This window comes from Acinonyx jubatus, chromosome E3 (assembly GCF_027475565.1).
Source record: "Acinonyx jubatus isolate Ajub_Pintada_27869175 chromosome E3, VMU_Ajub_asm_v1.0, whole genome shotgun sequence".
NCBI classification, from domain to species: Eukaryota; Metazoa; Chordata; class Mammalia; order Carnivora; family Felidae; genus Acinonyx; species Acinonyx jubatus.
The window spans coordinates 7,190,512-7,262,361 of NC_069398.1; the positions used below are offsets into that span (position 1 = coordinate 7,190,512).

The following is a 71,850-nucleotide window of genomic DNA, read 5'->3' on the forward strand; positions in this document are numbered from 1 at the left end:
TGGATACCTACAATGGGTTCTTCATTACACTTTAGTCCCAGTTTGCTGTACAGGTGTCTCTACTCAAGTGCCTCTGCAGCCTGCTTCTCCCACTGACGCGCACAACTTCTCCTTAAGGAAATCATCTCATTTTATGCCTGAAAGCCTCTCCAATGCAGCCTGAATGTCATTACCAGTTCACCCGCATTTGCACGGCCTCTCAAACAACTAGCAAATCACAGAGCCCTGATCCTGCAGCTGCCACCAGGATCCTGGCCACAACGCCAAGTGTCACCTCCTATCAGGGTAACGACACCCTGCGGCTATCTTCAGAGCGCACTACGAACGCCTATTGCTGATCTGACTAGCATAATGTTAGAGTCTAATTCCCGCCTAATAAAAAAAAAAAACTGTAGTTTTTTCATATTAATTACAACCGCGGTTAATGTGCCTACAGGCACATCACACTCCTGAATAGCAAAAGATGTCTCTTACCAGTTAAGAACCACACTCAGCGGCTCGTGCAAATCCCTAAATGATACAAGAGGCTTAAACAAATTCAAGGTTTATTTATTTTTTCCATACACAAAAGAAGTCCACAGATAGACAGACCAAGGCTAGAAGTAGAGGTACATCATGAAATCGAGCTTTTGCTTTCTTTCTCCCCTGGTATCCTTAGTAGATGGCTTCCTTCCTCGCTGTCACCTCATGGTCAAAAATGACTGCTAGAGCTCCAGCTGTCACACCCATACACCAGGCAGAGAAAAGGAGGAAAGATAGAAGGGCAAAGACTGTGCTTGTCAGTGGATCCAACTGAGTTCATTTCTCTAAGTGCTACTGATGTTATTTCTAGAAGTCATCTGAAATTATCTCATGTACCATGAGAAATATGTGTGGCACTCTTTGGCCCCAAGTACATGGGGTATGTTATGGTCACTCCGAAGTCTGTCTGCTCTGAAACCCTTCTCTTCCCCTTATTGCAAAGCCCTTCATTCTCCCCAAGGCCACCACCATGAAGCGTGCAGGTGTTGTACCGTGACCTTCTTTCCTGAAGAGCCGGGTCACTTGCAGAAGAAAACCTCAATATGAGAAGGTAATGTTTAAAGTCCTCACTGCTAGGGCTTTCCTTGGAGTTGCAAAAGGAAGCCATCTAAACACACGGACCCTTTGCAGGTGGCAAAATCCTTTAACTGACACCCTGAAGGAGTGCTCTTGATCTGGTTCGCCCCACCTCAGGTCTGTAATTCTCCCCTAAAATTTCTTCTGCAAATCTCTCCATTCAAATCTTTATTAACCCTCTGGGCAAGTTGAGAGGTGAGCCACTCTCCTCTTAAAGGGAAAGAACACCTTCCCTGGACACACCTCCCCCTTCCCAGATTATAAAGCCCTGAGGCTGTCCGTTTGCAGCTATAGAAGAGACTACTGGCTGCCTTCCCATTTTTACTTCTCTTCTACTCAAAGAACCCCAAATTTATTTCATGTAGCAATGTGACCAGCAGAAGGAGTGTTTCCTGACCTCTCTCACCGCTAGAGTTAGTCAGTATTATATAAGAATAAGTTGGTGGATGGAGTTTCCAGGGAAACTTAAAGAAGGGTTAATTGGGGTGCCTTCTCACCCAGGCTCAGTCAGTTAAGCATCTGATGTTGGCTCAGGTCATGATCTCATAGTTCATGAGTTCCAGCCCCACATCGAGGTCTGTCCTGACAGCTTGGAGCCTGAAGCCTGCTTCAGATTCTGTCTCCCTCTCTCTCTCTGCCCCTCCTCAGCTTGTGTGCTCACTCTCTCCCTCTCCCTTCCTCTCTCTCTCTTTCTCTCTCTATCAGAAATAAATAAATAAACTTAAAAACAAAAAAAAAGAAGGCTGATTCATCCAGGAGATTCCTGTTTCTTTTTCCCCCTTGCTTCCTACTTCTTGCTTGGAAAAGCTTATACGTTTGCAGGGTTCCAGCAGCCATTTTGAACCATGAGACACTTTGACTATGAAGGCCTACATTTTACTGAAGCCAAATATATATATATGGAAGATAGGTCCCCACTGGCCATGAAGCCACACTATCAGTCCTAAACTCTTACTTCTGGACTTCCATGCACAAGAAAAATAAACATCTATCATATTTAAGCCACTGTTATTTAGGTTATCTTTTCTTTGCAGCTGCTGAACCTTCCCTTAACTGATACAGGGATCCCGGGCTTAAAGACCTCATTCTGACTGTGACTGAATTCTCTAGCTCAGTGACTCTCACACTTTGCATGCTTCAGTCTCACTGGAGGATTTATTAAAACAGATCGCTGGGCCCCACCCCCAGAGTTCCAGATTTGGCCATTCTGAGGACCTGCATTTCTAACAAGTCCCAGGTAATGCTGATCCTGATGTTCTGAGGACCACACTTCTAGAATATCTACGCTGGCTCGTTCCTAATTATTTGGATGATTTGCTTCCTAGAGACTGTGAAGAAAACAAGCGGCTGGGAACTGAGTCATTCTTGTTTCTCCCTTTTTGGCTTTTTGGCTCACGAATTCCTTTCCCAGACATAGCCAACTGTACCTTTTGCCTGATTTTGTTTTTCTCGTTTGGCAGTATGCCCTTCTATGTCTACCATTATGCTGCTAACTTGCTCACACGAACTTTGAGTCCTGGCAGAGATCCACGTAATTCATATAAATCTGCAACTTGTGAGCACTTCATCTTGTACACTTTCTATTTTCTCTTCATCTTTTTAAAAAAAAATTTCTTTAAGGTTTATTTGTTTTTGAGAGAGAGAGCATGAGTTGGGGAGGGGCAGAGAGCAGGTACACAGAATCTGAAGCAGGCTCCAGGCTCCGAGCTGTCAGCCCAGAGCCCGACGCGGGGCTCGAACCCACAGACTGCGAGATCATGCCCTGAGCGAAGTCAGACACTTAACCAACGGAGCCACCCAGGCACCCCTTGTCTTTATCTTTAATGCCACACTTTTCATAGACAGTAGTTCAAAATTGTGTGGCAAAAAAAAAAAAAAAATGATTTGGGGTCTATGGCTTTCAGTTTTGCTGTTTTGTTTTGCATTTGAAGATAGTTGTATATATTTTTTCCTCTCACATATTATTTTGGTTCATTATCTCTACAGCATGTCAGTTCACCCCATAGCCAAACATGAATTTTTTGTTCAGAGTTCTTTTCACTGGACCCATACATTTTCCTCTTCTAGAGGATTCATAGCAATGGTGATATATCACTGGGTAATTTTTTTTAATGAAAAAATTTTTTAATGTTTATTTATTTTTGAGAGGGATAAAGAGACAGACAGACAGAGTACAAGCAGGGGAAGGCAGAGAGATAGGGAGACACAGAACCTGAAGCAGGCTCCAGGCTCTGAGTTGTCCCACACAGAGCCCAAGGCAGGGCTTGAACCCACAAGCCATGAGATCATGACCTGGGCCAAAGTAGGAGGCTTAACCAACTGAGACACCCAAGTGCCCGGACCTATTTTATAGGTATCCTTATAAAAAGAGAAGACAGCCATCTACAGCCAAGGAGAGAGGCCTCAGAAGAAATCAATCTGCGGACACTTCAGACTTCTAGCTTCTAGAATCGTAGGACAATACATTTCTGCTTTTCATTCGGTCTGTAATTTTGTTATGGCAGCCAGAGAAAACTAATACATCCCTGGCCCTGGGGTCGGCAAACTTTTTCTGTAAATAGCCAGACAATACACATTTAGACTTTGTGGGTCATATGGTCTCCATTACAACTACTCAACTCTGCCATTGTAGCAGCACAGCAGCGGTAGGCAACATTCTAAACGAATGGCTGTGGGTGTGTTCCAATAAAACTTTATTAACAAAAATAGGCAGGCTGCCCTTGTAGTGTGATTTCCTGACTTCTGCCCCCAGATGATTGGTTTAGGAGTAAACATGTGACTGAGCCCTGGCCAATAAGCCAGGTTATGGTGACTCTCAGAACTTGCTCCAAACTAGTAGGAAAAGCACACTCTTTTTACTGGACCATAGTTAGGAGGATGTGAGAATGCAGCCACCGTTCAGACACAAACCTGCCATCTTTCATCTATTTTTACAGAGGCCAGAATTCAGTAAGTAGATGCACACAAATGCCTAAAGAACAAATAAGCAGTAATCAACAATTTAAAATCTTCTACATATCCAAATGGGCTTGGCTGCTAGCTTGAATCAAGTTAACAAGAGAAGTGTCCATTGCACCGTTTGAAAACAACAGAAAGCAACATATCCTGCTATATGGCACCTTATGTAACAAGAACTTTATTATTTTTTTTTTCAACGTTTATTTATTTTTGGGACAGAGAGAGACAGAGCATGAACAGGGAAGGGGCAGAGAGAGAGGGAGACACAGAATCGGAAACAGGCTCCAGGCTCTGAGCCATCAGCCCAGAGCCTGACACGGGGCTCGAACTCCCGGACCGCGAGATCGTGACCTGGCTGAAGTCAGACGCTTAACCGACTGCGCCACCCAGGCGCCCCACAAGAACTTTAAAATAACAAGACCCAGGAGAAAAAGCCAGAGGGAAGATACTTATCCGGATTCTCTGAGAATTCCCAGAAACAAAGCAGCTTTAAAAACACATCTGGTCAGTAATAAAGGAGATTCAAGGATGGCTGAATTTTTTTTTTCCGTCAACTTACGTGATTTTAATTTAGATCTTTAACAGAAGACTTCAACATAGCTTCCCTGTTATGGATCAGATAGAAGAAGATATTAGAGTTCTTAAAAATTGAAAATCGTTTATTATTTTCTTCCCAGACTGATATTTACTTCTGTGTAGTAATTAACAAAATCAGATGCGAGCTTGCTTGTGTCCAACAGCTGATGGTGCTGGTGTCGGATAGTTAGCAGACCAAGTTAAGCTCTAGTAGTAAGCAAAACTCAAATCTCAGGGGCTTTATGCAAGTTTATTTCTTGTTCCTGCAAAGCCCTGAGTCTGGGCAGCTTTCTGGGGAAGCTGCCTTCCACGTGGTAACTACTTCCTATGGCACTTCCAACAGATGATTCACTATGGAGGGAGAAACAACACGGAGAATCACACACAGCCTTTAAACGCTTTCACCCTAGAGTGTCAGAGGACACGCCTACTCTCAAGCCATTGGCCAGAATTAGTCACATGGCTTCCCCAACCACAGAAGCCTGGGAAATGTAGTCTTTTAGGTGTCCAGGAAGAGGGGGAGGATGGGAAACAGTGATTATCACAGTGCGATTCCTTCCAGAGGAGGAAAAAGGGCAACTTGCAAACCAATGAGGAGGAAGCACAGAGAAATAGGGATACAGATAACTGGAGGAGAGACTACCATGGGGTGTTGCTCAGTTCCGTTGTTCTCAAGATGCACCTATGTACAAATGCCTGCCCGTGATGTTGTTCGCTGAGCTGTGGTAAAAGGAAAAAAAAAAGAACATGTCATTATAGAGCTAAATTGGCAGTGTAATCCTTCAGTGTTGCTAAGATTGACAATAATAAATGGCCCTCCTACATTTTTTTTTGTTTTAAAATGTCATTTCTTTTTTGACTTGATGGTGATCATAGTTAGTAATTGCTTATCTAATGTCCTAACTTGGCAAAATAAAAGGTTGGCAGCCGCTCATAACTTTCACCATGTTTTAAAGTTACTGTGTCAGTCTGCAAAATGAAATTCTTGGAGCCAATGACCTAGTTAATGGCTTTGCCTAGAGCTTGCTTTAGCTGTGTAAGGAAATTTACTTTTTTGAGCACTCAATCTGCAGTGTTTAGCATTTTTCAAAGGAAGGTATCATTATCTCACATTTATAGATAAGGCAACAGAGACTCAGAATAAAGGGTTCCTGGTTATAATTTCTCAGTTGTCCCACTTTTCAGCCCTCTAATAAGTCCCTTTCTCTGCATTACTCTCTGTGGTTCTCCTTCTCTGATTGAACCCTTGCTGATACACACAAGGATCCTCTTCTCGGTGTCTACTTGTGGGGACTCTAACTTAAGACAAATCACTTAATAAATGGTGCCCTATGTGACTTACCAAGGCCACACTGTTAATTAAGGCCAACAGTGGACCTCAATCCAGATGTACATGACTGAGGTACACGTTCCATCCCTAAAGCCCACTGTCACTTTAGATACTGAACTACACCAAAGCAGTGAATTAAGAGGAACTTCTGGGTTACGTTCACCAAGTGCATGTGGGCAGAAATCCCTGCAGCTCTATTAGAATGATATTTAACTCAAGACCCGTTAATGAAGCACCCCTCGCCTGCACACTGGCAACAAGAAGGAGAATCACGCAGTAGGGTGCCTGAGAGCAAAAACGGGCTAATTCTCAGCACAGGTGCTCTTGTGGAATATTGATAACTGTTCTGCAGACCAAATGGAGTATCTTTGGCTCTTTTTACCCCACCAGGTGTTTCTCACTCCCGGAGCCGAAAATGTATGTGCCTTCTAAGACTGTAAAAATAGGCATCTCTCACATTCCTCTATAGGAACATTTAGAAACAAACAACATTTGGAAAGCTGCATACATCTTATATGAAATATAAAGCTGTTCCACTGTAACTAGGGGCTTGCTCAGTCTGATGCATGAGCATAGATATTTGTATATTCATAAATTTCTGGTGCTAATGCACTTGAAATTCACTGTTCCTGAGAAAGGCAAGAAGAGACAAGACAACTTTGAATAAGTTGGTGGGTTGTTTTTTTCTGAGATTTCTTCACTAAACAAATTTGTAAATATCCAACTTGCTTTTATTAGTGTTAAACCCTAAATCTTATGCATTATATTAAAACATCAAACTTTGAACAGGGTTTTGGGAAAGGCTAAAATAAAACTTAATTTTTCTGATTTAATAAATATTACTAATAAAATGTGGCCATTTTGTTTTTCATCTACATACATTTCTAACAATCCCTCTTATATCTATACTTTCTTGTCAGTACATAAAAATCAGTTCTATAGATCATGAGTTATTTTAAAGCTACTTTTATTCCAGGACTTCAAAGATGTACAGAATGTACTTTTCTTTAAGTGCTCTGCAACTCAGTATCCATGAGACATCATCATAAAATATCAAAAATCTTATTATCCATCAGAAATATTTAGGTGGAATAGTTAATTAAATGGTCCAAAAACCTTAAAATTACGATTCACATTTGAGGCTATAAAAAGATACTAAAGCATAAGGAAAGAGAACATTACCTTAAAGACTTAGAGGATAAACAGAACTTAATGATCATCTTCTAAAAGACATGGACATAATTTTTTTTAAATATTGTTAAAATTGCAATTAATTTTATATTGATCAATTTAAAGGAAGATCAAGAGTCCTCTATGAAGCAAAAGTAGGAGGCCATAAGAGATTAAGACAAAAATGCAGGGGGAAAAGCCAAATAAAATTTTTAAAGAATTTAAGGAAATCTAAACTCTAATAGGAGAATTAAAATCCACACTGGAGACAGTTTAAAACAGAAAGACCACTGTAGAAAACGGTGTTATAGGAAACTTAGAAAACCCTAAAGATTATAGAGTAGGGAAAAAGAGGTAATGAAAATCAATTTTTGAAGGATAAAGTACAAAAGCAGTAATCATAAAACAAAATATAAGGTATAAGACTAAATGGGTTAACATGTACAATGAAATATTACTTGGCCATAAAAAAGGGTGAGCTATTGCCATGTGTGACACTATGGATGGACCTCAAAGGCATTATGCTGAGTGAAATAAGTCAGAGAAAAACAAATACCATATGATTTCATTATATGTGGAATCTACAAGACAAAACATATTAATTAAACAGAAAGCAGATTCAGACCCATAAACACAAAGAACAAACTGATAGTTGCCAGAGGGAAGGGGGATAGAGGGATAGACAAAATGGGTGAAGGGGAGTTGGAGGCTTCCAATTATGGAATGATTAAGTCATGAAAATAAAAGGCATACCATAAGATATATAGTCAATGACATTGTAATAGTATGGTAACTACATGGATGGTAGTCGGTAACTACACTTGTGGTGAGCATAGTAATGTATAAACTTGTTGAATCATTATGTTGTACACCTGAAACTAATGTAACATTATGTCTCAGCAGTACTCAAATTAAAAAGAAAAAAAAGACCAAACATGCTGACATTGCCAATAAATATAAATGGGTTACACTTCCCTGTCAAATGGTTAAGAATTTCAAATAAGGTTTTAAAAGAAGTTTCAAATAAGGTTTATTAAAAATAACACTCTAGGGGTACCTGGGTGGCTCAGTTGGTTAAGTGTCCAAGTTGGACTCAGGTCGTGATCTCACAGTTCATGAATTCTAGTCCCGTGTTGGGCTCTGTGCTGACTGCTCGCAGCCTGGAGCCTGCTTCGGATTCTTTGTGTCCCTCTCCCTCAGCCCCTCCCCAGCTTGTGGTCTGCCTGTCTCTCTCTCAAAAATAAATAAACATTTAAAAATAAATAAATAAACAAAAACTCTATTTTGCTTATAATGTATATACCAAAAAGGCAGATTAAACTAATAGAGGAAGATCTATCAGACAAATGCAAACTGAAAATGAAGCATAGATGAGAGATAAAGTAGGTGAAAATTCGACATATGTGCATGGGCGTGGATAGGATGTGCTGGAGGCACCTTGAACTGACTCACAACAGCTGACTATACACATCTCTTCTTACCTCTACATTTAGTGACATTTTAGTACTTGTTTTTGCGGACAGCTGGTTTACCAGCACACCACTGTGTGTGCCCCTCTTTCCTTCACTCCTCTCCTCAATGTTTCCCAGCATTATGGATTTAATTTGTCATCTTAGATCTTGGTTATCATCATTAAAGTACTTTTATTTACTGTAAAGTTTCATTGTATGGGTCAACTTTACCATCGGGTACCCAGATATTTCATCAAACATTATTGTGGGTGTTTCTGCAAGGGTAATTTTGGAGAAGATTAACATCTTAATAGAGGAAAACAGATTGCCATCCATAATATCAGGAAGACTTAAATAGAACAAAAAGAATGACCTTCCCATGAGTAAGAGAAAAGTCTCCAGCAGACTGCCTTTAGACCTCGTCTACATCATCCCCTCTCCTGGATCTCCAGGCTGCCAGCCTTCGGACTGGAATTATACCATTGACTTTCCTGTATCTTTTTAGAATCTACACACACACACACACACGCACACACACACCCCTCATTTGTTTCTTTTCTCAAGAGAACCCTAACTAATACATTTATACATTATATGCTTCACTTTATAGATTCTTTAAACATTTGCATTGTTTTATAGCTATATTAGGATTAATTTAGACTTTGTGTAAGCAGTTATTATATACCTTGAGTTCCACATTCTTAATTTCTATAATTTGATTGATGTTCTAGTTGTCTGGAGTATGATGGTAAATACTTTCAGGAAGTGTATGTTAAGATATACATCTTGGGGCACGTGGGTGGCTCAGTTGGTTTAGTGATGGACTTTGGCTCAGGGCATGATCTCGAGGTCCATAAATTTGAGTCCCACATCGGGCTCTCTGCTCTCAGTGCAGAGTCCTCTTCAGATCCTCTGTGTCCCTCTCTCTCTTTGCACCTCCCCTCCTGTGCTCTCTCTCTCTCTCTCTCAAAGATAAATAAATATTTTTAATAAAAAGATATACATCTTGATCATGTCTGAAATTGTCTGTTGCCTTCCCACATGAACAAGAGAGGAGCCAGATCCCTACCTTTGATCACTGGTTTTGCAGATAAGAAATATCTTAGCCTTATTTTTTTTTCCTAAGTAAGTAGTCTTTTATCCTGTCTGAATGCCCATCATATTCTTTTTCTTCTTAACATCCAAACACTTTGGGGTGCCAGGGTGGCTCTGTCGATGGAGTGTCTGACTCTTGATTTCACCTTAGGTCAAGATCCCAAGGTCATAAGATCTAGCCCTGCTCCATGGAGCCTGCTTAAGATTCTCTCTTTCCCTAGGGGCACCTGGATGGCTCAGTCAGTTAAGCATCCGACTTCAGCTCAAGTCACGATCTCACAGTTCCTGAGTTCGAGCCCCATGTCAGGCTCTGTGCTGACAGCTCAGAGCCTGGAGCCTGCTTCGGATTCTGTGTCTCCCTCTCTCTCTGTTCCTCCCCCACTCACAATCCGTCCCTCTCTGTCTCTCAAAACTGAGTAAATGTTAAAAAAAAAAAAAAGATTCTCTCCCTCTCTCCCCCTCAGCCCCTTCCCTGCTCATGTACATGCTCTCTCTCCCTCTCTCTCTCAAAAAAAATTCAAACATTTCATCAAAATAGCCTGTTTGATTGATTTGAAAATGAACATTTTATCACATGTTTACACCCTCTGGAATCAGGGTACAACTTACAGTCACTGTCTAACGTATGGCAGTATGATTCTGCAAGCTCCTTCTATTTGACACCTGTGGAAAAGAATCAAGCATAAAACCCTTTTAGCCTTGATGCTATGTGGGTTATACTCTTTGCTAGTCTATTTTCATAAGTTTGTTTTGGCCTGTGCTCAGTAAACCATAAATTTAACATTATTCAGTTAAAAAAAAAAAGGCATCTCTATTATTCCTTTGAATGATTCCGTCTCTATGTGCTGTTTGCTCCTTCTGAAATTCTTCTCATTCTTCTCCCTCTAGTCTGCATTTCTTTGATCTTTTCTTAAGTCTGTGTTCATGTCTTTGTCCTCTCCCTTTGGGTTTTGGGAGAAATTTTTAAACACATCTCGCACTGCTCTGATTCCATTTTCACAACAGACAATTGTGTTCTGTATAGCAATTGTATCCCCTGCAGATTTTCATTTATCCAGTGTGGATTTTCTCTCCATACAATCCTTCCGGTCTCCACCTCTTTCCTCTTTAATATCACCCGCAAATGTAATGTTTCCAAATGTAATGCTCCAAAGAATTGTGTTACAATATACTTTAGGAATATCCTAAAATATGAGACATATCCTAAAGTTTCTTGCAACACCCCTAGTTCGCAAGGCGATTTTTGTTCTTTTTTTTTTTAATTTTTAAATGTTTACTTATTTTTGAGAGAGAGAGTGAGTACAAGTGGGGGAGGGGCACAGAGAGAGGGGGACAGAGGATCGGAAGCAGGGGCTCGAGCCCACAGACGGTGAGATCATGACCTGAGCGGAAATCGGACACTTAACCGCCTGAGCCACCCAGGCGCCCCCAGCGAGTCTTGTTCTGATTGCTGAGTTTGATCCTACGGTTTTGAGATCGCTCTACTTTCGTACATCACTTGGTTTCCTATGTGCTTGCACATCTGGAGACATGAGCAGTGATGCCAAAGCCATCGTGCCTGGCCCTGGTAGTGTGTCTGTCAGGCTCAGAGTTTGAGTGGAAACATGATTCACTCTTGCCCTCAATCAATTTGCGACAGGCTTTCTCTTACTTCTTTCCTCCCCTCACCCTGTAAGGGAAACTCTTCCCAGAGAATTCAACTGTCCGATCGTGCTCCACGGGAGAGGAAACCAGTTCCCTTACTGGCCTTGTCTACTCTGTCCCAGACATGTGTTGTCCCTCTTCCTCCTGTTAATGCGTGTTGTCCCCTCTCACCTCCAACAAGCCACTTTGCAGGAGTTCAGTCAACACGTCTGATTGAGTTGTGTGTTTCTTCTTGAAGAATTTGATACATTAATACACGCCTATTCCCTAGACCTTCATCAGTCATTATTCCTACCAAGACAAAGTATACCCCAGAGGGACGTTTTGTTTCTCCTGAAATGATGTGAGATAATTAAGATGCTATTAACTAGTCTGGAATCATTTCGGAGTCTTTTAAATTCCGTTATCTAATGAGATGAGGGACTCACTCCGATATTATGGGAAGGTAATTTATTTCCTTCATCAAAATAAACAAGCAATTGCTCGCATCCCAAAAAGATAGTAAACACTAACTATATTCAAGAATAGGATATGAAAAGATGACAAAGGCTACATGATCTATTACTGATCCCATCAAGGTAGAAATCTGCATTAATGCTGGTCAGTTAGAACCAAAACAACAAAGCATACTAATTGTCACAGGCACACACATCAAGATTAACTTTTTGCAATTATATTCCCATGTACTCTATGTGCTACCTTTTGGCAAAGCACAAACTCACTGGTCTATATTACATATAGATCAATACAAATACAATACACATACACTCATAGAATCTAGAATGCATCTGTATTTTAACTAAATTGAATCTATACATTTATTCTTCAGTTCCTTCCCTTGGATTTATTGCTAACTCAAAATAAATTCACTCACAAAGTTAATATTCAATTTCCGTTTATTTCATTACAATCTTCGTTCTTTGAGGCCATAGTAATTTTGCTGGGGAAAGAAGTAAGAAAAAGTTTCATCCAAATAAATTTTCTTTATTTAATTTTAATAATATAATTTAATATGTAACTGGTGTTTGGACTAAAATGGGTGGTGAATAAAAAGACTGGAAGAGAAATATGGGTTTTCTCAGAGTCTTGACATTTTGATATGAAATATAGTTATTTAAAGATGCAGCTCACACTTAAAAAATTACCTACACACTGACTTTTGACATCCATGGTTACCAAATTGCTCTGCTCTTGTCAGCATCTGCTTCATTCAAAAATACCCTTCCCTGGGGCGCCTGGGGGGCTCAGTCTACTCAGGTCACGATCTCACAGTTCATGGGTTTGAGCCCCACGTCAGGCTCTGTGCTGACAGCTTAGAGCCTGGAGCTTGATTCAGATTCTGTGTCTCCCTCTCTCTCTGCCCCTCCCCTGCTCGCACACTCTCTCTGTCTCTCAAAAATAAATAAATGTAAAATAAAAAATTTTTAAATAAAAATTAAAAAGAAATCCTTCGCCCAATATTTGCCAAGCTATGACCATGTGTCAGGTTAACTCGGTTAACACTCAAAATAGTCCCATGATTTACTTTTCATTCCTGTATTCCCATTTTACAAGTGGAAAGACTGAACCTCAAGAAACTTGCCCACAGCCATGAAGTTGGTACGATGCAGAAACTGGATTCCAAGACATGGCTTCCTGTTTCCAGACCCCCTGCTTTTGCCAGCCAGGACCATTGGGCTGAACCACCTTGACATGGAGAGTCTTTTGGTTACCATGGTTACCCCCCACAGATACACTGCTTTCCAAATGTGCTGTTAGCTAATTAACTAAAATACTTGTGGAAATCAAGAATGGATTAATACTAGGAAATCAAGAATTCAACATAGTTCTTCAACAGATCAAAGGAAAACATCAGGATTGTACCAAGACATGCTGAAAACTATTTGATAAAATCCAACATCCATTCCAGGTTTGAAATAAACTCCTAAAAAGGAGAAATGATATGTATGAAAACTACCTCAGACCGGAAGAAGCGTATTAAAGTAGAAATGAACAGCTCCACTAAAGCCAGAGGCAAGGCCTGACCAGTATTAGGTTTTCCTCTGCAGCAACCTCCTGGCCAAAGTCCCAGAGCTCTGGAAGCTGGTAACATACGGGTGGATTCTTCTCCCAAGAAACAAACGTGGCCAAGAGGAAATATCTGGAGAATGTGGAGCATGGAGATCCCTCGATGAAGCCAATTAGTCCGCCAGCCCGGCCCAGGCACACGATGATAGCCAAGAAACCACAGTGGGGATTTGCCAACCGCCAAATATGTCCGTTCTAATTACACGTGGCTAGCCCCAAGAAGTGACAGGCTTCTTCTGAGAGCAAGTCTTAGAGGTTAGGACAAAGAACCTTTGGCCCTCAATGCTTCCAGCAGGTGGGGAATTAATGTTTCTGTTTTCTTTTTTAATGTTTATTTTTCTTGAGAGAGAGACAGAGGGTGAACGGGGAAGGGAGAGGCAGAGAGAGGGAGACACAGAATCCGAAGCAGGCTCCAGGCTCTGAGCTGCCAGCACAGAGCCCCATGCGGGGCTCAAACTCATGAGCCACGAGACCATGACCTGAGCCGAAGCTGGATGCTTAATCGACTGAGCCACCCAGGCGTCCCTGGATGCTTCTTAATGTACAGGTTTCTCAGCCGGAGGCTACTGGCATTAGGAGCAGGATGAGAACCTGCTTTGTGATTTATTTGTCTTAAAGAGTAATTCCCATGAATAAGCTCTTCCACGAGTTCATTTCTCCCACCAAAAGGATGGGTAAACTATCAAATTATTTCCTCCTTTCTGTTGTTCCAAGTACGTGTCTTGACTTCTAAACATAATGCCTCACTCTAAATGTCAGGGCTCTATATCCTATCTCCCTGTGCAGGTAAAACGACATTAAACATATTTACATTATATATTTACATTAAATAATAATAAATTCCACTTTTGAAATGAATCAACTTTGAATTTCCTGAGTCCATTTTTTTTTTTTTTTTTTTACTAAGAAAGCACCTTCACCCCATGGGATTTCTTAGGAAGATATAAGAAGTAAACTCCAAATTAAGCATCTCAGAGGTCAGGAAAAAACCAGGCCATGAAAAAATAATTACAGAATTTTTGTTTTAACGTTTATCTATTATTGAGAGACAGAGAGAGACAGAGCATAAGCATGGGAGGGACAGAGAGAGGAGGAGACACAGAATCTGAAGCAGGCTCCAGGCTCTGAGCTGTCAGCACAGAGCCTGACCCCGGGCTCGAACCCACCAACTTTGAGATCATGACCTGAGTCGAAGTCGGATGCCCAACCGACTGAACCACCCAGGAGCACCAATTACAGGACATTTTTAATAGGCTATAATTTAATTTCACTTATTTAACAAATTAGTACTTTTATCCCCAAAATACAGCACAATGCATATTTGATGTCTTATTTGTATTATTTTTTGTTACGTTTTATTTTAATTTATGTTAATTGTATTTAGCTTAGAAAATTTTTTTAATGTGTATTTATTTTTGAGAGAAAGAGTGTGAGCAAGGGAGGGGCAGAGAGAGAGGGAGACACAGAATCTGAAGCAGGCTCCAGGCTCGGAGCTGTCAGCACAGAGCCCAACTCGGGGCTTAAACTCATGGACCACAAGATCATGACCTGAGCTGAAGCCGGGCCCTTAACTGGCTGAGTCACCTAGGTGCCCCAGTTTTAACTTTTAATACGTTTTTTTAACTATGTAGTTCAAAACAACAAATATAAGATAAACAATGAAAAAAATTCCCATTCCTCCTCATTCCCATCTGAAAATTCCAGTAGAAAACCAACAACCTTAGCTTCTTATATATCCTGCCAGACTTTCTTTATGTATATTCAAGCACTACACTCACAAAAAATTTCTTACACATCACATTGTACTTTGCTTTTTTCACTTAACAAAATCAATTGTTTTTGATGAATAAAAAGCCACAGGGTTTTGCGGGGGGTGGGGGGGTGGATGGATTGCAGCCAGATATTAGGATATTTTGGCAATCATAATATTTTTGCATGTATGCTTGGGATGATAACTGATTGTAATTTATAATTTACAGATTTAATTCTGTATACATGCTCTACCCCAGTGACAAACTCCTATAGGAAAATGACATGGTTTATTAAAGATTGTCATAGGTCACTACAAGCAATGTGGTCCAATAATCGGACCCATATTTAGCATCTTCTACCTATGCTTCTTCCCCCGTCTGTGCTTCTATGAGACTGTAGGTGGAACCACATTTGGAGAAAACACCGAAAGTCTATGTGTAAGTCCCCTCATGAACAAGATGCCAGGGAAACGGCCCCGCCACCACCACCCCTACTTTCCATTCCCCACACGTGGCACTAACTCCAAGTCAGGCAAATGGATTACAACAGCGTCATCAATGCCTACTGACAAAGACGAACAGCTCTTAGATCATTATTATTCACAAGGTCAAAGCTCTTTGTCAGCGCCATGGTCAGGGCTTGCGTAGCCACCCGGACCCCAAGCTCTGAAGGGTCCCAGGCTTGGTTGAACGCTCTGCTGTCGCCATCTTGAAATTCCCATTACTTTTTTAACAAGATGCCCTGAATTTTCATTTGCACTGGACCCCACAAACTATGTAGCCAGTCCTCTGTTCCTTGTCAGAATACATTCTAAGAGGGAGAAGATGGTAAGGGAAAAGGAATGTCTCTAAAATTAAGGAAAAACCTGGGTCATCTGGGTGGCTCTGTTGGTTAAGCGGCCAACTTCAGCTCAGGTCTTGATCTCTCTGCTGGTGAGTTCAAGCCCTGCGTCGGGCTCTGTGCTGACAGCTCAGAGCCTGGAACCAGCTTCACATTCTGTGTCTCCCTCTCTCTCTGCCCCTCCCCTGCTCATGCTCTGTCTCTCCCTGCCTCTCAAAAATGAATAAATGTTAAAAAAATAAAAATTAAAAAAAATAAATAAAAATAAGAAAAACACACTTCACAAAATTTGCCTGACTCACATATTCTTTTACCCATGGGAGAGTTTCCTCCGGGTTCCTCATAAATTCCTACAAAAAGCTAATTGCCTAATCCATAAGAACCACTATCATTTCTTGATGTCCTTGCAAAGAGGGGCAGGTAATTGGTTTTCAGGTTCAGATTCATTCTTACTTTTTTTTTTTTCCTTTTCTGTTGTCAAACAGTAAAAATATTTTTATTTTAATTAGAGTCATCAAAAGTCCTTATTTCTGAGAAAAGAGATTAGTTTAATGATTAAATTCCCTGTGCCTCTATGAGTAATAATTAGTTAACCAAATACAAGTCTTCTCTCGGTGGAATAATGACACAGTGTTAGTACACAGGTGACTTCATTTTCAGACAATTAATGTAAGTGACACACACCAGTGGGTCTCCCAGGGACCTCAGGTCCCCGGCGAAGCTCTGTAGGTATTGCAATGGTTTCCTCCCTCCTACGCGTACCATCCGTTGCCCGCAGACAGAATCGTAACAGGCCTCTCAAGGTCATATACTAAAAATTTGCACATGCTCGTAGACGCTGTCTGGTTTAATATACCACAGATCTATTTGAAACTGTTGCTGAATTCATAGTAGCTTTTTAAAATGTGGCTGCAGGGCACCTGGGTGGCTCAGTTGGTTAAGTGTTCGACTTTGGCTCAAGTCATGATCTTGCAGTTCATGAGTTTGAGCCCCGCCTCAGGCTCTGTGTGGACAGCTCAGAGCCTGGAGCCTGCTTCGAATTCTGTTTCCCTTGCTCTCTGCCACTCCCTCACTCATGCTCTGTCTCTGTATCTGTCTCTTTCTCTCAAAAATAAATAACATTAGGGGCGCCTGGGTGGCACAGTCGGTTGAGCGTCCGACTTCAGCCAGGTCACAATCTCACGGTCCGTGAGTTCGAGCCCCGCGTCAGGCTCTGGGCTGATGGCTCAGAGCCTGGAGCCTGTTTCTGATTCTGTGTCTCCCTCTCTCTCTGCCCCTCCCCCGTTCATGCTCTGTCTCTCTCTGTCCCAAAAATAAATAAAAAAGGTTGAAAAAAATTTAAATAAAAAAATAAATAAATAACATTAAAAAAAGAAATGTTTTTACTTTTTTTAAATGTTTATTCTTGAGAGAGAGGGAGACACAGAACCTGAAACAGGCTCTAGGCTCTGAGCCATCAGCACAGAGCCCAACGCGGGGCTCAAACTCATGAGCCATGAGATCGTGACCTGAGCCGAAGTGGGATGTTTAACCGACTGAGTCACCCAGGTGCCCCAAGAAATTTTTTTAAAGTGTGGTTGCCACCCACAGACACAAATCTACTACTGTCATCATGGAGGGATTGATCCAAGAGTATTCTGAGTTTATGTTAAAGGGATGTATAAGCATAGAAAGGATGTGGACCATATGAGTCACGTGTTCAAGTCAAAGTGACTCAGGATCGCATTCATGGCCTGCCCGTGTTAGGCATCTAAGGAGGCAGTAGGGGGAGCGGGGGTGTCCACAGTTTTCAAAGTCAAGTAGAATTTGCTCCTGCTCCCACTTGGGGGCCGTGGACAAGCTCCTTACCCTCCTATGTCCTCTTCTCCTTACGTGTAAAATAAGGAAAATAATAGTAGCTACCTTATGATCTTAGTGGACACCACCTCATTGTGCCCCAGGACACCTTGAACTCAAAGGAGAATCATGGCAGTAGAAGAAGCCCCCAGCCCCGAATAAGGGAGAGGAAAGAGCTGAACAGAGCGAGGTAGAGCCGGGATGGTGGTTAGTAATGTGCCCTGCCCCAGCCACAGTGTCTGCACATTGCAAGCCCACGATAGACGTGACCTGGTTGTTGTCGCCATGGTTAGGTCACTTGCCCACCTGTCTCTACCTGAGTAGCTGTCTTAACTTGCACGATCATTAAAAGCACACTCTAGCTCAGGATGTCTTTCTGTTCATTACCTGGTAAGACGTTATCTAATTTTTAAGACATTATCTAAGCCTCTAGGTTTTCCTAATTGCTTTCCCCATGAAATTTTAATACAGCAGATGCATTGCAATTCTATGTGTTGTGAGTAATTTCAAGCGTCGTCTCAGCTGGGACGTGAGTTGTAAACCCAACCCCTAGTACACAGACTTGGGGGGGAGATGTTATAGGCTCTGGATGGAAGGTTCTTAGCCAAGCAAGACTGTGGCTCGTGACCTGAGAGACCTCGCCTCTCAGTTCCGCCCTTCCAGATGGACTGGACACCTTCCCTGAGAGGCAGTCCCAGGACGTTGGGCCCCACCTAGAAACCTCCTTGCTTGCTCTTCACTCCCAACACCGCTATCTTCCATCACGTTCTCAACCTGCAACCTCTTTATCCCCTACGTAAAACTCTTGATATTCTCTTTTCCTTTCATAATCATCTTTAAAACATTTTGAAACTGGACCCCAAAGGTTAGCGACTTTCCCTTTGTTAGAAGGCAGGGATGATCCAGGCATCAAATGCTCCTCAGCATTAAGAGGGAAGGTTTGGTTTTAATCCTTAGGAATACATGTGCTTCAGGTCCTAGAATGGGTTAGAGTGTTTTAAAACAGTTGTCACTGGGGCACCTGGGTGGCTCAGTCAGTTAAGCATCCGACTCTTGATTTGGCTCAGGTCAAGATCTCATGGATCGTGAGTTCAAGCCCGAGAGGGATCTGAGCTGACAGCCCAGAGCCTCCTTCGGATTCTCTCTCTCCCTCTTCTCTCTCTCTGCCCTTCCCTCGCTCTCTCTCTCTCTCAAAGTAAATAAATAAACATATAAAAAATAAAATGGTTGCCATGAAGTTTTTAAATTAAAATTGGTTGAATGTTCACGTCCTGCTATTTTCTTCATCTCAGTTAACTTCTCTACCCATCACATGAGGTAGTTCTTATTATCAGCCCCCATTTTAAAGATGAGGCAACTCAGAGAGGTTAAGTAACTTGCATGAGGTCACACAGCTAGTAGGTACCTAAGCTGCGTTTTCAGCCCAGGTCTTTCTGACTTAGAGCCTGAACCCTTAAACCACCACAAGCAAACTCTAAGAGACTCAAAGGTACTCTGGCCCTAGGACAGGGTTAAACTCAGGAAACATTCGCTTTTTATCCAGCTTCTGGATTTAGCAGACATTCCGCATAGGTATGAGAAAGCCTGAGGTCGCTAAGAGAAATCACAGTCGTGGTCAACCTAAGGTTAACTGAGATATGCTGGGTTCTATCTCAGGGCAGAGGGAAAAAAATGATGCTTAATCTCATTCCCAGCCCAATGCCAAAGGCCAAAGGCCAACTACCTGCCCTGTGTCCTCACGGGCAAAAAAGAACTAGAGCTTACAAAGTGACCTGGAGGGGAGATGGCTGTGGAGATCAGAACACCCTAAGAAATAAGAAAAAGATTAGAAGAACTGTGGCGACAGAGGCACGGGAAAAGAAGAGTCCCGTCACCTTATGTTGAAAACGTTTGCCCACTGGAAACACTAAAATTTTAGTCTAGACAGGATCTGTGAGAATTTATGTCTGCCTCCCCAGATGCCAACTTTTGACATTAAGTGTTGCCCACCACCCACATATTAAATGTAGAATTCACAAGAGGATCATCTTTAGCGCTGATGAAGTATGTATATAGCACCTGGGAATTGGTTTTGGCTTCATTTTTATTATACAAGCAATACATGTTCATGGTAAGCAAGACCAACATCATGGAAGGGAATCAACGGAAAAGTAAAGGTCTTAACTGCGATGCCAGCCACTCATTTCGCCTCCCCAGGAACAATCGCTTTTGCTAAGAGATTTAATTCCAGAGCTTTTCTAAGCAGTCACGGGAAAACATTGGTTTTTGGCTAATGTTTTTAGACAAATGGGACCGTACTAGACATTATTGTCTTGTAACTGCTTTTTTTCAGCATATAATAACATGCACGAGATAGCTTGCCACATACACCTTTTAATAGCCATATGATATTCCGCTCAGTAGAGACGTATGAAGAGATTTTAACTAGCCTCCTTCTTTGGACATTTAGGAGCAATATCTGAGAAATAATGATAGTTCACAAAATGATTTGATGAATAAACATTTTTGTACACAAGCTCCCGCTCGAATACGATAAATTCTATGGTGGCAAAAATTTCACCTGCTTTGTTTACTGATGAACCTCCAGCAGTTGGTTTGCTGCCTGACATGTAGCAGGTGCCCAATAAGTGTTTATTGAGTGAATATATCTTCGTGTGTATATGTATCTATACAAGTATTCAAATTTTATGTGTATGTTGACCACTGCCCCTCCAAAATTATTGCTTCACTATCTATTCTGTACTCTGTTTTGTTCTGTTTGGTTTTGGTCTGCTGGGGATATCTTAAGAGCTCAGTGTCATGGAAATAGTGAGTGACTGTGTATGTTTCCCATTGTTGCTGTAAGTAGCTGCCATGAATTTCGTGGCTGGAAACAACATAAATTCATTATCTCCTCGTTCTGGAGGGCAGAAGTCTATAGTATAGGTTAGCAAGGCTGCATGCTCCTTAAGAAGGTTTTAGGATAGAATTCATTTCCTTGCCTTTTCTGGCTTTTAAAGCTTGCATTCCTTGGCTCATGGTCTCTTCCACATCATTCCAACACCTGCTTTCACTGTCACATCCTTTTCTCCGATTCTGACCCTACTGCCTCCCTCCTTCCCTTCCCTGGATGCTTGTAATTTACACTGGCCCCACCTGGATAATCCCAGATAATCTTCTCGTTTTGAAATCACATCTGCAGAGTCCCGTTTGCCACAGAAGGTAACATATTTGCAGGTCCCAGGGATTAGGACTTGGACATCTTTCGGGAGCCATTATTCTGCACACCACAGCATGGGAATCAGGTTTGAACTTCAGCACTGCCTCTTCCGCATGCACACCCTAAATACGTGGTGCGTTCCTGCTTGCCACGTCCTGAACTAAATCTAAGCAATACACTAACTCACTCCGTGGTCTTGGCCAAGTTGTATAACTTCCCTGAAACTCCATCTGTCACTTTCAGAATTGGAGAGATTAATATTTGTTTCACAGGAAATTCTGCCTGTCAAAAATTGCAGGCAAACCTTCCCATTCAGGAAATTATTACACGTTGTTTTAATCTTGACAAAATGTAAGTAAAATCCTGGTTAAGCCGTAACGAGATAGAGAAACAGATCCTCTTGCATCTGCTGATGTGAATGTAGATTGGTACAGGCTTTCTAGAGGGCAATGTTGCACTATGAATGTAACGAAAAGCCTTATGTTGGTTCTCTTTATCCCACTAATTATCCATTCTAAGTATATCTTAGGAGCATGGTTGGATTTATGTGCAAAAGTGTTCAGTGAAATATTATTTATAATAGGGGGTGATGGTGGAAACAAACTAAATGTCCATTAATCAGGGCTTAGATAAATAAGTGTGGTATATCCTCATTACAGAAATATTATCAGCCATGTAAAAGGATTTTGTAGAATACTAAATAGTATGCTCGAGGTTTGTCAAATATCAGTGACAAACTTGGAAACCCGCCTCACTTACTATCTCAAATCGGTAAAAGAATTGTGCGGTGAGAAGGGAAAAAAAAAAACTGAAAATACACATTTCATGGTATTACAGTGACTATTTCTGGGTAATGGAATAACGGTTGATTTTCATTTTCTAATAATTAAGTTGGGGGGAAAGGGATGTCCACATAGAACAATTCCTTTGGTTGGATTATCAGGCGGTCCTTGTGTAGAACAAAAACTTCCGAAGGTGTCCCTCTAGTGGAAGAAAGGATGAGGCGGCTGGGGGGACACCCGGGAGCGACTTTTTAAGAAACAGATTATTATTGCATTCAAGACATTTCGAGAGAAACAAGGGCCTGAAAGTAGCAAACTATTCTGTTCATTCAAAAAAAAAAAAAAAATGTTTACAGGGAGACAGAGGCCAACTGCAAAAGTAAAACTCAAACCTCACCGTGGCAAAGAGGGCCACTAATTCTAGGCGCGCTTGGACAACTGACAGCTTTTTCATTGCCGAGGTTGGGGAACTAAACTCCTTGGGTTTAATTCTCCCCTCCTTGCTTTGGGGTAGCTCGGGTTCTAGATGCAGATCCAGGCCGCCCCACCCTCCGACCGAAAGGACAAGGCAAGACGGATTCCCTAAAGGCCGTGGGCTGGAGCCTGAGGTCTGGAGCGGACACCTGTCGGGAGCGCGCAAGCACCAAGTTGCTGGGGAACTCCACGAATCTTCGGCTCCACTCGGCTCCTCTTCGGCTAAGTTCGGTCAGCTCTCCTCGCGGCTTCGGCTCCTCCTCGGCTGAGTTCGGCTGGCTCTCGACCTGTCGGGCTCGGCTCCCTTCGGCTTCCTTCGACCGACGCTCGTCTCCCGCTCGGCTCTGTTCGGCTGAGCTCGGCTCCCGCTCGGTTCTGTTCGCCTGAGCTCCGCTCCCGCTCGGCTCTCTTCGGCTGAGCTCGGCTCCCGCTCGGCTCTCTTCGGCTGAGCTCGGCTCCCGCTCGGCTGTCTTCGGCTGAGCTCGGCCGCAGCCCCGGAAGGGCGCCCATGGAGCCGGTACCGCCGGCTCGACCGACCGCTATGGCGCCGCTGCTGGAGTATGAGCGGCAGCTGGTGCTGGAACTACTGGACGCGGACGGGCTGGTAGTGTGCGCCCGCGGGCTCGGCGCGGATCGGCTCCTCTACCACTTCCTCCGGCTGCACTGCCACCCCGCGTGCCTGGTGCTGGTGCTCAACACGCAGCCGGCCGAGGAGGTGCGGCTGCCGGCGCGGGGGTGAGGGGGTCCCCGAGAGAGTTGGGGGCTTCCCGAGCGGATGCAGGCCCGGCGCGGGCGCGAGGCCTCTGAGGGCGCCGGCGGTCCCTAGCGCCGGGGGAGGGCGTTGAATGGGGGTCCGTGAGGCAGATGCAGGGCCCTGACACCGGCGCGAGGACGTAGGGTGGGAGGGGTCCCTTGGAGGATGCACGTCCCTGACACGGGCGCGGGGACACTGAGAAGGATGAGAGGGGTCCTTGAGGCGGACGCGGGTTCCTGACGCGGGTGGGAGGACACGGGAGTGGGAGGAGTCTCGAGGCCGACGCAAGTCCCTGACACCGGCGCGGGGACACCGAGGGTGCGAGGGGTCCCGAGCAGGGTGCAGGTCTCTGACACTGGTGGAAGAGCTTGGAACGGGGGTCTCTGAGACAGCTGCAGGTCCCTGGCGAGGGTGCAAGGACGCAGAGGGACGGAGGGGCTCGGAGAGGGGGAGGGGAGTCACTACTGGAGGCGAGGGGCAGAGAGAAAGATTGGAGGTCCCGGAAGAGGACGCGATGGCCAGAGAAGGCTGCGGAGGAGGCAGCCTTGATGACGATGAGAGAAGCCCCAGGCTGGGTACCATGGGGCCTGTTGGGTCAGAAGAGCGGGATCTGGAAAATGGAACAGTGACGGGGATGGGGGACTCTCAGAGGGTAACTGCAGGATGTGAAAGGAGAGACTGAAACTGGGGAGAGCCCTGTAGGGAAGAGGAGGGTCTGAGGGGGTTGACCCAGGCTGGGGGGAGGGGGCGGAGGGTCAGAAGGGAAGGGAGCTGGAAGCTGAGGACCTGGCGGTTAAGGAATGGAGGGCACTGAGGACAGAAGACGGATACACCTGTGCCAAAACGGGGCGTTTGCTACTGAGAGGTGGCACAGCCTGGTCTGACAGGTCTGCTGCGCCCCTAGGTAGAGCAGGTGGCCAGGAGGCAGGTGGCCGCTGAGAAAAATGCCCACAGACTCCGTGAGGACAGGGATACTGTCTGATTTGTCTAGGGATCCCCAGTACCTGGCACAACCCAGGGCCCCCAGGAGAGGAAGGGTTGCCCTGAAGACACAAAGGGCCAAGCTCCCACCGACCTGAAGCCCCGCTGGGGCGGATGGGGACAGAGCCACCAGTCTAAAACTCGGCTTGGGAAGAGGATTCCTTGCGATCTCCTCACACCCTGTGCTTGCCTGCAAACCTGGCTTTGATGGCAAGTATTTTCCAGCTAGCCGAAGTCTTTTAACTGAGGGTTTTAAAGTCTTTGTTATTGTTGTTAAAATGCTCGTAACTCAAGTGCAGTGATGCCTCAGCACAAACCCAAAAACACAACAAAAATAAAAGCCTGGTTGCATGTGGATGATTGGTTGATCACCCAAAGCAGTAACTTGGTTTGTATATTCCTCAAGTTCCCTGTCTCTCTTTTTAAATACAAAGACCTTGCCGCCTAGTAAAAACTGCCCTGTATTAAACAGACTGCTAATCACACTTGATTTGATGCAGGAGTATTTTATCAGTCAGCTGAAGATTGAAGGAGTGGAACACCTCCCTCGTCGGGTAACAAATGAAATCACAAGTAACAGTCGCTACGAGGTCTACACCCAAGGAGGTGTGATATTTGCAACAAGTCGGATACTTGTGGTGGACTTCTTGACTAATAGAATACCTTCAGATTTAATCACTGGTAAGAATTTGACACCTTGTCATTATTTGTATAATGATACAAACTAGCACTTTTTTGTGCCTGTCCCCACTGCTAAAGTCTAAACTAGAACCTCCTTGGGGGCAGCACTGGGTGTTTTGACTCAGCATTGTACTCCCAGGGGTTAGCACAATACCGGACACATTTTAGATGCTTAAAAAGTACTTGTAGCCTGAATAAGTAAGAATGACTTTTCCTTGCTCTCTAAGCTCCCATCTGGTTAATACTTCGTAATTGGCTGGCATTTGCTTTTCCAACCTAATCAGCCTTGAAATGTTTATAGATATTCTTTGTATATTTCCTAAAATATTTGGTTTTTTCTTTAAAGAGTTTTTCTCCCCCCCCGTGATTTGAAATTAAACTGAGTCGTTGCTTAATTATTTTGAGAAATAATGGCTTCATTTTAGCTAGAATTAATATAGAAAAGGAATTCGTTCTCATTATTATTCATCTGTTTGGCAACCTTTTCTGATCTCCCCCAAAGCTCATTTGAGGACCCTACCTCTCTGTCCTCGGGTTATCCTGTGCTTCTCCCCAGTCATAGCACTAAAGAACAACCCATTATATTTGCCAGTTTATTTTTCTGTCTCACTCTTAGATAACAAGTTTCATAAGCACAAGGAACAATTTGTTCATCGCAGGCTAAGAACCTGATACGCAGGGTATTAAACACGTATTTGTTGAATGAACGTTGTGTGAATAAGCTGTGATCTTCCGTAAACTTCTGGAGGGCAGAGCGACTGTGACATTCATAATGGTATATCCCACTATTGCCCTGACCCAGAAGACCCTCAGGAAGCATTTAGTGAATCAATGTATGAACGAATGTTTTATGTGGCTCATGGTACACTGATTGAAGAAAAGTGTTTTTATACTTTTGTAACATTTTATAACATTTATAACTGTAATAAGCTGGGGCACAGGTGGTGAGGTCGGACTCACCTGGCTTTGAATGGGGATGCCACCACTCAGAAGGAAGTTATGTAATTTTGGTGAGCCTCAGTTCTCTTTTCTCTTTTTTTTTATTTTTTTTTATTTTAGTTAGTTAACATATACAGGGCAATATTATTTCAGGAGTAGAATTCAGTGATTGATCACTTACATACAACCCCCAGTGCTCATCACAAGCGCCCTCCTTAGTACCCATCCCCCATCTAGCCCATCCCCCACCCCCCTCCCTCCGTCAACCCTCAGTTCCCTGTCGTTAAGAATGGCTTGTCTCCCTCTCTTCTCTCCGCCCACTTCCCACGTGTTCATCTGTTTCGTTTCTTGAATTTCCACACGTGAGTGAAATCCTATGGTATTTGTCTTCCTCTGATTGACTTAGCATAATACACTCTAGCTCCATCCACATCATTGCAAATGGGAAGGGGTCGTTCTTTTCGATGACTAAGTAATATTCCATCGTATAGATAGATACACCACATCTTCTGTATCCATTCACCAGTTGATGGGCACTTGGGCTCCTTCCATAATTTGCCTACTGTTGATAATGCTGCTGTAAACATCAGGTTCACATACCCCTTCCAATCTGTATTTTTGTATCCTTTGGGTAAATACCTAATAGTACAATTGCTGGATTGTAGGGTCGTTTTATTTTTAGTTTCTTGAGGAAACTCCATACTGTTTTCCAGAGTGGCTGCACCAGTTTGCATTCCCACCAGCAGTGCAAAAGAGATCCTCTTTCTCCGCATCCTCACCAACACCTGCTGTTTCTTGTGTTGTTAATCTTAGCCACTCTGACAGGTATGAGGTATTATCTCATCATGGTTTTGATTTCTATTTCCCTGATGATGAGTGATGTTGAGCATCTTTTCATGTGTCTATTGGCCATCTGGATGTCTTCTTTGGAAAAGTATCTATTCGTGTCTTCAGCCCATTTCTTCACTGGGTTATTTATTTTTTGGGTGTTGAGTTTGAGAAGTTCTTTGTAGATTTTGGATGCCAACCCTTTATCAGATATGTCTTTTGTGAATATCTTCTCCCATTCTGTAGGCTGCCTTTTAGTTTTGTTGACTGTTTCCTTTGCTGTGCAGAAGCTTTTTATCTTGATGAGGTCCCAATAGTTCATTTTTGCTTTTGTTTCCTTTGCCTCCAGCAACATATCTAGTAAGAAGTTGCTCCGGCCAAGGTCAGAGAGGTTGCTGCCTGTGTTCTCTAGGATTTGGATGGTGTCTTGTCTCACATTTAGATCTTTGATCCATTTTGAGTTTATTTTTGTGTATGGTGTAGGAAAGTGGTCTGGTTCATCCTTCTGCTTGTCGCTGTCCAGTTTTCCCAGCACCACTTGTTAAAGAGACTTTTTTCCATTTTTCCTTCCTGCTTTGTCGAAAATGAGTTGGCCATATAGTTGTGGGTTCATTTCTTAAATTGAGAAAAAGAGCACCTCCTAGAGTTATCTTAAGGATTAAGTGAGTAAAAATAAACGGCTCAGTATAATGCGTGGTACATACTAAATGATAAATAATAGCAAAGAAAAAAAAAGCATTGGCTTTTCATAACCAGAAATTCTGATGCATCGTAAAGTCTTTCACTGTTTGCTGCTTTCTTCTCAGCTTAGTTTTATATTGCTTTGTTTTTTAAGTGGATAAAATGGGGGCAGTGTACCGGAACTACCACTAGATGTCAGTATTGCTCTGACTTTTAGTAACCGTTCACCCTACTTAGGCAGAGAGCGGGATGAATCAAAGAAACCTCCAAATTATAGCTTATAGGTAGTTCCTTATTAAAAGCGCAAAATTCCCGGCCCATATCTGATCAGCAGCCAATAATGAAGGTGGCGCTGCTGCTGCCGCCGCTTCGCTGCATGAAAGGTGAATCAATGCCAGACAAGAACCCCGCCGGATTCTGCTCCCCAAGGGATCATTCCCCACCCCCCCCACCCCCCACCCCCCGCTCCGGCCAGGCTGGCAATGACACTTTGACCACAACTCTGACAGACCAAACAGCAGTCCTTGAGACACGTAACCCTCCGGAAAGTTCTGAATGTCCCCGGCCCTAACCTGCCCCCCCACCTCTGCCACTGCCATTGCTACTCGTGGTATCCGCCACCATACCCCACCCAAGGGTCCCTGCCAAATGCAACTCCCCGGTGCAGAGAGAACTGTGTAGATAGCGACCCTGGTTGTACTGGCAGGAGACAGGACAGGAGGCTTTCATTGCTAAAACGGCTCCTGACATCCCCAAATAGAACTCAGAACACGCTTTCCACGGGACGCTTAAAAAAACCCTCCCATGTTACATGTTAGGTTCGTGCTATAATCCAGTTTTCTGTTCACTCAACAAACATTTAGTGTCCTAAGGGTCCTTTGTTTGGCAGGGATGTGGTAGGGTCTGGAGACAGATGAACGAGAGACTGGTGAACTCTTGAGCTAGGCTCCCTCTGGGTTTGACCCCGCCTCCCCCGTGTACCAAAGTTGTGACCCCTGGCACGTTCCTTAATGTCATCAGGACTCCGTTTACTCACCCATAAATGGGAGACTGTAATAGTGCCTTCCTCTTAGGCCTAGCACACGGGTGAAATGAGATCATGTTTGTAAAATTCTTAGCTTCATGCTCAGCACACAGTCAAGCATTCTCTGATGACTGCTTGTTGTGATGTCCTTGTCCTCAAGCGGTGTCGTGGAGGAGGCAGGTGGAAAGCAGTACTCGCAGTACAGGATGAGATACGAACTGTTGTGGGAGCATCAGAATGAAATGTAAGGAGGCTTTGGTGAGACCGCAGTTGCCCCCAGAAGTACACCTGCTCGTGTTTTCTTGTTGCTGGTTTTTCAAACGGTGTGTCGGGGGTGGTGGGGAGTCCTCAGGGGGTGTCACTTAGGAGAAACCAGGCTTTGTCTTCAGGCACACATGGTTTGGGACCTTTAGCCTCCCATTGCTTGGCGGATGACCTTGATCAACCTGTTTGCCTCTCCTGATCTCATAATAATACCTACATCATAGAATTCTGAGGATTAAATGAATAAGTCTGCAAAAGTACCTGACCCCAGTGCCCGGGATGGAGTATTCTCTTCTTCCATCTGGGTTCCAAAAGAATGACAGCCTTTTGGAACACAACATTTTCTTTCTTTTTTCTTTTTTTAATGTTTGTTTATTTATTTTGAGAGAAGGGAGAACATGTGTGCACACGTGCACGAGCGGGGGAGGGGTAGAGAGGGAGAAGAGAGAGAATCCTAAGCAGGCTCTGGGCAGGATCTCACGGGGCTCGATCTCACGGGGCTCGATCTCACGAACCGAAACCGTGAGATCATGACCTGAGCTGAGATCACGAGTCAGACGCTTACCCAACTGAGCCACCAGGTGAGCTGGAGCAGAACATTGTCTTAAATTGAGGCCCATCTTTCCTTTAGAAGCCCACCTTTATCACTTCAACCTTATATAATATCTCAGTCTAGGCCAGCAAAGTGTAGCCCAGTAAAGTACTTGGAAAAGCCCAGCGTCTTAAGTCCAGGATCTTTTCTGAGTTGTAAATTTGTTATGTACACGTATTGCAGTTATTGAAAACCCTTTGTCTGTAAATTCCTGAATAACACTTACTGATTTTTAGCACATCTGAAAAATAGTGTGCTTAGCTAGAATTAGAATAGATGGTAGCTCTCTCCACCTCAGTCCAAAATTTAAACGCCAAAAGAGCAGAATCTGAATTGAGCCTCCTGAACTACTAAAAGGGGTCATAAATCACTATTAATGTCATTTCCCAGATGCTAGGAGTCATGGGAACTGGTACAAAAACACATAAGCACATTTATGACAAATTTTTATGTAAGGTAATTGGCTTGATGTCGGTCTCAAAGACTAAGAATCATCACAGAATAATTGAGTTTTTGATTCAGAAATGACATCCGTGCACTCTTATGTCATACGTCTTCCTAATTTGCTAATCACACTGCATCAAAATGGCATATATGTGTCATGTCTCATGGATGTATTATACACACAAAAGAAAGGTTATCTGGTCAGTGCTCTCATTTTATAAATAAGGAAATGTATAATAATTTCCTTGTTTTTGTGATCTCAGAAGTTTCCTAATCACAGCACCCCCAAACCCAGATGTAGTAAATATATTCATTAAAGGTCTTTATTTTAATGGGCTAGTTTATCTCTCAGTTGAATATCCTCTGATTCCAAAAATTGAATTATTCTAGTAGGTGGTACAGATGTTACCCAGACTTGTGAAATGGCCCTCTTTTCTGTAGTCCACATCTGGTTCCCATATGAAAGGAGAGTCAGTGAGGCACTTTGCTTTCAGAAACTCTTCCTCCGCCGTGCCAGACACACCCCACCCCAGGGCTTTTGCTCTTACTGTCCCCTCATCCTGGACCGGTCTTGGTGCGCGTGGTTACAAGGCTCACCTCCTTTTTTCCATCTAGCCTTGGCCCAGATAGAGCCTCAACGAGGCGACCCTGCCTAAAGTTGCCCCCCATCACCTCTCACACACACTCCCTCTCCTCCTCCTCGGATTCCTTTTTTCCTCCCCAGCCCTTATCGCTGTACAACTCACTAAATCGTCTCTTTGTTTATATTGTGTATCGTAAGTACCGCAAGGACACAGATTGCCATCTGTGTGTTCACTGCTGTATCTCCGGCCCAGACGAGCACACCGCTTGTGCTCAAGAGAAATGTGGTAAAATCAGTGAATGAAAACGAGCATGAACTTCCTTGTCTGTTCTGTAATCTAAATTATTATCTCCTCCCAGGCATCTTGGTGTATAGAGCGCACAGGATAATCGAGTCTTGTCAAGAAGCATTCATCTTGCGTCTGTTTCGCCAGAAAAACAAGCGTGGTTTTATTAAAGCTTTCACAGACAATGCTGTCGCCTTTGACACTGGTTTTTGTCACGTGGAAAGAGTGATGCGAAATCTTTTCGTAGGGAAGCTGTATCTGTGGCCAAGGTAAATAGCCTTATGTGACAGATTTCTGTGAGAGAATCCACTATGACTTAAGCGTGCACTTGAAAATGATGTAAAATTTATAGGAATTGCACTTGACATACGATAGCCGGGTCCATACCAAGTGCATCAAATAGAAACATATGGTTACCTCATTTGTGATTATTTTAAAAGGAGAGACGGATTTGATATTTCCTTTTCTGGTAGCCCGTCACATCCATCCAAGGGCAGCCACTTTATTGCTTCTTCTACATTTAGCGAAACACCCAGGGAAGCTAGAGCCTAAGGTATATAACAGGTTTAGGAGAACTAAACTCCCTCTGAAAATTACCTGTCAGGGAATAAGGCACAAAGATTGTTTCATTAATTTTGTTTAACGTTTATTTGTTTTTGAGAGAAGGAGCACGAGCAGGGAAGGGGCAGAGAGATGGAGACACAGAATCGGAAGCAGGCTCCAGGCTCCGAGCAGTCAACACAGAGCCTGAGGCGGAGCTCGAACTCATGAACCGTGAGATCGTGACCTGAGCGGAAGTCGGACGCTTAACTGACTGAGCCACTCAGGGGCCCCAAAGCGTAAAGATTTTTGAAGAATTTCTGTAAATATCTAGGAAAACCCGGAAGGTTCCAATGTTCAAACATCTCGCACCTATGCTGATACGTATTTTGGTTACACTACATGGTATTTGAGAGTAATTGCCAGGGTCTTTTGCCTTTCTTGATTATGCTGTCTCAAGGATAGGCAAGCTTTTTCTGTGAAGGGCCTGATAGTTAATATTTTGGGCTTTGCAGGCCATGTGGTTTGTGACAATTCTTCCAGTCTGCTGTTATATCAGGAAAGCAGCCATAGACAATACATAAACACTGGGCACGGCTGTGTTCTAATAACACTATTTCTAAAAACAGGGAATGAAAAAAAAAACAAAAAACAAAAATGGGGCGCCTGGGTGGCTTCACTCGGTTGAGCATCTGACTTTGGCTCAGGTCATGATCTCATGGTTCATGGTTTCCAGCCCCACGTCGGGCTCTGCTGACGGCTCAGAGCCTGGAGCCTGCCTCGGATTCTGTGTCTCCCCCTCTCTCTGCCCCTCCCCTGCTTGTGCTGTGTCTCTCTCTCCCTCTCTCTCAAAAATAAATAAACATTAAAAAAAAAAAACCAGGCACTGGTTTGGACCCAGACCATATTTTTGCTGACCCCCCGCCTTATTCAACGAATGCATCCTTTCATTGAGATTAAAAGTACTTCTGAAAACATTGTCATTTTGCTGTCTGTTTGGTTTGTGTCTTAGTTGCATTTCCAAAAACCCTGAGAGAGCAAAAACTGAGAGCCGTGTTATTTCTGGTCTCGGAGAAAACGTTTGGAAACGATTTGTCTCTTCAGGTTCCATGTAGCAGTAAACTCATTCTTAGAACAACACAAACCTGAAGTTGTAGAAATTCACGTTTCTATGACGCCTGCCATGCTCGCCATACAGACTGCCATCCTGGACATCCTAAATGCGTGTCTGAAAGAACTGAAATGCCACAACCCATCGCTCGAAGTTGAAGATTTGTCTTTAGAAAATGCTATTGGAAAACCGTTTGACAAGGTACTCTGCCTCTTTTCCTTGTAAGCGCAGTGTGTTAGGTTATAGCTTTAAAGAATCCAAGTTCTTTTGCTAATTGCAGTGTCCTCAATAGGATATTGCTGTTATTTTTTTAAATGTTTTTTTATATGCATTTTTGAGAAAGACAGAGAGACAGAGTGTGAGCAGGGGAGGAGCACAGAGGGAGGGAGACACAGAACCCGAAGCAGGCTCCAGGCTCTGAGCTGTCAGCAAAGAGCCCAGTGCGGGGCTCGAACTCACAAACCGTGAGATCATGACCTGAGCCGAAGTCGGTTGCTTAACTGACTGAGCCGCCCACGCGCCCCAGAAATTGTTGTTATTTTAAAACTAATCTGGAGGTGATTTAAGTACAACCTGTTCGGTTTACTGGAGAGTAATAATTTGTAGTAGAATACATGGATTGACCTGTAAGCACAACTCTTTATTTTTGCAGTTTTACAGTGGTTATCTTGTATTTCAAGTATAATTAAGAGAAGGAAAAAATAACCTTTTTGCTCTGAAATGACAGCATTTGGATATCTACAGATAGAAGAGTTTTACATGAGAATGCTTTCATAATTTATGATCTTCTGTTTGGAATAAAAATAATTGGGACAAGTTTTCATTACTGAGGAATGTGAACCTTGCTGTGTCCTAAAATTACGTTTTCAGTTGAGAAAATGTTAAGACTTTTAGTTCAAGGAACTTTTATTCTAACTGATGTTTTCTATTGTAGATGAATATTAATACAGATGCGTAAATGTCTAAAATTGAATTGTAGATCCAGAAAACGCTGACTTTTAAAAAAATTCCTGGCAGCTTTTTTTTTTTTTTTCTATATTTTGGTGGAACAAGTTCCTGTCTTTTAAGCTCTGAATGCATCTGTGTGTCACTGGAAATAATTCACAGTGATTATTTAAAAGGAAAAATTTAACTCCTCATATCTCTGATTCTTCCAGAAAGTGCTTCTATTGAAAAAATGATACATAAAACTAATTACATTATGTTTTGTTCCTCTGTTCTTACAGTTTAGTGCATGTGAAGCCACAAAGAAAAACCACAAAAAAACCCTTCCCATTCTTTTAATAGAATGTGTGCGTCCTTATTAAAAAACAAAATATAACCTGATAGGTTTTGTACTAAGTTTCTGTTTCTCATTCCCTGGTAAAGGTCAAAGTATTATTTTGGGTATTCTTTCAGCAACCAGATGTAAATGCAGACATGACTCTCATCTTGTTAGAAAATTAACATTTGTAAAATTTTTTTATTTTTTATTTATTTAATTTTTTTAACATTTATTTATTTATTTATTTATTTATTTATTTATTTATTTATTTATTTAGAGAGACAGAGAAAGACAGAGCATGAGCAAGGGAGGGGCAGAGACAGAGGGAGACACAGAATCCGAAGCAGGCTCCAGGCTCCAAGCTGTCAGCACAGAGACTGACTCGGGGCTCAGACCCACGAACCGTGAGATCATGACCCGAGCCAAAGTGGGATGCTTAACCAACTGAACCACCCAGGCGCCCCAGAAAATTAACATTTGTTTAAGAGAGAGAGCGAGGGGCACCTGGGTGGCTCAGTTGGTTGACCGTCCGACTTTGGCTCAGGTCATGATCTCATGGTTCATGGGTTCGAGCCCCGTGTGGGACTCTGTGCTGACAGCTCAGAGCCTGGAGCCTGCTTTGGATTCTGTGTCTCCCTCTCTCTCCGCCCCTAACCCGCTCGTGTTCTGTCTCTGTCTCTCTCAAAAATAAATAAACATTAAAAAAAGTATAGGAGAGAGAGCGAGAGCATGAATGAGAGAGAGGGGCGGGGCGGGGGGGTGGGGAAGGGGCAATCCTAAGCAGGTTCCACACTGAGCGTGGCTTGATCCCACAACCATGCAACAGTCGATAGTCGGATGTTCAACTGCCTGAGCTGCCCAGGTGCCCAGAAAATTTAACTTTTGTAGATTATTTTACAAAGCAGGCATGCAGTTATGTGTCCCAGATTGTCTAGGATAGTTCTAGGATCTGTCTGTTGTCCCGGAGTGATTATTAATAATATAATTTCATTTTCATAAGAGTCCCAGATTGGACAGTAAATTATATGGTCACCCAGATACTCCTTCTGAGTATGAATTTGTTGGGTAAGGTGCCGTGTAGTGATACTCCTTCCATAGCATGCTACAGGTATTATCCTTTTTAGTTAAGAAGTAGTTTGTGGGGCGCCTGGGTAGTTCAGTCGGTTAAGAGTCCGACTTCAGCTCAGGTCATGATTTCGCTGTTCATGGATTCGAGCCCTGCGTCGGTCTCTGTGCTGACATCTCAGAGCCTGGAGACTTCTTCAGATTCTGTGTCTCCCTCTCTCTCTGCCCCTCCCCTGCTCGCACTCTTGTCTCTCTCTCAAAAATAAATAAACAGTAAAAAAAAAAAAAAAAAAAAAAAAAGAATCAGTTTGTGAAGGACGTGTATATACGTAGCAGTGGATACGTAGATACTTACATAGTACATGCCAAAGCTAGCCTTCATTTTAGGCAACACTTTAGGATCCCAGAAAATATTCAAATGTAGTCCCTTGTTAATTTAACAAATTCTTTTCCATCCATGAATCACATTGGGGGGAAAAAAACCCCAAGCAAATCACTTACACCACAGAGTTAAGGTACATCGTTATTTAATTTGATATCATGTAGTTTCCCTGGTATGTGCCCTCTGTTCCCTGTTCAGCTGGATCCCACATCTTTATGTATCCAGGATAGGGTCACAGCCAAACTCGGCAGAAACTGGGCGGGTCTAAACTGTAAGCTTTGATGTTTCATGAAAACAAATGATCGGGGACACCTGGGTGGCTCAGTCAGTTAAGCGTCTGAATTTGGCTCAGGTCATGAGCTCATGGTTGATGAGTTCAAGCCCCACATCAGGCTCAGCACTGACAGCGTGGAGCCTGTGTGAAATTCCCTTTCTCCCTCTCTCTGCCTCTCCCCTGCTCCCACGCTCGCTCGCTCTCTCTCTCAAATAATAAATAAAAAAATAATAGCTATATCGAATATATTTTTAGCCATACTAAACTGTATTCTTGTTTTAGACGATCCGCCATTATCTGGATCCCTTGTGGCACCAGCTTGGAGCCAAGACTAAGTCCTTGGTTCAGGATTTGAAGATATTACGAACTTTGCTGCAGTATCTCTCTCAGTATGATTGTATCACATTCCTTAATCTTCTGGAATCTCTGAGAGCGACAGAGAAGGCTTTTGGTCAGAATTCAGGTGGGAGATAAAAATACTAATATTATTATGGGAGCTGATTTGAATAAAGTGTCGGATTTTGTTGGGGAATCAGATGTGTGGAGTGCTATATTCAACTACACGGTATACTAAGCTTTCAAATTACGTTTTATGTTCATAGCATAAGGATGTAGGTTTTATTGATAGCTAATGTTTCCGCCTACTGAACTTCTGTTCTGTATAATAATAAATATTCATATCCATTCCGGGCAATTTTATTTCTAGAAAAGACTCTGTATATTACAGGCAGTCCCCAACTTAGAAATAGGTTGTGTTCTGGAAGTTTAGTTGTTAAGAACTTCAAATTCATTTTCTCCTAAGAAACAGCAAGGGAGTTTAGGGTTTCATCAGCTAGAGTGCTGAAGACTGAAGAGATTTGTAGAGAAACATACTTAAACAGTTGACTACCGTCTTGTTTTTCTACCAGCCACATCTGCCCCACTAATGTGACCTCTGTCACTGTTTGACTAGACCATTGATTTTCAAAATGGGGTCCGTTGTCCTCTGAGGCCAAGATTTACTACCATTAGTAATGTTTTTAACTTTTAAAAATTATTTTGTTTTATTTGAGAGAGAGAGAGCAAGCAGGCAGGAAAAAGGGGCAGAGGGAGAGAGAGAGGGAGGGAGGGAGAAAGGATATTAAGCAGGCTCCATGTTCAGCACAGAGCCTGATGCAGGGCTCAGTCCCACAACCTCAAGATCATGACCTGAACAGAAAGAAGGAGTCAGACACTCCACCAACTGAGCCCCCCAAGCGCCCCTACAATTAATAGTTTTTATTGCTTCATCAGGGACATTAAGTAATAAGCTACGAATGCACAGCAGTGAAGAACACATTGACCACTAGTACTCTTTGGTTCTACTGCCTTGATGACGCTCAGGCGCCCAGCAGTGTTACCCCCCAATGCTTTTGCACCATTACCAGAAATGTCAACACAGTAGGGAAAAAACCAAATAAGGAATTATTACTCATCTGAGAATAGTTTTGAGGTCCAGACTCCCTGAAAACATTTTGGTGGCCCCCAGAGGTCAGTAGGCCACACTTTGAAAGCCCACTGGCCTAATCAAACAGTGAGGCCTCAGTAAGGGAGAAGGTACGGTTCAGAGGACACGATGGCAGGCAGTTGTATAGATAGGGCTTGTGACCATCAGAGAGTCTTTAAAATTCATCCCAAATTGAAGGCCTTTTTTTTTTTTTAACTTTTCATATTAGGTTGGCTCTTTCTTGACTCCAGCACCTCGATGTTTGTTAATGCTCGAGCAAGGGTTTATCATCTTCCAGATGCCAAAATGAACAAAAAAGGCAAAGTGTCTGAAAAAACGGAAATTGAACAAGTGCAAGGTATCCTGTAGGCTTCGTCTTTAACTGTGTCTCTTATTTAAGTATTTGATGTGAAAATTCTTACCAAGTCAACGTGTAATCCTCAGTCTCCTTCAGCTGTGTGAAGAATGCGTGCCTGTATGTTAAAGGCGTGTTATGTGTAACGTAAGTTGAAAGTATCCAGCGTGGCAAGTCCTAGAATCCATTGTTAGAGGATTCCGGATAACAACTGCCAAATATCAGTCAGGAGTGTTCTTACTGCTATATAAGAACTATTGATTGATACATTTTTTTTTTATTTCAGAATAATAACTACTTTTGGCACTTACAGTCTTAACAGAATATTTAACATTCCTTTTAGCTGTACAAAAATAAATATACCAGAATGAGGCGAGAATAGGTTTATTCCAATACTTATCTAGTGGGTATGACAAATATCATTGGTTTTTTTAAAGCATGGGATAGGATTGATGCTGACTTTCTGCCTAGTTCAAAGGTCTAGTTCAAAACTTAAATACATTAGTGATGCGTTTGGGTACTTACAGAAATGTTTGATTGTGGTCTCCTTGTATTCCATTTTCAGGAATGTGAAAGTCATGCGGATTAGAAATAATAAATACTCTTTCTCTGTACTAATTCTTTCGTTTTATGTAGCAGCTTGTATATAGTATCACGGTTGACAACTAATACAGAATCATCTGAAATTCATGACGTACATGTAACTTTCTCTCAAGGCACTATGAAACCTCTCTTTCCTTTAAATTAAAGTTCATTTATTTATTTTGAGAGAGAGCATGTGTGCAAGCCAGAGAGAGGCAGAGAAAGAGGGAGAGAGAGAATCCCAGGCAGCCTCCATGCTGTAAGCACAGAGCCTGATGTGAGCTCAAACCCATGATCCGCGAGATCATGACCTGAGCCGAAACCAAGAGCGGATGTTCAACTGACTGAGCCACTCAGGCGCCCCACTATGAAACCTCTGTTAATGTCGGTTTCAAATATCTTCTATTTAGACCTTAAAGAGACGTTTTTCAAGAAAGTAGTTTCTATCTGGCATGAGGAAGGAAGCCCAAAAGAACAAGCTTTTGGAATGACGCTTGTGTTGTCTGTGTTGTGTTGTTTTGAAAGCCTGTGGAACACTTTACAGGTGAATACTACCCTGGAGAATGAGGTTATCCTTTTATTCCCATACAGAAACAAAAAAGGAATTGGTGCTAGAAAGCAACCCGAAGTGGGAAGCTCTGACCGAAGTACTGAAAGAAATTGAGGCGGAAAATAAGGAGAGTGAAGCGCTTGGGGGTCCAGGTAGGAAAAAAAGAGAAGAGGACGTTTGCTTTCAAAATGGAGCAAATGAGTCTTCGTTATTAGTCCTTTAAAAGTAACTTACTGTTATTGGGGCGCCTGGGTGGCTCAGTCGGTTAAGTGTCCGACTTCAGCTCAGGTCATGATCTCGGGGTCTGTGAGTTCGAGCCCCGCGTCGGGCTCTGGGCTGATGGCCCAGAGCCTGGAGCCTGCTTCCGGTTCTGTGTCTCCCTCTCTCTCTGCCCCTCCCCCGTTCATGCTCTGTCTCTCTCTGTCTCAAAAATAAATGTTAAAAAATAAAAATTAAAAAAAAAAAGTAACTTACTGTTATTTTGTTTATCAGACGTAAAAGAATAAGTGCCAGATGAACACAGAAATCCTAGTGGCAGCCTCCTTTCTGATCGTTTGATGTGATTTTCTCCTGGTTGAATCCTTGCATACTTGTAGAAAGCAGCCTGTCTTGCTGGGCTGGTTGACTTCTCAGGACTTCTATTTAAAGATGCAGCTAATCTCCACATACACATTCACCACTATTTCAATCTAGAATCCCCCGAGGAGAAAGCTAATGGGCTTGTTTTATATTCTCAGCAAGTGTCTTTCCAAAGACGTCTCAACTGTTCTATGGATCAACACTGACGTGGCCCTGAAAAAAAAAATTCCAGATTTTAGGGCCCCTCTCTTCAAGCATGAGTATACTAGTAGATTAGCATCGTAGACCAAACCCACTAAAAAATTTTTTTAAATAAAACCAGATATTTACTTTTTTTTTTTTTAATGTTTATTTATTTTGGAGAGAGAGACAGAGGCAGAGCACAAGCAGGGGAGGGACAGAGAGAGGGGGAGACACAGAATCTGAAACAGGCTCCAGGCTCCGAGCTGTCAGCACAGAGCCTGACGTGGGGCTCGAACCCACAAACCGTGAGATCATGACTGAGCCAAAGTCAGACACTTAACCGACTGAGCCCCCCAGGCGTCCCAAAACCAGATGTTTAAAAAAACTAGATTTTTCTTTAGTCTATTGAGACTTTGAACTCCTATGAATCAGTAAAGGCAAGCACATAATTCTTACATGAGTAAATACGCTGGTGATATTATCTGAGAACGTATGGTACTTTGATTTAAGACTCCAAGTCATGCCTGCTCCCTTAGGAAAATTGAAAAGTACCAAGAAAAAAGAGAAAGGAAAAAAAATTATGTCTAGAAGCCACATTGGTGTGTTTCCTCCAGGTTTTCTTTTCTGTATTTTCTGTTTCACATTGTTAAGGTCACAGTGCAATGTAATTTCTGGATATATAATTAGCAAGTCAAATGATAACGTTCTTGAGACATATTACCACATTTGACTTACATGAAATTTTTATGAGTTTTCATTTCTTCTAGCAATGTAAGAGCTCATCTCTTTTTCACTTAGCAGTGACTGGAGATCATATATTCGTGTGTGTATATACATACATATGTGTAACAATTGTATTAATTTGGAGAAAAATGTTCATTTGAAATTTGGTGTTTGCTAAGCTCAATGTTTTTTTAATGTAAAAAATGTTTTTTAATGTTTATTTATTTTTGAGAGAGAGAGACAGAGCACAAGCATGAAAGGGTCAGAGAGAGGGAGACACAGAATCGGAAGCAGGCTCCAGGCTCTGAACTGTCAGCACAGAGCCCGATGTGGGGCTCGAACTCAAGAGCTATAAGATCATGACCTGAGCTGAAGTCGGACTTGTAACCGGCTGAGCCACCCAGGCGCCCCAAGCTCAATGTTTTCTTAATGCTTTCTCCTCTTTGGTGAATTGTCTTTCTTTTCCTTGGCCAAATTAGGGTATGTCCTCGGTTTGTATTGGCTTTTTATATATTAAAGATACTATCATTTATGATAGTTGTTTTGTAAAGTCATTTTTCTGTCTTTAGCTTTCTTAATGCACAGTTTTTTTCTTATATAGAGTCCCTCTCAGATTATAGATATCAGTCTTGTCTGAGATATCTTCCACTGTTTTTAAGCCTAGAAAATCATCTCCATCCACAGAGATGGAGAGTAGTTGCCTTTTTTTTTTTAATGATTTAATATTTAACATTTGACTCAGTAATCCATTTGGAATTTATTTTGGCATATAAAATCCTCTGGAAAATTATTAATTAAAAAGAGCTTCTGTAAAGCCTCCATTATACCACGGCTAGGCTTTCCTAAGACTAAATGTTTCTGGATTCAACTTTACTCAAAAGATTTCACTAATCCTGTCAGAGAGGGAAAGCATTTGATAAGCATCTGAGACCCTTTTTAAACAAATTGTAAATGCGCCAAGGGGTAAGATGTGTCTTCTTTGTCAGGGGAGGAGGCGAGCAGGCGGACAGAGAACGGGGGTGTGGTGGCGGTGGGGGGACACGTGAGGTAATGGTAACATTACGCTGTTTGGTAATTTTAGGTCAGGTACTGATTTGTGCAAGTGATGAGCGAACGTGTTCCCAGCTGAGAGAGTATATCACGATCGGAGCAGAGGCCTTCTTGTTGAGGCTCTACAGGAAGACCTTTGAGAGGGACAGCAAAGCCGAGGACGTGTGGGTGCAATTTAGAAATGAGGACAGTGCAAAGAGAATGGCGAAATCTCACAAAAGGCCTAAAGACCCCCACAGCAAACAGAGGGCTGCCCCCAAAGAAAGGACTCTCAAGAAGAAGAAGCGGCGGTTAACTTTAACACAGATGATAGGAAAGCCTGAAGAACCGGAAGAGGAAGGGGATGCCAAGGAAGGCTGTCCTGGAGACACGGGCAGTAGCCCAGACAGTTCCTTAGAAGAAATCAAGCACGAGGAATTTGACTTAAACTTGTCATCCGATGCCGCTTATGGAATACTGAAAGACCCGCTCACCATCATCCACCCTCTCTTGGGCTGCAGTGACCCCTACGCTCTGACAAGGGTGCTGCATGAGGTGGAACCGAGATATGTGGTTCTGTACGACGCCGAGCTAACGTTTGTTCGCCAGCTTGAGATTTACCGGGCGAGTAGGCCCGGGAAGCCTCTGAGGCAAGTTATAAAGAACATGAGCTCTTTCTTCTCTCTTTTTTGATGTGTATATATATATATCTTTGTTATTGAAGTATAGCTTGACCTGTTCGATTAGTTTCAGGCGTACAACACAGTGATTGGGCAATTATATACGTTCTAAAATGCTCACCATGATAAGTGTGTTACGATATCATCGCCTATATTCCCAATGCTGTACTTTTCATCCCGTGGCTTATTTATTTTATAAGTTTGTACCTCTTCATCCCCGTCGCCCATTCTGCCCATTCTCCCCACACCCCCTCTGGCAACCATCACTGTGTTCGCTGTCTGAGTCTCTCTCTCTTTTGTTGTCTGTTCATTTGTTTTGTTTCTTTTTAGATTCCACTTATAAGTGAAATCATATGGTATTTATTTGTCTTTCTCTGTCTGGCTTATTTCGCCTAGCACACTGCCCTTGAGGTCCATTCACGTTGTGGCAGATGGCAAGATTTCATTCTTTTTCGTGGCCAAGTAATATTCCATCTGTTGAACTATTTCTGAAAGCCTCCAATCTCACAGTTCTTCAGGCTTTAACACAGACACTGCACCAGCTACACATGGATTGTCTTTAACATTCTGTCGTCATGATGGGTGGGTGGAGTTTATGAAACCTTCTTTTGCTTTCTGACCAATCTAGGAAGTTTGCATATGAAGCGTGTCAGATGTCTAGCAGAACAACAAATCTAGGGAATGATTTGTATTCCCATTACTTACCGCCCTGCTGTTCCATACTGTGTGCCTTATGCATTGGTTGTAGCTTCTGGGGTGCTGGATCTGAACAAGGCCAGAAAATCTATAATATCATAACCTCCACCAAAAATTACTGTAGTTATGACTCACCTCCGTAATTTCAATCTTCTGAAAGGTCATCCATATAAATTTGAAGTGACTCTAAGTTACATCCACATAAAACGAAAGTGTTTGGGGAATTATTGTACCAAGTTTTCTTGAGTTTCAAGAATTAGCAGCTAAAAAAATCTAGAGAAATATCAGATTGAGAAAATGATGCCTCTCAAAGAATATAGTGTTCTGGCCCTCCAATTATCTGAAGGAAATAAACAGCAAAATTAATATCCTGAACTCAGTCTGAACCAAAAACAGAGCCAAAAGAAACCTTCCTAGCAGCTTAACTGACACAACCTTCCCGAGCAGAGATGAATGGAGCAGGTGGGTCAGAAATAACACAGGATGAAGAGATTGGACGAAGCTGGTCAAATAATTATAGGCTGGTAGATTTTTCATACTTTGCTACTGATCACCTGTGTAGATAGCTTGTTCGCTGTAAAGTTGTCTATTGCCTGAGAATGGAACAGTGTGATATTTGAAAACAAAATGTGAGAATTGGAAGGGACCTTGGGGTTCCACTGCTGTCTCCATCAGTGGGAAACTGAGGCCCAGAAGTGATGAGTTACTTGCCCGTGGCCATGTCGCACTTCTGGGGGACAGCTGAGGTCTCTGGACTCATTGTCCAATGTTTTTTTTTTTTGTATGTTTTTTTGTTTTTGAGCGGTCCACACTTCAAAGATAACCTAGGAGTATGACATCTGGAAGAAAAGTTGAGGGCTGAAAACCTCCAGTAAAAGGTGAAGAAGGAGGACAGACAAGGTGCTTAATTCAGCCTCTTAGCAACAAACAAGATAGGAAAGCTGCCCTTCCTAAGAGAAAATAATATATCGAATTATTGTCTTGAGGCTGATAGCATCCATATGTGTTCCATGCCCATGTGTTTATATAAAACGTGCACTGACTCGGTTCTGTTAAGACATGGGTAAAAAAGAACCGAGAAGGAAGATAAAGGTCATATAGATTTCATGTGTTTATTTCTCGCTGGCATGAACTTTCACAAGCTGCGTTTTATAAGTAGCAGCCAGCTTTTCAAATTATCGTTTGGCAGAGGGGTAAAGAGAAAAGTGACAAAAGAGAAGCCGCCGAGATTCTGTGTTTTCTGATTTGTTTATACTTCTGAGGCAAGACTTACTCTCTCCCTCTAGTTATATTTCAGTGTTTACCTAAACTCTGTTCCTCCTTTCTGTGAAGAGGGCAAAAAAATGTGGTAATGAGACTTTTAACAGGTGGGGGTTTAGGCAGCTTCGTTTTTAGGTGTGTGATTAATGGAACCTTTTATTCTTGGTCAAATATTTATTATTGCAGCCCTCTATGTTGCTGATTTCAAATGCTGTGCTGTGCTCGTCCTTTTAGGGATTAAAAATTATGTTTTTACAGCCTAAAAGAGTTCTGTTTTAACTGGCAGGGTTTACTTTCTTATATACGGAGGCTCAACAGAGGAACAGCGCTATCTCACTGCTTTGCGGAAAGAAAAGGAAGCTTTTGAAAAACTCATAAGGTAATAATACATGGAAACTTTCAAGGTCTAGGGGCTTCTCTGAGTGGAGGCATAGCATAATCGCCCTCAGGAGGGATGGAGAGGGGGAGACCCTGGGAGGATCGCGTCAAGATAAACCTGTGGTCCGCTTCATCCCTGGGGTACGTGCACCTTTCTTCTTTCTCCCCCGTCTCGGGTTGCCTTTCGATGGTTTGACAGAATATTGGAAACGTGGAGAGATCTGCTTCTCTGCTTGTAAAGACATGCGACGCAAAACACCAAAAATACAGCTCGACCGACTACTTTCCTAAGAAATAACGTTCTTAAATTTCCCATACCCCCATGCACGAGATTTCTCCTTTGCCTTGGAGTGATGATTTAGTTCCTCCTTGTAAAATTTCCATGGTCTGGGGTCGGTGACTGCCTTCCCTTTGGCCGGGAAATGCTTTTACAACCCAGTCACTTCAGATCACCAGCAGTAGAATCACCCCAGGAAGACATTTTTTTTGACGGTGTGACGTTTATCCAAACATTCGTGTATGAGTTTTAGGATGAGCGTCTGGCAGCGTGCCGAATCCAAATCGAAAATCCTCTTCTGTGTAACATAAAGCAGATGTTCTAAGTGAGGTACGCACAAACCGGTCAGCTACCTTTTATCCCCCTAGGTCCTGGGGAAATCTGATAACCTCGCACCAGGGGATGCTGTCCAGGAGGTGGCAGCTTGGTGAGGGAAGATGGGCCACATGATCTCTGAGGGGCCTCAAAAGCCAGGGTAGGGGCTGGACGGGGCATCCTCGAGCTGAGCTAGAGAAAAGGCTAGAGTGGAGGAGACCGTGGCTTGGACTGACCAATCGTCCAAGCCTCAGACATTGGTAGTGTATCAGTGGCAACGAGAGGGCAGAAATCATTGTCACTGGCTGTCAGCCCACCAGGGCTCCCCACAGAATTTCACAATGGACAGCCTTCCTCTAACACTGGCTGTGGGCTCTTAGTATACACGTAAAATGTCCCCGTACCCCACTTCCTCCGGGGCATGCTTTCTTGGAAACGGGTGCTTACTGAATCCGTGCCGCTAGGTCCCTGTGGAGGGGCTCAGCTCGTTACATGGGCAGTACCCTTCCCCCCCGCCAAATCCTCTGTGAGTACGATGTGCCTTGGCCGTGGATTCTTCCAGCTTCTGGCCAGTCCTTTCAGCCTATGAAAGTATTTTCTATTAACAGGCTCTGTGGGATGGTTTATATGCGTGTACTTATGTTTCAGAAAGCATGGTAACCAACCAGGTATTCAACAGGCTGCCTCTTCCTGTCCAAAGCTTTTAGCGTTTCTTCTGTGCCTTCTAGACTCTCTCTCCCCCACGACTCAAAACCGCCAACAGACATGTACCAGGCATCTCTGAGGTGCCAAGCCCTGTGCCACTAGGAACATGCTGTAGTCACAGCAGTGCCGGAAGTCCCTGTGCTGCTCGAGCTCATCCTCTGGTGGAAAAGACGAGCGTTAAGTGACCATGAATATTACACTAAGCGGACCTGTATGGAGCCCGGCCACAGTGGTGAAAGAACAGGGTGTGGTAGTGGGTGCCAGAGAGACCAGGCCCGGTGTGGGGACAACGGGTGGCTTCGTTGGAGAGGTGACGCGTAAGCCGACGCGTGAAGAATGTGCCCTAGGTGCTAAGTCGACAGGGCGGAGAGGAGTGTGCGTGAAGGCGCCGAGATACAGGAAGCCCTGGTGAGGATCGAGAACGTGACTGTGGAGGCAGTGAGACAGCACCGAAGCGTTCTAAGTGGGAAGTCTATTTTTAGAGGCGCTCTCTGGCATCAAACTGGGGAAGGGATGGAACAGGGAAGCGAGTCAGGAGAAAAGGTGGTAGCCAAGATTAGGCTGACGAGGAGAAGGGAACAGATTTCAGAGATTTGCAGATGCAACCGGAGCTGGTGCTACTAGATGTGGGTCGGCACCTCCTCACTGTTCCTTCGCTCTTCTTAAAACGTCCTCTGCCCAAGCGTGCTCTGGTTGATGGTCACCAAGTCCCAAATGAGCACGTAGAGCTAAGACCATTCAGATTAGGTTACTGGCGTTCCTGTGAAGGTCCGCGAGACCCTCCTGAGATTGGGGATTGACCCGAAGGACCCACAAGAGCCAGAAAACACTGGTATACTCCCAGTCATGGTTTATTACAGCAAAAGGATACAGATTAAAATTAGCGGAGGGTAAGAACCCATGAGGCACAGTCCAGGAAAAACCAGGCGGAAGCCCCCAGATGTCCTCTCCCCGTGAAGTCACACAGATGTGCTTCATCCTCCCAGCTGCAGTGAGTGACAGCACGTGCTAAGGGTTGTCAACGGGGAAGCTGACCAGAGCCTTGGGGCCCCGAGTTTTTACTGGGGATCAGTCACGTGAGCACAGAGTACCCATCGTGATTGTAGTTCTCCAGCCCCCCAGAGCAAGAGCAGGTATTTACGCCACATCAAGTTAGCATAAAGCATCTGATCAGACCGGGGCCAGGTGGCCCCAGGCCTCTGGCGTGCAAAACCCTTGATGAGGCAGACGATTGCAAGGGTTCAGAGCTCAACTCCCAGAAGCTGGTCAAGGGCCAGTCCTCAGGAGACTGGGCCTTTCCTGCAGCGGCGTAGCCAAAGGAGCCTGGTGGGATGTGGGGGGGAGAAGGCCTGAGCGGGTGAGGTTTTGTGCTCCCGGCTGCCTCTTGTCGAACACATCAGGGAACCTCATCTAGAAAAGAGTCCTTTTAGTAGATTGTAGCAAGCTGCCAGGGACCCCGGGCCATTCGTATTTTGGAGCGAGCCTCCACATCAAATGGCTCAGTGATAAGCTGTGGGTAAGCCTGGCATGTCCTAGAAACCAGCCGGCAGAATCTGGAATACGGACTGTCCCCTGCCTTTCCGTCTACATGATCATTTCCATATCAGAGTTTAATGTGATTTTATCTGTGGTCCAGCCTAATCTCCTAACTCAATGGTGGTTGTCTACTTATTAGAAGTTAGATCTTCCCATATTACACAGCAATCAGGAAGTTACACCATCTAGACTCTCAAGATATTTACTTTCCCAGAAAACTTGGGGAATTTGAGAAGTGTTTGTTTTGAAAAGGAAAATATATATGAGGTGTGGTGCTGAAAGAGCATTTGCACTGAGCCCGTACTGAGAAATTTAATGTGAGAAAAAGACAATGTGCTTTTGCCAGGACCTCCGTGGGTGATGTCGTAAGAATAAAAGCAGTGCTACTATTTAAAACAACCAGAAAGGAATGAATCCCGCAAACTGGCAGTGAACAGATGGCTTGTCTGGGCAAGATCAGTGGGTTACCAATGACAGGAGAAAAAAAAAAAATGGCACTCCTAAGTATTGATAATAAAATGCTCCCCGGGTAGAAAGATTGGCCGTAACGTTCCGAGTAGACATAGTTTGGAGAGGTCACTGCTTTGCAAAGGCGGGGGTGAGGTTATTTGAATAGCTCGAGATCCCAAAGTGAGTTAGCATGAAGGCCAGAATGCGTGCCCGTTGGAAGAGACTTACGGTTCAGCACCTCCTCCCTACATCATCACGTTATACAAGCTATTCAAATATCATTAAAGGTGCTGAAGTAAAAATAAGGAACCTCAGTACTTTAGATCAAGTGGGAAGAGGGGTCTGCACTTGTAATTATTTTCTCTCTGTCATATGGAACTTGGGTAATCATGCTAAATGTTGAAGGCGAAGGAGTGAATGTTTATAATTATGGCAGATTTCTGTTCATTTGAGGGAGACTTCTGATTTTCCTTCATTTCAGGAGCTTATCTTTTCTCAGATTCCATTTGCTGTTATGCTGTACAACATTTCACGGTAAACTGGCTGTTTTATTCATTGAAACCCTCGTGGAATCCTTTGAAGGCAAATCTCCAGTGTTTTAGCATTATCATGGATAATTAAGGGGTGAACTTACCACATTATAAGAAAAGTAGAATTATAATAACAACTAACCTTTTATAATGCTTTTTATATGCCAAGCGCTATTCTGAGTACTTTACATGTATTGGATAATCCTCCTAACGTGCCTCTTTTAGGGTAGGTTTTATTATTGTCCCCATTTTACAGATGAAATTGAGGCACAGAGCCATTAAACTACTTGCCTGAGACCACACAGCCAGTGAGTGGTTTCAGATTCCACAAAATACAGGTTCGTACGCTAACCCACTATGCCGCTCACAGACTACAAATTAATCAGAAAATTGGGATGCCCCCATGTGTGATATGTAGCGTAACCAGTAAAGTAAGTGGAAATAAAGAAAAAAAAAATCCCAAATATTAATCCCAAATGTTAAAGAAAAAGAAGTCAACGAGCAATTATTTTTCTGGATAGATTGCTCTTTGTCCTCAACTAGAGTCTAGTGGGTGTCACGGATCCGTAATGAGTGGCTGTTGGGGCCACAGCCACTGCCAAGCCGATTTCAGCAGGGCCACGGTGGACACTGATTTTGAGAAAAATAGGAAAAATGGAACTGGTACTGTGGCTGCCCCCTTGGGCCATTTAGCTATAAAACGTTGTACTAATAATAACTTTGTATATTGTTTCAAAGGGTATATATAGGATTTAAAATCGTAATTTCTGTTCTTTGGTGGTATCTCGTAGTGGCTAAAACATCACTTATCCAGAGTTGGTCGCAAAATTGGTCCATCTGGTTTTATTTCCTTTAACTGGAAAATCTTTGTTGCTTCAGCCCTTCCTGAAATTATTAGTGAGTACTAAATATCCCCCTTCTGTTTCACCTTACGCCGCGCTCTGTGACCGCCGTTGGTCAGTGCCGCTGTTGTTTCACCCTCGCTCTGTTTTCTCGACTCCGTTTCTACGAGGGAGGAGACCCGGCTTTGTGCATCCTTTCTGCCGTTCCCGGCACCAGTCAGACACACAGCGCTTGCTGGCTCATGAATTGACTGTCACCAACTTCATTGGTTCTGAAAAATACGACTGTGGCAAACCTGGTCCGCTCTTTCTTTGGTCATTGAGGATTGTAGTTCCCGACCACAAACCTTAGTTATGATAGTTCGGTCCTGTCCGTCGACCAGCTGTGAGATACTGAGCTACCTCGAAGACAGGATTTGTTGTGTAACCATATTTAAATCCGAAGCACCTAGCACAGCAGGGAGGAGCACTTCCGGAAAGGTTTTTCAGCAAATGCACGAGTGAATGAATCCGTGCTGCTCTGTTGTCTCACCTGAGACGTCGATCTTTGTGTTGAATCTCTGTTGGAAATTTGTATTACTCTGGATTGTCTTGTAAAATTCCAAGTATTTAATGGGGCTCCCACCTATTTTTTTAAATCAAAGTTGTATCATCTGTGCTTTCATTTTCTTAATCACTGATTTTTAACATTTCTACCTATGATTTACTCTGAAAGTATTGGAATATAAGTGGCTTGCATTATTTTTAACGCTCGGAAACGCATTAGCACATTTTTATAAAAAATCTCCATCTGTCTGTGGCATTTTTGCATGCTTATTTCATGTGTCAAAGTGCTTGAAGGACGCACAGAATGGAAACTAAACAACAGATTTTGTGACTCCGGAAGATCAGAAGTAGCACCCAACCAAGAAACTCTTTTCTCCTTCCTTTGCCCATCGTTCATCCGTGTGTATTTACTGTGCTTGCTGGTCTAACATATTTCTTGTGTTCTCTTTGCCACTATAGTCACGCAGATCGTTTTCTTATAATGTATGGAAATTTAAAATCTGGAATTTTGAAATTAGTTGAAACAAATGTTTAAAATATCTTCCGCCCCAGGGAGAAGGCTAGCATGGTTGTGCCTGAAGGGAGGGAAGGGAGAGATGAGGGGAACCTGGACCTGGTGAGAGGCTCTGCGTCCACAGGCTCGCCCACTGACACGAGGAAAGCAGGTGAGTCCTGCCCTTTGCTGGGCACCCCCCCATCGCCTATAAAGGAGGCTGTGGGTTTCCAGAGCTTCTCCGCAGAGGTGAGGTTTTTCTCAGCAACCTCGTACAGGTGGCTGCCTGCTCCCATACCCGGTGCCCGCGCTGACATTCGCTAACCATGTGTCCCTCCCGGGCCATTGGCTGCTCATCTGTAAAATAAGGGGGCTGTGCTCCAGGAGCCCCAACCTCGGAATCCGTCACGCCCCGGCATTGCTCGCAAATGTGATTGGCTGAGATACAGAACTCAAGGAACCTGTACAAGTGGCAATTAGGTTCTTACCTTCACCCGGAGAAGCCGGTTTACCTCACAGGTAGGCAGGAGCTGTGCGGGGCACGTCCCCACTTCTCTTCCTGTGTCCACGTGTTGCTTCTTGGCATGTCTCCAGATCTCGGGTGTGTGGCGCCCTCATTGCGGTCTGCACTGTGGCATGCCAGCAAAAGCTGCTGATTCCGAGTGCGGTGTGACCCAGGAATAACCCTGTCCCCCTCCCCAAGTCCCCGTTTCCCCCTGGCGGTGGCTGCTGCCAGCCAGGTGGCATGAGGAAAGCAATATGACTGAGTTGACTTAGCGTCCAGAGCGAGATTGGTTAGAGCAGCAGGACTCCAGACGTCAGGGTCCTCGGGAATAACCTCAGAGGCTTGTCAAAACTGCGGATCCACAGGCCCCCCTCCATGGAAATTCTGACTCAGTGAGTCTGGAATGGGATCGGCCTCTCAGGGCCTCCTGATAGGAGTGATCCCGGGACCCTACTTTGGGAAACCTGGCCTCAGAGCATCTATGTCTTTTTTGAAGAAGATTCTCGTTGACTCAGATAGGCTGCTGACATCTCATGCAGAACTACCGAACATCAGCCATACGAAGGAAGTGAGATTTGAGCACGTAGACGCCATGCAGAACGCCGTTTACAGAAGTCTGTCCTTCTGAGTTCAGTCCTCCAGGCCCTCCAGCTGCCATAACAACTTGCCACAAATCCAGTGGCTTGAAACAGTATACATTTGTTTGAATGTTTATTTATTGTTGAGAGAGAGAGAGAGAGCGCACAAGTGGGGGCGTGTTGCAGAGAGAGAGGGAGACACAGAGTCGGAAGCAGGGTCCAGGCTCTGAGCCGTCAGCACAGAGCCCAATGTGGGGCTCAAACCCCTAAACTGTGAGATCATGACCTGTGCCAAAGTCAGACGCTTAACTGACTGAGCCACCCAGGTGCCCCGAAACATATACATTTATTACCTTATGATTATTTTCTTCAAATTCTGGAGGCCAAATGGGTTTCACTGGGCTAAAACCAAAGTATAAGCCAGCTGTGCCCCTCCCACAGGCTCAAGGGGAGACCCCATCTCCTTGCCTTTTCCACCTTCTAGAGGCACCTGTGCTCCTTGGCTCCTGGCCCTTCCTCCACCTTCAAAGACAGCGCCTCTGACCCTGACCTTCCTGCTTCCCTGTTTCACTTGTAAGGACCCTTGAGGTGGGCCTGGGTAATCCAGAATAATCTCCCAATCTTGAGATCCTTAATTTAGTCACATTTGCAAAGTCCCCTTTGTCACGTAAAGTAATATATTTACACATTCCTGGGATTAGGATGCGGGCATCTTAAAGGGGCCACCATTCTGCCTACAGCAGCCCCTGGTCCTTCCGGGTGTAGTCCTTCAGCCAGCATCCTTAGCACCCACCTGCGATCTCATTAGAAACACGGTGTCTTGGGCCCTACCCCAGACCCTCTGAACACAGAACTGCCTTTAACTTGCTCCCAGGCTGTTCTGTGCACATTCAAGTGTGAGGAGTTCTGGTCTACCAGCTTACGGTTTTTCCCACCTTCTTCCATTTTCCCACCTCCGGACTCACTGGTACAAGCACTAACAGCTCCAAAGGTTCTCACAGCAGCTTATAAGGCAGTTTACTCAGCGAGCCTTTTTAGGCATCTAGTATGTGCCGGACTCTGACTCTGCCGTGGGAATCAGGAGTAGAGTGGGGCCGTGTGCAACCATCAGGGACCGTTCTTAGAGGGGCAGAGAGAAGGCAACAGTGAACGCTGGTGTTCGGGAGTCATTTGTGACTTTTCCTTTTAACTCTGTTCAGTTTAAGAGAAAATCACCTTTAGTGACTCTGTAAACAGACCTTTCTGAAAATAGAGAAGAAGGAGGAATAAGCATGGGTTATTATATGACAGCGGATCCGAGGTGAGCAGCAGCAACCCAGATTTTAAACTTTAGTTGTTCTGCTTCGTCCTTGAGACTTCTTCCTCAGTGACATCACTTACCGTGCCACCTTTTGTTAACAGGTGGCCAGGAGCAGAACGGTACACAGCAAAGTATAGTTGTGGATATGCGTGAGTTCCGCAGCGAACTCCCATCCCTGATCCACCGTCGGGGCATTGACATTGAACCGGTGACGCTGGAGGTCGGAGACTACATTCTGACTCCAGAAATGTGCGTGGAGCGCAAGAGCATCAGTGATTTGATTGGCTCTTTAAACAACGGCCGCCTCTACGGCCAGTGTATCTCCATGTCCCGCTACTACAAGCGCCCAGTGCTCCTGATCGAGTTCGACCCCAGCAAGCCCTTCTCGCTCACTTCCCGAGGTGCCTTCCACCAGGAGATCTCCGGCAATGACGTCAGTTCCAAGCTCACCCTCCTCACGCTTCACTTCCCCAGACTCCGGCTTCTCTGGTGCCCCTCCCCCCACGCCACCGCCGAGCTGTTCGAGGAGCTGAAACAGAACAAGCCGCAGCCCGACGCGGCCACGGCCATGGCCGTCACGGCGGATTCGGAAACCCTCCCGGAGTCAGAAAAGTATAATCCGGGTCCCCAGGACTTCTTGTTGAAAATGCCAGGGGTAAATGCCAAAAACTGTCGCGCTTTGATGCACCACGTCAAGAACATCGCAGAGCTGGCGAGCCTGTCGCAAGACAAGCTGGCGGGTATTTTGGGCAACGCCTCGAACGCGAAGCAGCTCTATGACTTCATCCACACCCCTTATGCCGAGTTTGTGTGTAAAGGCAAAATGAGAAAGTGAACGAGGGCGGCCGTTTTCTTATCCCGTGACTGTGATTTCCAGCCACCCTGTACCGGAATGAACAGACCGAGATGAATCACGAGCTGAGAATTCCGCTCTCTTCGGCACCTAACGACCGCGCAGTCCGCTTCTGGGGTTAGCGGACCACAAGCCCAGATGCCCCTCTGGACTTTGTGTTTAGGCACTGATTTTAACCTTCCCATGCCGGCCCGCCTCCCTCCCTGCGCCGTCAGGGCCAGAGGCAGCGTGTCCTGCTCTTCGGTCAGGAGTCAGAATCAGGCGAGGCGTCTCGTGGGGGCTTATAGGAGGCCGCTCTTGACGCGAGCAGCAGTTTATGTTTCCCACGCAGGCCGATAAGACACACCATCATGTCCCTGCCCTCTTTGTTCAGGACGGGCCCCCAGAACGCCGAGAAGGAACCTTGTCTGCCATTCCTTGCCAGTTCTCACCCTCTTTTCCGCAAATGCGCGCTTCCCCCTTTAAGAAAAACCCACGGGGACTTCCTCGTACTGACGTAAGACGTAAGATGGCGCCCCGTGAAACTAGCTGGTTCCTCAGCCCCCGAATGTGTGTGACGCGTACCAGAACTCGATTGTGCAAAGCCAGCAGCTTTTAAACGTGAGATGAATTGTTCCCTATTTCCAGAATTTGATGGTGAAGGAGCGCTGAGGACGCACCGTTGTGCAGACATCTCACCTCCTGAGTCTCAGAGATCTCTAAGCCCAAAGGGCTCGTTAGAGTCTCTTAAGACTTCCTCTCCCCCCCCCCCCCCCAAGCCTCTCCCCACACGCCTGAGACCACCAGCGCCAGATCCTCTCCACACGCAGCGTCAGCCCACCCTCTGCTCCCCGCTTCGTGTCCCTGGGCCAGCGTGCTCGCTGGCGTCTGTGTGAGGACTCAAGGACAAGCAAACGGGTGGCCCCCCCGAGTCTTTAAGATTGGGTTTTCCTTCTTGCAGTGGAGATAAAAGAAGTACAAGTAAATGGAAGATCAGCGCATAGAATATCTAAGAATTCTAGAGAAATTCACACACTTAAAAATTCACAAAGCCATCTCCTTCTCAAACCTTCCGATTGAGTTAGGTTAGCTTTATACTGAGGTGCACATACAGGACATTCATAGCATCTTTGTGCAGTTTTTAAACTTTTCTATTTCAGCTTTACTAAGGTATTATTCACACATCTAGTAACGAGTAGTAAATTTTCTACCTCAAGAGCTGATGCGGACGTAGACAGCAGTGCCGCCAGCCACGCCGCACAGTTTTGCGTTTTCCGCGTAGGCCATGTTTTCGTTTGTCACAGTGTTTGAACTCAGAGTGGACGCGGGAGCACAGAACAGAGAGTGGTCTTAGCCTCCACAGACGTTCTTTGCACCGGCCTTTCCACTCATATTGACGTCTTGATCCCTCCATGTGTTAACACTTGTTGATAAGGTTAAAGCAGACGTAGATTTCCAACTCTCTGCCAGGGTAGGACAAGAATGAATTGAGAGATATCAAGGAACCGTGTCGTTACACGGAACTGTATACAGTGATCTGAGGAATGGAGAAGACGACAGGAAACAAAAATTAGTTTAAGGTAGAATAAATAGTTGGGCTACTCATTTTTTTCCCCCAGAGTTAAAAATACACACTTGAGGGGCACCTGGGTGGTCACTTGGTTAAGAGATCGACTTTGACTCAGGTCATGATCTCGCGGTCCTTGAGTTCAAGCCCTGGGTCGGGCTCTGGGCTGACACCTAACAGCCTGGAGCCTGCTTCATATTCTGTGGCTCCCTCACTCTCTGCCCCTCCCTTGCTCACACTGTGTCTGTCTCTCTCTCTCTCTCTCTCAAAAATTAATGAACATTAAAATAAATATACACCCTTGAGAATAGAACACAAAATGTTGAGAACATTTTGTATTTCTTTAAGAGTCCAGTCAGAGTTAAAAGTACATTAAAATAGACATCCCGCCCCAAATGGAAATGGCTATTAACAATTTTTCTTCACCCAGTTCTAGCTCTTCTGCTTGTGGCAGATGAAATTGCTATTTTTGTTTTCTTCTTGTGTAATCCCACCTGCCGTATTTTGTTCTTCCATTACATAAAAGGCAAATCCGAACATAGCACATTTTTTGATGTGGGTTTCCCTCCGATAGAAGTCTTCAGAAATAAGCCCTAGTCCAAATCTACCATTTTAAACAGCCCTTGTTATCTAGTACCACATAGATAACAGTCTTAATTGTATTCAGGGCGCTGTTGTCTCCCTGCTCTGATTCTGTCATTTGCTGTTGAACCTACCGGACCCTTGAAGACAGGCAGGCGTGCTGCCTCACGTGTATTTAATTTATGGACGATAGTTTCTAATGAACTCCAACGTGCTCGTTGTAGACACAAGTCTCCCGCTGCCACTTCCCGTTCCCACTAAGGAAATACATCTTAATGTGTGTCCAGTTGTGGGGAGCCTTCAGTACAACCATCGTGTATTCACTTTTATCACATTCTTTGACACATTTTTACAACCTGAGACTCTTGGCAAAGGACTAATGCATGAATTTGCAAAACTAACGTAATCGCTTTGTTTTCCAGCATCATATTGTTACCTTTGCCTTTTTTTTCCTTTCAAAATAGTAAATATCTAGTTCACTTATGAACTCATGCTTAGCTTTTTTCCAAACCTTTTTTAAAAACCTGAGATCGGCATTATACTGTTTTTTGAGCTTTTTTGCATAAAAAAAATCAGCACGTATGAAATGGGAGAGAGAGCACTTTCACTGAAAATAATTGTCCCATCCATGCACCCATCGGGACACAGAGGGTTAAGTCTAGATTTGATTGTGTTGAGGTAACAGAATATAGAATTAATAAATGGCCTCCAGCAAGAAAGCCTACCCCGAAGTCAGTCCAAAGAAGTGGGTGGGGGCAGAGAGACAAGAGTGTTGTTAGTCTTTGCTTTTGTTTTTCAAGCATAATTTGATTTTCCTCTGGCTCAGAAAACTTCTTTAGGGAACTTCTCTTCTCTTTTGTGTTCAGTTTAGCCCAGAAACATCCTCCTAAAACCCAGCAGTTTAGGAAAGTTCTTTTCTCAGTCTTGAATACATTCAAATGTATCCAGACTTCAACCCGAGTTGTCATTTTTCTTAATTATTTTGCTTTCTATTTTGGTTTATTGCTACTTCCTGCCCAATTCTGAACTTCAGTACTTAACCGTCTTTATCCACAGGTTTTTAGTGGGTCACACCCCTGCTGTTTGTTTTTTTTTTTAATTTAAGGTTATGTAAGCCAAAAGGGAGACTGATTCATATCAATTTGTAACAAGAGGCGTGTGTGTGTGTGTGTGTGTGTGTGTGTGTGTGTGTGTGTGTTTAATAAAATGTGTATTTATTCAGTGTTTTCCTCAGCATTCTGTGGGCAAAATAAAAATAACAATGTATAGTGAAAGGACATGTGTTCCCAGCGGGTCGTTTTTACCAACATGTTGGTAACTATAATCAGAAAGGAAGACAATATGTAACGTGCTTTCTTTTTTGTTGTGCACAATAAATGATTGCAAACCCCAGCTTCTGCGTTTGACTTGCGTGACAAACCCACTTTCTAAGGCTGCAGCACATTTTTCTTTTCGGTTATTTTTCCTTTACTGCCTTTTATTTTGTGCGTATTTCCTTAAGGAGTGGGGGAGAAAAAAGAGTATTCTTCTGAAAACACTCGTTTGTTGACGTGTAATGAATATGTGCTAAGCACAATGCCTGGAACATCTTAACTCAACAGAGAGATTAATTTCCTGCCGCCCCTGACTCATAAGTTCTTGTTCCTTCAGCGTCAGAGTTGAAAGTAAATAATCCTTGCGACACATCTAGAATTTATTGTAACCTCTTATGTTTAATTATTATTTAATTAGCTTACTAATTGGCTCATCTTGAGGATTTCGTTATTTTCATTTCCGTCTTAAAATGTAGAACCGATCCCTTTGTAACAAGGCATAAGACAGGTTATTTTGCAAAATGTTTTAATATTGGAATAAAGACTGGTAGAATAATTAACCCTTTTTTAGTAGTAGTGATATAATTCAATTCACATTTACTGAGCCCTTGTGCATGATCTCTTTTCATCACAAAGACAAAGGTGCTATTATTTAAAAGCCTCTTTTATGGTGGGGGAACTGAGGAGCAGAGAGGTTAAGTCATTTGCCCAGGGTCATCCAGCAGTAAATGATGGAACCTTGATTTGAACCCAAACAGTCTGACTCCAGAGCCCATGCTGAAACATTGGTGATGAGTGGTGGGGGGAGAGAGGTTTGTGCCCACTTTCAAATATTTCATTACAAATATGTCACAGAGAAAGCAAATTGGTTTGTTTTCATGCCTCTCTTAGTTAATAGTTTCAAAAGCAAGTATATAAAATTTGAAAAAAGGTCAAAGAGATTACTGAGCTGGATGATGTCGGGGCTCCCGGCTGGCTTAGTCAGTGGAGCATTCCACTCTAGATCTTGGGGTTGTGAGTTCAAGCCCCACGTTGGGCTCCATGCGGGGCATGAAGCCTACTTAAAAAATAAATAAAATAAAAAAGAGCTGGATGTTGTCCAGACGCATATGCTCCCTGGGGATTATCTGATTTTCCATGGCTGCGTACCTCTTACTATTTCACAACTTTATGAGACTAGAGGTTAACTTGTAGAAAACCTGAAAGCAATACAAGCGATTCCTGTTCAGTAGTGTTGCAAGGTTATTGCCTGGTGAGACATGAACCAGTGCTACGTTCATTAGCAGCTTTATTTCCGCGTTCATCTGACCAGCTACCAATCTCTGGGTCTTTAATTTTCTTTCAAATCAGTCTTAACATCTAACTGGTTTCCTCACGCATTGAATCTAATAAAATCTTTGACCCCTTTTGTTGTTGTTTCTATTTGTATGAGAGCCACGTTTCTAACTTTCTGAAAAAATCATGCTTTGCAAATGGTGTTGCCAAGATGAGCTTCCATATGATGATAAAAGCATGTTTTCAGCCTCAATCATCCCCAAATTGCACCTTGTAAACTAGAAGATGGGTAATATACATATGCATATGTTTAAGAACTGTGGTTTGGTAACTAAGATGTTAATACTACAGACTATAAGTGGATCAAATTTAAGAACTATAGACTCATTTTAAGATGCTCTGTGGACCCCTGTTTCTCTGTTTACAAAAGCTTAACTGAATGTTTCATCTCAGCTCTGTTTCCCTATAGCCCCTGACTATGAGTGTTCGGGAGACTGATTCATGAATGAGAAAGAAGAGGAATTTTAGATATTCCCAAGGATCCATTTGCCCGACAAAGATATTTCTACATGAAAAGAACAGTGCTCCCCAAGGGCCTGGGAGACAGGTAAACAAAATCAGTTTGTGATTTCCACCAAGGGAGTTTCCTGGGATTCATGAAAACAGTAAATAGACCAGGTCTGATGGAACGGTGGCGGCGCAGTATATTTAAGATGATGATCTTCGGGGACCCTTTTCCAACAGAACTTGGTGTCAGTGCGTGCCTTTCACTGAGAGATTTGCTTCTCTGTGCAACTTTGTTTCTGGGCAGGGGGGTTAGGGTCAGGGAAGAAGATAGTTCGGTAGACTAAGAGAAGCATGATTGGGCAGGTTTGTTTTCATTTTCAGCGTAAGGCGTTTCCTGCAGAGGGCAGAGGGCCAGCTCTGGGTTCGGTGCCGTAACAGCACATGCCATCAAGGGACATTCAGCCTTGCAGTGAAGGCAAGTCAGAGAAAGAACCCAAGCAACTAAAATAATTCAGATGCACAAGAGAAGTAGAAGTGCTTTGGAGGTCAGAAGAAGATGCCGCATCTGGCTGTAGGGATCTAGAATGGCCTCAGAGGGAAGGACGGAGCATGCATGTCCACGTGCAAGAGCTTTAGCAAAGACATGGAGAAAATGGTGGTGTTTAAAAGAAGGAGTCGAGAACGGCAGAGTTGGGGCAATTCGCTGGAGACATATCATAGGGGTCTCAAGTGCTAGGCTCGAGGCGTTCTTATTTTCGTAGAAAAAGAAATGCTCAAATAAGGGAAGGGCGTGAGGAAGAAGTCTGTTTTACGACTGCAGCCTGGGAGCAGCGAGTTTGAAATGGAAATATTAATTGAGCACTTACAGTGTGCCAGATATTTTAGGTACTTTACCCCAAGTATGTCCTCACGCCCTGAAGCAGGGAACATCCCTGCTTTGGTAATGGGGCCGGTAAGATTGAGAGAGCAAGAAATGAAAGTCACAGAGGAAATAAGCGGCAGAGGTGGGACTCAAACTCCACGGCCCCCTTTCCTTCTGCGGCCCCTTTCTACCTAGAAGGAAGGACTGGAGGTGGAAAGGCCATTCAGAAGGCTTTGTAATAACCCAAGCAATAGAGAATGACAGCCAGAATGAAGATTATAGCTTTGGAAATGGAAAGAAGGACAGAAATTGAATAGGCATCGAAGGGGAATGGCAAAGAAAGTCAATGCCAGGGAGTCTAAACACTTGCCTTTAAGCCCAGGCTCAGAAAACGATGATGCCGTGAACAGAACCAAAGAGGACCCAACCGTGTTGGAAAGAAAATGAAGTTCTGGGTTTTTTTTGTTGTTGTCATTAAAGTTTATTTATTTATTTTGAGAGAGAGTGAGAGCAGGGGAGGGGAGGGGCAGAGAGAAGGGGAGAGATTGAATCCCAAGCAGGCCCCATGCCGCCAGCACAGAAGCCAGTGCGGGAGTCGAACTCATGAACCGCCAGATCATGACCTGTGCCTAAACCAAGAGTCAGATGCTCAACCGAATGAGCCACCCAGGTGTCCCAGGCTCAGAAAACGATGATGCTGTGAACAGAAACAAAGAGTCTGCAGAAGGACCCCACTGTGTTGGAAAGAAAGCGAAGTTCAGTTTTGACCAAGTCGATTTCAAGATAGCCGATAGGCAGACAGTCTCAATTCAAGGTGCAGTTGACCTCTGCACGGAAGTGAGAACCGAAGGCATCAGATAAATGGTTAACACAGAGAAAGATGCAAGAGAAAATTAGAAAATGCCCAAATCTTGGGAGTGAGAGCATAGAGGAGGCAGACTCTTAGAAGATCCTCAATGTGTAGCAGCCACCAGAATCAAAAGCGGCAGAGAACTTCAAGGGAGACCCACAGGGCTGGGAGCTGAGCTTGGACGCGCTGGTGGCCTCACACTGTGACGAGAGGGCATCCTGGGCAGGGGTTCCTGGGAGCCCAAGGGCACACACCAGACGGGGGCACGGTGAGTCTGGAGACAAGGAGGACAGGCAAGCAGCACTCCCAAGGTGATCATGTGTGTTGGTGATCAGAAGAAAGGAGCGCAGTGGAGCCAAAGAAGGAAGATGCAGGGCGCCCGGGTGGATCGGTCGGTTGAGCGTCTGACTTTGTCTTAGGTCATAATCTCACAGTTCGTGAGTTCGAGTTCCGCATCGGGCTCTGTGCTGACAGCTCAGAGCCCGGAGCTTGCTTCTGATTCTGTGTCTCTGTTTCGCTCTGCCCTTCCCCCACTCACGCCCTGTCTCTCTGTGTCTCCCAAAAAATGAATAAACGTTAAAAAAAATTAAAACAAAAAACAAAAAAAGGAAGATGCTAGAGAGAGAACAGATCATTAGTGGAAGCAAAACCCACTGTTGGGGGTCCTGAGGGTGGAGGGAAACAAAAGTGATTTTTACTTTTTTTCCTTTCACAACCACAGAAAACCCATTTTTGTATCTATTTGCTGCTTCTTTTGGGGGAGGGGGGCAGAAAGAGAGAGAAAGTGGGAGAAGGCACAATCAGGGGAGGGGGAGAGAGAGGGAGAGAGAAAATCCCAAGCAGGTTCCATGCTCAGCACAGAGCCCCACGCAGGGCTCAATCCCACCATCCCGGGATCATGACCTGAGCCGACATCAAGAGTCAGACACTCAACTGACTGAGCCACCCAGGCGCCCCTGATTTGCCTCGTCTTCAAAACTAACATTTACAGTACCATGTACCCCCAACTTGGGAAGGAACCGGCAGGCCACAAGAAGTCACCATGAGCCCTTTTCTGAAACCTGTTTTAACAACAAAATGCTGCTGTTTGGCAGTGAGGTCTGCTTGCATTTAAACTGGCAGGGGGGATGGCCTAGAACCCCTCCATTTGTAACCTGGCTGTGGAGTTTTATTATTCTTTAAAGCATCCCTTGCAGTGAACTATGAAACCAAAATGTATGCTGGCTACTGTCGTCTGCAAACAAAGTGGATGTTCAGTAGCTCTCCCTAGCCAATCCTAAGACTGGGATGGATTTTTATTTTGGTCGCCCTGAGCTTACTGTAACTGGGGCGGCTGGGTTGCTATGGTGATTTCTTTCCCAAACAGCGCTTTGCCGCAATACACGGAAACAGCAGATAAATCTGCTTTATGTTGATTTGATCGCGACATTAATTCTGGTTGACACATCCCGCGTGCCCCCCATCAGGACTTGTGTGTAGGAATTTTCGATCGGGGCCGAGGAGGCCTTGTCTAAAAGAATAATAGAAACTTCGGTTTTTTGAACCTGGGCCTTCACAATTCATGCGGCTGACGACGGCTGGCTCAGGGCCTAGAGCCCGACCACGGGGGTGGGAGGGATGGGGGTTGTAGCTGGAAGAAGGTCCATCGCTGAAGCAATTATGTGGTTAATCGCTCCAGTGTGGGCATAGGCTGAAGGTTGTGACTCACGCCCGACTCTGTCACTAATAATCGGGGGTTGGGCAGGATGCACAGAAAACTCAGCCGTTCCTTCCCGTTCCTCTTGCAAATCTGTAACTTCCTACAGGATCTGTCCGTCCTTGGAGTGGGGCAAGGAAGCAAGGCCTCAACTCCGGGACGCGGCGCTCCCTGTCTCCACCAGCAGGGGTCCCCATCGAGTCACAGCTCCTTAAACCAGCTTCGCTGGCGTCGCTGGACGCTTTAAGGCCGACCGCACTTTGAATGGGGGTGTATCTGCCTCTGATTCTTGCCTAACCGTGACATGGGAGAGAAGAAAAGTAGCTGCCTGTTTCCAGCATGACTCATTATAAACAAACGGAGGACAGATCGACTGCCTCTTATCAGAGCCCGAGTATGTGCCCCAGGCCTGAGGGTGAGTCACACTGGAAGTCGCAAGTCTTTTGTTGGGTGGAAGGGATTTTTTTTCCCCCTTGCAGAAGAGGTGATTTCTTAAATACAATCAGTGACCCCCCCCCCCCCACAGTGAGCCCTGGGCTTCTAGGTGAGGTCAAATGCTCCCCCCACAAAAAACCAAAAAGGCTTCCAAATAAAACTGGCCGCCTGCACAAGGACCCATTTAGAGTTGATGATGGAAGCATTTGCAATCTGGCCGCAATGGTTTCACAACATACACACCTGCCAATAAATCATCCAAGGGTGCACCTTAAGTATGTGCAGTTTATTGTATGTGAACTACACCTCAAAGATTTTTTTTAAGTTTTTTTTTTTTTAATTTATTTATTTTGAGAGAGAGAAAGAGAAAGAGCGTGCACAAGCTGGGGAGGGGCAGAGAGAGAGGGAAAGAGAGAATCCCAAGTAGGCCTTGCACTGTCGGCGCAGAGCCCTACATGGGGGCTAGATCCCAGGAACCTTGAGATTATGACCTGAGCTGAAACCAAAAGTCAGAGGCTCAGCCGACTGAGCCACCCAGATGCCCCTTCACTGCAGAGATTTTTAAGAAGAAATACAGTTAACAAGTTAGTGAGGAGGGAAAAAAAAAACAAAAACCCTGACCAACCCATTTTTATTGTGAATTATCATGAAGCTGCCTGCACACCCCCTCATTCCCTTATCCGTACCCTTCTGTTGCTTTGCATTTTGGCGCAAACCCAGACAGGGTGCCCGCACCTGAACAGAACCTCATGCTGGTAGGCCGATCCCAACCCTCAGAGTGTGTGTTGGTAGGCGAGTTATTTATTTCTCCCGAAGGAAGGCGGTAGGGAGAGGTAGCACTGGCAACAAATTTGGAGTCGGGGCAGATGGCGGGGAGCAAAAGGAGAAATAAGCACCCTCGATGTACCTGCCCCTCACCGCCTCCCCGGCGGCCAGCAGAACGCAGGAGGCTATTTATGCCCTGGGTGCCTTCATATTTCAGCCCATACAAGTCAGGTCAGGCCAGCTGCATGACTGCAGTCGGGAGCTCCGAGGACGGGCTGTGCCGACAGATCCCGCACACGTGAATGACCTAACGTTTGGCCGCCAGCGCATGAGGGAATTCAGAGGGAAACGAACATGCATGTGCTTAGATGGTGGAAACGAACCAAGTAGCCGGGCGGGTGGGGTGAAGCCAAAGAAAGCAGCGAGCAGAGGAGGGGTGACCCCGATACAAAAGCCGACGACCTCCATTAGGAAAATAGGGACACGTGTTTGCTCGTGGGCTCGCTGATGAATTTCTTCCAAAAAGCAATTGACATTTTTCTCCTTTCAGATACTATGCTCTCAAGTGGGCAGGAAAAGTGACTCATCTTGCAAATACCTGCTTCTGACTGCTTAAGGAAAAGGCCTTACCTATTTCTTTCATGTTTCCGTACGTCTGTTCCTGTTGCTGTCTTTGGGTGACGAAATTCAGGTTACACATCAAAGTCGGGGGATCCGGCTGTCATCTTTAACAAAAGGGTCATTAACGTTGGCGGGGGTTGTCTTCATTTTCTAATCTCTCAGTCAGTCGCTGTCACTAAATGGGTGTGTGAGAGACTGGGGGCGGGGGGGAGAGTCGTGTGTGTATGTGTGCATATGAGTGTGTACGAGATCATTTGAGTATGTGTGTGGGGGTCGTGGGTGGTGGACGGGTATGTGTGTGTGTGTTATTTTCTGACTCCCTGGATTCTGTGTATACTTTGAAGGTATGTCTTTGCCCACAGCAGCTGATCTCACATATAATGGCTATGTGTGTCCTTAATCTCCAAAGGCAGAACCAAATTCCAACAATTCATTTTGCTCCCGTAATCCCATACTCCCATACATATGTTCATACCTTTTTAGATCTTTTTTGTTTTTGTTTTTGTTTTTGCTGGACAAATACAACCTGTAGGAAGAATGTTTCTCCCGACAGGTGTTTTCTCTTGACATCCAGGTCTTCATGTTATGATTTGGCAAACAATGCCAGTTTCCTCAGCAAATGTTCCTGAAGGGCCTACTGTGTGCCAGGAAAGTGGAACGTGACCCATAGACTGGAGTTACAAGACGTTTTTTCCCCGTCTTGGAGTCCAAAAAGCAGAGCCAGATTTTGTATTTATAACAATGGAATTACGGTAAAGTGTTACTTTTATTAAAAACAAAAACAAAAACAAAAACCCGCTCATTGCCTGGAAATGACCGAACCTTCAAAGCGCTGTGATATGCATTACCGAGTTCTGGGCTGTGGGGAGCACAGGTTCCAGAAGTGGTAAGACTATACATCGTGGCACGTTGCCAGGCAAAAGGCCTTATTTCACATTTAATGCCTTGTAGGAATGAGATAGCGTGAGACGGGTCTTTCGAGCAGGCGAGAGACTTTAGTTGTCTTGAAAAGCCAAGGACCCGCGTCCGCATTGTTCGGGATCTTTCCGGCTAGATACTGGTGTCGCTGAGTGGTGCCAGAGGGTACTTTTGAAATGGGAGAGAATTGTTACAAAAGGAAAGATGTTCTCCAGGTAGGTCTGTTTAACCTTTTACTCCTTACGGCCCTTTAGAAGATACCTTGGTAATGCGGCTCTTAGTAGGTGCTCCTAGCCTTTGCTCTGTCCCTTCCAATGGCATCTTCAGTCTGTCATCCCAATCCAAGCTTCGTGGGATTTCTCTAATTAATAATCTTGTTTCTCTTACCACATTCTAACTTTTGTTTAAAATAGATGGGTTTCTTTTTCTTAACTGGATTCTCGCTACCCAGAATTGGAGTAATCATAATCTTGGTTTATGAAACACACTCACCACCGATCCATGCACAACTTGCTTTGACTTAGATTGTTATTTAAAAAAAAAAATTTTTTTTTTTTAACATTTACTTATTTTTGAGACAGAGAGAGACAGAGCATGAACGGGGGAGGGGCAGAGAGAGAGGGAGACACAGAATCTGAAACAGGCTCCAGGCTCTGAGCTGTCAGCAAAGAGCCCGACGCAGGGCTTGAACTCACGGACCGCGAGATCATGACCTGAGCCAAAGTCGGACGCTTAACTGACTGAACCACCCAGGCACCCCTAGATTGTTATTTTTAATGTTTATTTGTTTTTGAGAGAAAGAGACAGATTGTAAGTGGGAGAAGGGCAGAGAGAGACACACACACACACACGGAATCAGAAACAGGCTCCAGGCTCTGAGCTGTCAGCCCAGAGCCCGACGCGGGGCTCGAACTCACCAGTGGTGAGATCATGACCTGAGCTGAAGTCGGACACTTAACCGACTGAACCACCCAGGCGCCCCGACTGTTATTCTTAATAATGCAGAAAAGTACTCACGAAGCTACCGTCCCTCTTGCAAAATGCTAGAGCTTCGATGAGAAGATTATAACCTACGTCTAACCCTATAAGGTCCACCCTCCCGACTCTATGACCCTGCTCCTCCGAAACCAAAATGAACCCTCATCCTGTTTTCTGCGTTCAGTATTCCCTTGCTTTTCTTAAATTTAGTTTCAGAACTAAACTAAATTTCTTATGTGCATTATATGTATTCCTGAAAGTGTGGTGTGTGTGTGTGATTCTTAACTTCATTAAAAAAAAAAAAAAAGATACCATGTCGTATGTAACTTGGTGGGACCTATGTTGGTAAGATCCAACCTGCTGTGCATGTTACTGTCATTCACTTGTTTCTGGCCTCTCTGTGGTATTGCATTCTCTGAATATACCCCAGTCGATCCCACCGATCCTCTCGGTACTCGTCGTTTGGACTGTGCACTGATGCTCCATATTGTAAACAGTTCTTTTACGAACATCCTCGTACCTGGTCTTACACGGGTACAAACATTCCTCTTGGGTACGTACCTCGGAGCAAAACCGCCACGTCGGACAGTATATGTATGCTCAGCTTTAGGGCACAATGCCAACCTGTGTACTGAAGTTGTGCGGACCCACACTTTGTGTCAGCAATGTGTATGCCAGTGGGTGGATCCACACCCTCCCTGACACACTGGACTGTCACTACTGGAGTGTGTATGAAAAAGAACCTCATAGGGTCCTGACTGGCATTTTCAACTACTATGCGATCTGCCAAATATGTCTCATATCTCCTGAGAAATATCCATATTTTTTCGCTCATTTTTCTCCCATTGTATGCGTTCTTCTCATTAAAGGAGCCCTTCATATAATCTCATGCTGAGCCTTTGTACTTCTTTTCACTTTCTTTTTTTTTTAATTAATAATTAATTAATTTATTTATTTATTTTTAATTTAGATCTTTTCACTTTCTTTAAGGTATCTCTTAATGAATCCAAGTTCTTAAAATAGGAAAACTATATCAGTCTTCTATAATTAATGCCTTTCACTTAAGAAGTCCTTTAAGGGGCACCCGGGTGGTTCAGTGGGTCAAGCATCCGACTTCAGCTCAGGTCATGATCTCACGGTTCTTGAGTCGGAGCTCCGCATCGGGCTTTGCACTGACAGCACGGAGCCTGCTTGGGATTCTCTGTTTCTTCCCTCTCTCTTTGCCCCTCTCCCACTCCCACTCTCTCCCTGTCTTCTAAGAATAAATAAACATTAAAAAAAATACAATGAACTTCTGCTAACAAAATTATACTTAGAGTCTTGTGCAGTTACTAGAAAATAAGGGTAGGCAAAATGATGTCTAATTTGACTAGCCAGAATTATGATTTCTAGCATTTTGATGTGTATTCTAGACTTTTTTATATCTTTCCTTACATATGTATTATATACCATTAAAAATGGAATCTTCTTGTAGATGCTATTTTTTAAGGGTTTTATTTGGGGGGGGGGGGATTGGTTATTTTGCTTAACATCGTATCCCATTTTCCCAGTGTAAGAAACATTTTTCCACACCATGATCTGAGGGGTACAGAGTATCTCCTTTTGGGGGTAAAATCTAGAATATTCACCAAGTGTGCCTCACAGCCACCAACCAATCCTAATGGATGCTGGCTAGTGCTCTCACACACTCCTTTCAGCCTTGGGCATTATTAAACCAGTTCCATACTGTTGACCCTTACATTTCCAATTACTCGCTACTAGAAGCAATGATGAAATGAGCATCTTTTAATTACACTAAAACTTTGCACACATCCATGATCATGTTCTCAGGATAAATTCTGTAAGTGGGAATTCCTAATGAGTAAGAACATGTTTTTACTTCATGGTACTTACAGCTGAATTGCTCTCCGAAAAAGTTTTATTCACTTATATTCACATTAGCAGAATATAAGATGACCTATTCTCTCCCACAACCTCACTAACAATAGTATTGTTGTGCCTTTTATCATCACTACACCAAGTTCAAGTGCCATTTTACTTAGTGCATATTTCTTCAGTGACGATGAGGTTCAGTTTTTTTCATGTTTTCTGGCCATTTGTTCTTGAGTGTGTGTGTGTGTGTGTGTGTGTGTGTGTGTGTGTGTGTGAATTGTGTATTGGTGTCTATTCCCCCTTTTATCCATCAAATGTTCTTCTCTTATTTATTTGTGCAAGTTCTATTTGTGGAGGGTTTTAACGTTCGTGAGCATTGCATACATTTTTCTAAATTTGTCTTTTGTCCTTTTTTCTATGCTTTTTTGCCTTTCAGATTTTCAAAATTGCCTATGTTGTCAAATCTTTCAATATTTTCAAAATTCCCTTTTCATTGGAGAATATATATCCCAATATATAGGCTTTTCAACTGAAAGCCTAAATTTTCTTCTGGTATTCTTCTTTCTTTCTGTCTGTCTTTCTGTTTTTCTTTCTTTCTTCCTCTCTTTCTCTCTTTCTTTACATTTCCATCTCTGTTCCATTGACAACTCATGTCAGGTGGTGATGGAGCTAACTTTGTTCTAAATGGCTAGCCAGCTGCCAGCACCATTTGTTGAAAGAATATTTTCTTTACTTGCTAGTGCAAATTAGCACCTTTGTCCTCCCGTATTTATGTTTATATTTGAATATGGTCTGTGCTTCTAATTCTGTTCCTGTTATGAGGATTGTGCCTATATAAGACCTTGTGAGTTTAATTATCGTTTCATAATAAGTTTGGATATACATTTTTGGACAGATACCTCCCTAACATTATGCTCTTTGGAATTTTTATACGCTAACTGGCCATCCGTAAGCACTTATCCTTCCGGATGGACATGTGGGGTCAAGTTTCCAACAAATGTTATGTTTTGATTTTTATTAGAATTACGTTACACTTATGTTCTTTGGGTGATTATAGACACCCTTACAGTGTTGGGAAAATGGCTCGTTTTACTTTACTTGTGTCGAAGTCGGGTTTTTTTTGGTTCTTTGGTAGGATTTGGTGGTTTGAGTCCTATAAATCCTTGACGCATTTCTTGCCAAGTTAATTCAAAGTTATTTGTTGCCATTGCAGACTGTGATTATACTCCCTTTCCTCCCCCCAGCCTCTCATCATCCTGCGGCATTAACGTTTATGGCTTTTATAACTGGCTACCTCGCAGAGCTCTAACTCATCTTAACGTTTTCTCGGCTGGTTCCTTTGGATAATACAGGTAGGCCATCATTGCATTCAAAAATAATAATAGTAGGGTGCCTGGGTGGCTCGATCAGTTAAGCAGCCAGGTCTTGACGTTGGTCATAACATTGAGTCCTCTATTGTTCTCTGCCCTGAGTGTGGAGCCTCCTTGGGATTCTCTCTCCCCCTCTCTCTGCCCCTCCCTTACTCATGCACTCTCTCTCTCTCTCTCTCTTTCTCTCACTCTCAAGATAAATAAACTTAAAAAAAAAATTGCAACCCCACCCAAGAGGAAGGCGCTGGGGTGGGTTTAAAAATAATAATAATAATGGTAATTTTTCCCCTTTTCAATATTTATGCCTCTTTCTCTATTTCTTATCTCTATTTCTCTATTTCTTATTCTTACCCATTCTCCAGCATGGGTTGGAGAATTCAGATGCCCATGGGCCCAGGCAAGTAACATTAATGCGTGAATTGGGCCAAACTGAGGCCTTTGGCAAACAGAACACAGATCTTTTCTCAAGGGGGATGTCCATACTTGGCTCCAGCCAATTTTTGCTGTTTGGGGAATAGCTCTCATGTTGACAGATGGTCAGATTTAAAAAAAAAAAAAAAAGTATGCCAAAGATCATTTCTAATGTGAAATCTGTAAGAATCTTAAATGTTGAAAATGAATTCAACGTTTTTAAACATCAGGCAAGTCAAATGTAGACTGACAGTTAGGTTCAACCCAGGCTCACAATGTGCCCCACTTTAGCTGAAGCTTCCAGAATTTAAGAATATATTGAGTTGGACTACTAGACGTTCTTGCCTTATCTTTTATTAAATTAGCAAAAGTGCCTCCAATTATTTGACCAACTAGCCTTTTCGTAGTCTCTTGGGTTTATTATTCTTCATATTAAGCCTCTGACTCTATCCAATTAAAATTTTTTTTAATGTTTATTTTATTCTTGAGAGAGAGAGAGAGACAGAGCACGAGTGGGGAAGGGGCAGAGAGAGAGAGAGACACAGAATCCGAAGCAGGTTCCAGGCTCTGAGCTGTCAGCACAGAACCCAACATGGGGCTCGAACTCACAAGCTGTGAAATCATGACCTCAACCGAAGTCAGACACTTAACTGACGGAACCACCCAAGCACCCTAACCTCTGTCCGGTTTAATAGGAGTATTGCAGGAAGAAAGAAAGTTGACTTCTGTTAGCTGATATGGTTTTCTTCTGTGACCTGTGTGATGAATCCATACATTTTCTATTATTGAACTATCCTTGCATTTGTGACTGATGGAACTAAACTGTACTCGGTCATGTTATATCATTCTTTTAAATATAAGTCGTGTTCCATCTTCTGTTTTATTTAATGATTATGAAATAGGAGGCACTCAACTGGTTTTTTTTTTTTAGCAGCAAGATTCACCTATTGCCCCTCTGTCTCATACTGCCACTGTCCCCTCCTTGATTTCCTCTGGTAAATAGTGTAATATGCTGTTTTGAGGGAAGGGAGGGGCCGTCACACTTTATCACACCCACTAGATATGCTTGTGCATTGGTAGATGATGGCTTGGATTTTGTTTTGCTGGGGGAATGAGGTTAAAGCTAGATTGTTCTCCATAAAGAAATCTTATTTTGGGGGTGCCTGGGTGGCTCAGTCAGTTAAGCATCCGGCTTCGGCTCAGGTCATGATCTCACGGTCTATGGGTTCAAGCCCTGCGTCGGGCTCTGTGCTGACAGCTCAGAGCCTGGAGCTTGCTTCGGATTCTGTGTCTCCCTCTCTCTCTGCCCCTCCCCGACTCATGCTCTGCCTCTCTCTCTCTCTGTCTCTCTCTCTGTCTCTCTCAAAAATAAGTAAGTGTTAAGAAATCTTGTTTTTTAGAGGCTCTGTGATTGGGAGAAGACCTTAAACAACAGGACAGAGACGTGTAAGAGTATCTGCTGTGGCTTGAAACATGGTTCCTTTCTCTGATGTCCCACCAAACTATTAATGAATTATCTACTTGTCTTCAATGTGCTGTTGGGTTGGATCTTTTGGGGCAGTGTGACAAAGTGCTAAGCAGCCACTCCCTTAGACCCGGGCCCGGGCGGCTTTACAAGGCTTTGCTCCGTCCCTCTTTTCGCCACACTCCTCCCCAGCAGGTGGGGACACCACAGGCCCTGCAAGTAAGTGCAGACCTATCTGGGTTGGGAATTCTGGGGGCCTGCATGTCCCCTGCCTTCTAGACCATGTTCTGAATAGCCAGGACCCAGAATTTTCTACCTAAATGGTGCTAGCCTGTACCCAGCACTGGTGCCGGCCTCTTTCCTAGGTCCATCCTCCCCAGGGAGAACCACACTGCAGACATTTGCACCCCTGGGCCTGACCAGTGACCAAGCACAGTGGGTTGTGTGGAGTACAGACGAAGCCCGGACACGCGGGCTGCAGTGTCCGCAGTATTCCCACAAGGCCCATTATGATGTAGGAAGGAGCCAGGAGCCATGAGGAAAGGGCATTCAAGTGTCTTTACAACAATAATATTTCAGACCACCAAGGAGCTTGAAAGAATTATAAATCCAAGCTTGGCTCCCCAAGTGGTTAGGAAAATACATTCATCAACGGAGAAGTAGAACAATTTTTTTTTAAGTTCTTATTTATTTTTGAGAAGAAGAGGGAGCGCGTGTGCAGGAGGGGAAGGGGGAGCGGCAGAGAGGAGGGGAGGGGCAAAGAGAGAGGGGGAGGGGCAGAGAATCTGAAGAAGGTTCCACACTGCCGACAACAGAGAGCCCAAAGCGGGGCTTGAACTCAACGAATCGTGACCTGAGCCACAGTCAGACACTTAACTGACTGACTGAGCCACCCAGGCACCCGGTTTAATAATTTTTAAACACAGTTTTATTTATAGCTTTAAATACTTTAGCCATATGGCATATGGCCCCCTGGCCCCACAGTTGCTTGGGGGAAGCCCACTGCTGAGGCTACCCTTCGAGGCCATCTGGGCGAGACCTCAACAGGAAGCAGTGCTGGGACTTTTGTAACACAAATAGACTGAAGTCACCAAAGAAATAGGGGAATCCTTACCTCCCTATCTATACGGGTCTCCTAGCGCTGCCATAACAAAATACCACAAACTGGGGAGCAAATATATGCTTTGACAGCTGTCCATAGTTTGAAGGCCAGCAGTCCAAAATCAGGCCGTCACCAGGGCCGTGTGCCTTCCAGAAGCTCTAAGAGAGAATCTTCCTTGCTTCTTCCAGCTTCTAGTGGCTGCCAGAAATGCCTGAAGTTCCTGCCACATGGCTGTGTCACTCCAATCTCTGCCTCGGCATTCACATGGCCTCTTTCTTCTGTCCCCGTGTGTCCTCTCCTCTTCTTAGAAGGACACCAGTCATTGTGTTTAGGCCGACTCTAATCCAGTAGAAGCTCATCTTAATAACTATGTCTGGGGGGGGGGGGGGCGCCTGCCACCCCCCCCTCGGTTAAGCATCTGACTCTTGATCTTGGCTCAGGTCATGATCTCACGGTTCGTGAGTTCGAGCCCTGCATCATGCTCTGCGCTGACATTACAGAGCCTGCTTAGGATTCTTGCTCTATCCCTCTCTCTCTGCCCCTCCCCCTCCCAAAATAAAAGACCCTATTTCTAAATAAGGTCACATTCTGAGATTCCGAGTGGATGTGGATGGTGGGGGGGTGGGGGGGACAGACACCAGGCAGTGCAGCCCGCTCTCCCTACGTAGGTTTGGTCTATAATGTTCTCGTTCTCCATAGCGTTTCTGTCTCTCTCTTCCTCTCTTCTCAGTATTTGTTTATCAGGGTTGGGTTAGATTTGTAGAACTAATTAGGACACTTTTAAACTTTCTCAGTCCCTAGGAATAGCTAAATCACGTAGAAATTATCTCTTACCTTGAGGTTTGCCGGAATTTGCCCCCCACCCCCCAAATCATCAGAGCACACACGTTTCATCACAGTGCCCAAG

General features: G+C 44.1%; 1 protein-coding gene across 2 annotated transcripts; it reads left to right on the forward strand.

Annotated features, from left to right (window-relative positions):
- Positions 1–22,735: 22,735 nt before the first annotated feature.
- ERCC4 (ERCC excision repair 4, endonuclease catalytic subunit) lies at positions 22,736–54,184 on the forward strand. 2 transcript variants are annotated; one of them, XM_027043220.2, is made up of 11 exons: positions 22,736–22,987; positions 24,508–24,688; positions 30,403–30,598; positions 31,974–32,181; positions 35,248–35,428; positions 36,660–36,788; positions 37,959–38,069; positions 40,484–41,081; positions 43,354–43,446; positions 49,199–49,311; positions 51,624–54,184. In XM_027043220.2, the coding sequence occupies exons 1-11, from the start codon at positions 22,781–22,783 to the stop codon at positions 52,355–52,357; spliced, it is 2,751 nt and encodes a 916-aa protein (XP_026899021.2). In that variant the 5' UTR covers positions 22,736–22,780; the 3' UTR covers positions 52,358–54,184. The 2 variants fall into 2 exon arrangements, with proteins under 2 accessions (XP_026899021.2, XP_053068871.1); XM_053212896.1 differs by lacking the exon at positions 22,736–22,987 and adding an exon at positions 26,341–26,452 and having other exon boundaries at positions 24,580–24,688.
- The last annotated feature ends 17,666 nt before the right edge of the window (positions 54,185–71,850 follow it).

Excerpts from the sequence above, each read along its gene's own strand:
- ERCC4 (XM_027043220.2), top strand. The coding sequence starts at position 22,781 with ATGGAGCCGGTACCGCCGGCTCGACCGACCGCTATGGCGCCGCTGCTG. Across the intron at positions 24,689-30,402 it reads ACCTTCAGATTTAATCACTG|GCATCTTGGTGTATAGAGCG; the intron begins GTAAGAATTTGA and ends ATCTCCTCCCAG. Across the intron at positions 35,429-36,659 it reads GGCTTTTGGTCAGAATTCAG|GTTGGCTCTTTCTTGACTCC; the intron begins GTGGGAGATAAA and ends TTTTCATATTAG.